Here is a 50,959-nt window from a genome sequence, read left to right on the forward strand (position 1 = left end):
CCATTAAAATTCTGAATACTCCTGTGGAACATAGAGCTTGATGTTTAGCCGACACTGAGATATTCAACATTGTCATCCTTTTTTAACAGATCATGGCTGGTCAGCAGCAGGACGATCCCTCAACTTCCACATCACAGATCAACACTGTGAGCTGATGCTCAGTAAACACCAGAGGCTCATTTCATTCAGTTCATGTGCAGCTGGATAATTTAATGTCCTCTATGTATTCCCAGTTACCAGTCAAAGAAATTTACAAAATCCACTTTCTTAACAATATGGAGAAATCCCTTTAAGAAAAGCAGCATCTGGACCTCCAGATGAAGAAGACAAAATTGGAAATTAAGATACTGGAGCATAAGTTGCAGGTGGGTTCATGGTCACAGGTGAATTATGTTCACTGTTGGAACATGAACTGAACTAGTTATTTTGTTTGTAGGAAATAAAGAAGACAAAATGAAATGTGTGTCATGTGTTTTATTTGCTGTGGTGGTAATGATGGTGGTGATTTAAACTCCTCAGTGCTCTGCATCTCCACTGTTATATAAAAAAATCCCATTTGCAAAGAACTGCAGCGCAACACACAATATCTGCTGGGATGTGAGTGCAGGACTATGTTTGGTTATGTTGCAAACGTATGGACAGATAAGATTGTGAAATGCAGCGTACGGATTGAGACGTGAAGCGGTACCGTTCAAAAAGATAACTGTCCGGAAACGCCAAAACATCTATGCGCGGTCTGTAAATAATCTCCCGACAAATATTCAAATCACACTGCAGTAATGCCGCTCCTTCATCTGCAGGATCGCTGATAAAAGGACATGATATTTTGACAGCTACACAAAAACTCGCCAGCTGACTGAATGAATGAGGAAATGGAGTAACGCGTGTGGCTGAAAGGGGGCGGAGCCAGAGAGAAACTTCAGGATTGACTCAGAAAAACCTGCTTCCGACCAGGTTAGAGTCACGGAGTGTGTTACTGCGGTAACTGAGCGACAGTCTAAGTTCCCTCTCCTAGTGGAACAGGCTGGAGTTACTCCTCTGTCTCTGGTTTGAGTTCTCTCCCTTTGTGAAATGGAAATCTCAGAGTTTCCCTCATTTCTGGGTTATTGAACACAGAGTTTTCTTAAAACCTGATTGGTGAAATAGACCCCTGGAGAGGGCAATATATTGCAATACACTGAAAGAAATATATTGGTAAATGTGTTTTCCTTTGAACTTTGCACTTTTTTTTTCGAACATGTCAACACAGTTAAGCAATGAATAATTCTACAATTCTACAGTTTCATCTAAGAGACAGTTTTGTCCAAAGCGATGTACAACACAAGCAACAATTCACACATAAAAAATAAAGCTTTAGTTAGTGCTTCAATTGCTTCAAGTGCGATTGGTCAAAGGAGTTGCTATCAAGTTGCAGAAGAAGTGCCAACAACCTCCCCAGTCCTCCCTACACACACATATATATATATATATATATATATATATATATATATATATATATATATATATACCCCTTAAACATGGGACGTCGTATGGACGTCCAGATCATGTCCATATTGCGTCCGTCCGTCCAAGACCAATTATAGACCTATTTTGGACGTCCAAAATAGGTGCGGTATTTGGACGTCTTATTATTACCCAATTTCGACGTCTAGGTGACGTTGAAGATCTGGACGTCTAAATTAGGACCCAATATCGACGTCTACATGCGGTCGAACATTTGAAAGTCGGGGAAACTTTATGTTCCTTGATTAAAAATGTTTACCATCTGAACGAGATGACGAATGACGTATTATGTATGAAATGGGTTTTGATGTATTTTATTTTTGCTTTATTTTGAAGGGCGACAGACAGGAAGGTCTGTGTCTGTGTTCACTTATTAGCTGCCATAGTGTATATTAACTTGACTGAGTGAACCCGGAAGTGGAGGTGTGTCAGATGCTTACACTTTACTGCGAAAGCCACGGAGCTGGAGACGCTGCTGTCGGGCTAATTAAGTGTTTTTCCCTTGATCGCTCGTCCAGCGGTTGTCGGGGAACCCTGATTCCTGTTTTGTGGACCGACGGTATTCTGGAGCCACCTTGGACTGGCCGGTCACAGTCCCTTTTAAGGGCAATCAGCACCATAGCATGCTGGCACAGTGGACGGGAGGACGAGTTAGCTGCAGATTCGTCACTGGTCCGGTATTTTGAGTACTGTGAAGTTTTTGCAATAAAATCTGTTTAAAAGGAATTGGATTGTGATCGTAGTTTCCTGTACCTGTGAATTTTGGCTTGTCAGCAGGTTGGATGCCGTCCTTATGCATTTCGAGTTAGCGTCTGCTGGTGATTGATTCAAATTAAAGTAACACTAAGGAACTTTCAGTTTCCGTTGATTTTGGCGGCGCCAGTGGACAAAAGCGGTAGTGTTTTGCCTGAAGGAATACTACAGTTCCCATGAGGACTAGTGCGTGACGTAGTAAAATGCTGCTCCCGGTGGCATGCTGTCAGACTGAACTCGCCTACATTTGTTTCCAGTGGCTGTGTGAAGGACGGATAGCGACGAGGTAATGAATCTAATGGTGGCTAAACAATATTATATCATAATGTGACGCATGCCGTGTGCTGGGTTCCTACCACCCTCCTCACAGTTTCTTAGTCCAAGTGAAAGCAATACTGACGCCCTCAGCCCGTGACAGAGGGGTCATTCAACCCGTTGTAAGTCGATGTGTCATCACAAAAGATATTAAAATGTTTTATTAAGGTTGAAAAGTTCCTTAGTGTCGCTTTAAGTAGTAGGAAAATAACCTTGGCAAGCATGTCACCTTCTACAATGGGACTTTATGCATAGTAAGCAGTATAAATAATAATAATTTACCATTGGAAAAGTGTTTATGTGAATGTTAACCCCGTCTGTAATGAAATGCAAAAGTGATTGAAGTAATATGCGAGAAACTCGGAGCGCAAATCCGGTGATTAGATTTTGGTCAGTTTAAATTATATTTTCCCCTCTTTTTTATGGCCCTTGTCTGAAGGTCCTGGTGACGTCGATACCCGACGTCGAAATTACGTAAAAAAAAAGACATCATCTGGCCTTACATTCTGCACCTTGTGGGTACCTGGCTGGGACGTCCAACAATAGGCACGTTTACATGGACCACGTATAAGCGGATTGTACGTGGAGCGGATTGTAAAATGTGTCATGTAAACGACCGAGTGGATCCGCTTTACTCGGAGCGGATTGTAATTTGGAGCCGATTGTATGAGGTGGTCTACGCCGATCGACAATCCGCTCCGTGTCCCTTATAAACGAGCCTGACAGCGGAGCGGATTGAACTGGGGGAGTGTTTGTTCTGCGCATGCGTGTAGTGACATGTGACGTGCCAGTAAACAGGAAGCAGCACAGTCAAAAAACCAGCAGAGAACGCCACGGTGGTTGAAAAACACTTTTTTAGTAAAAAACCCCGACATAAAAAACATTGGAGAGGCGAGATGGAACCAAATCGCGCAATAGCGAGTTGTACAAAGAGCTCTATAGCAGAATACAAGCTATCGCCGGCTGGTGTTATGGATTAACTGGTTCCCGTGTTAACGAATGACGGCGGAGTTCTGTGTAAACACATTTCGATTACAGCAGTTGTTAAAATAAGACTCACAAATGACTTTAAACGTATACACTCACTGTAACTGTCGATAACCGACGTTCGCCAGAGCGACTACATTTTTCAATCATGTATTGGTCACAAGTTAACACGGGCACCAGTTAATTCGAAACATCGACACGCGGAGCAGCGCTTACAACGAGACGGCGCTGCGGTGCAGCAGCTAGGGGAGCAGCTGCTCCTTCAGCAGCGTGTCATGGACTTTTGGGACATTATTTGAGCAGATATCAGCAGATAAAAACTCTCTGCTTGGCGCTGAGGACTGCTGCTGCGGAGCTAAAGACCTACAAGTTCCTCGTGAGACTTTGTGCGCATGTCACAGGACGCTGTATAATCCGCTTCACCCAGGGTCCTTGTAAACGAGGATTCATCGTGGATCGCTTTGTATGCCGTACATGTATACACTCCGTTTAATACGATTGTTTACAATCGGATTGAAAAAAACACCCATGTAAACTGGGCCAGTGACCTTAAAAAGATGTTGATTCAACGTCTTTTTGCTCAGTGGGTATATATATATATATATATATATATATATATATATATATATATATATATATATATATACCTCAGTCACTGCTATTCTCCTCTCACCTGTACAGGCCTTGCATAGTGGTTTTGCTTGTCCATTGTAATTTTCTAACACTCCAAATACATTTTATTAGTAAATTAATTCTAATGAAAAATACAGTATTTTAATGACTCCAAATCACTTGTGAATAATATTACTACAGGTATCTGGTTCTGACACACCTCTTTGATGACTCAGCTATTAATCATTCTATTAATATTTTTATGCAGTGTTTTAGCTCAATAGCTCCCAGGTTATTTGGCCTTTTGACTCCAGATCAGTTATTGATCTATTACTACACACCGTGGTTCAGACACACCTTGTTGGTAAAGCTGTTAATATTGTCAACAGTTTATATCAATATTTACATGAAAAATGCAGCTTTTTAGCTCAGTTACCAGCAGATTCTTTGACTTATTAACTCAACATCAGCATTATTAAGGCTTTCCTTAATTTATATCATTGTTCAGTTGAGTTTTTTAGCAACAATATTAATATGTCTTCTATTTATTATAAATAAGGGGAGTTGTGATCCTTGGCACTGGACGTTTGTTTTGTTTATTCTTTCAGTTTCGCTTTTACTGTAATGATGAGAATATCTGCACCCCGCTAAACAACGTGTCGTCTGGCTTGACTGCAGTCAGCAGTCCTCCGGAGCAGCGAGCTGCGTCTCCTTTAAAAAACATTCTGCTCCTCTGGTGGAGATAAGGTCGCTCCTCCAGATCGTGGCGCACTTCACTTCACAAGTCTCCGTGTCTCCAGGATCTCTGCTCCATCTGACTGGTCCACAGGAAGAAATGTGAGTTTTAATGAGCCTCACTGTCTCCCTGTGTCCGGATGTTTAGCTGCTTTTAGAGTCATTTCAAGCTGAAAACTGGACCCATGGATTGATGTCATGCTTTATCTTCCACATTTGTTCTGAACTGCCTTGCTTGGTTTCCTTTGTCTCTATTTTCTCACTGAGAACTGAGACTCCTGATGAAAGTGAAAGTAAAAAACTCAACCGCATCAGTTCTAGTCTCTTTGCTCTCAGTGGTTTCCAGTCTCTGGTTTGTTGTTGTCCAGCACCTGAACACATCAGTGGCAGAGCCTGAAACACAGATCCATCATTTTATGATATGTCTGCAGCGCCGGAGACAGCGCTGTCAGGACCGCATCGTGTGGCCTGCACTTCAGCGCCCCCTACTGAGCCATAGTTTTCTAAAAAGCTGAGTTTGTCAGCTGGAGCCAGGCTGCTGCTGTTCCTGGACCTGGAAGACCTCGGCTGTGAAAGCGGCTCACCCTTCACACTCTGGATTCACTCTGTGGACTGATTTCAGCTCTGATCCATGACAGACTCTGCTCTTTTCTACTGACTCTGATTATTGATCATTTACTGTTTGAACTCGTGTTTGATCAGAAATCTCTTTTTCACTGATGGCTTTGGGGTCCTGTCACACTGGCTGAGGCTCCGCCTCCCTGACGGGGTGGGTGAGACAGGCCGGTGGTGTCCCCGTGGCTGCAGGGGGCCCCAGGGGGCCCCGGGGTCCCACCACAGCCCGGCCCTCACTGTCATGGCAGAGCGGGGTTTCACCTTCGCCCTCTGACTCGTGTGTGTTCGACTCCTGGGTCCGTGTTTTTCCAGACGGGTGTTGTGCGTCGCCCACACCGCCACAGAGCCCTTGGGCCTTCTGGGACGTGGGTCGGTCCCCGTGCTGGTGGGGCCGTGTGGCTGGGGGCCACTGAGGACAATCACACCGGGGGCGAGGGGGCAGAGGGAGGTCCAGGCAAGGGGGGCTGATTGATGTGATTTTCAGTTCCTCTGAATGGTGATTAGTGATCTGAATATTGATTTTAATAAAAGTGTGTGTGTGTGTGTGTGTGTGTGTGTGTGTGTGTGTGTGTGTGTGTGTGTGTGTGTGTGTGTGTTGCTGCTTCCTCTCTCAGTGACTGAAGATGTCTGGTGTGGATGAAGAGGAGGACAGATCAGGTGTGGACAGGTAAGAGACGTCAGCTGCTCCTGCAGAGTCTCTCTTCTCTTCAGTCTGTCTCTCAGTGTTTGTTCCTGCCACCACAGAGGAAACTGACTGTCCTGTTGCGATGTGCGCTGTCGTGTGTGTGTGTGTGTGTGTGTGTGTGTGTGTGTGTGTGTGTGTGTGTGTGTGTGTGTGTGTGTGTGTAAGGTGTATGAACCGTCCTCTCCAGGTTGGACATGTACGTTTCACGTGTTGAATGAATGTGTGTAAACTGTCAGAACCTCCCTGATCTGTCAGTGAGTCAACAGAACATTTTGACCTGCTGTCAAACTCCTGATTGGGCTGTGTGGGTGTAACCTTTGACCTCTGTCACATTTCATCTCTTTACAGCTGCTGTGTTTACGATGAACTGACTGAACCATGTTTCTGAATCCTCTTATTTCACTCTCAGGTTGTCTCTGAAGAGTAACCGGTCCAAAGGTCTTCTACCAGTGTTCAGTGGTGAACCTGGACCTTCAGACACAAAGTAAGAAAGTGTTTTTCTTTGATTTCCTCCAAAGCAGAGTGAGTGATGTTGAGCTCACTTTCAGATTCAGCTCCAGTATTTTGAAGCAGTGTGAGAGTTGAAGCTCTTTGTGTCTCTGCTGTGTGTTGTGTTGCTCAGAGTAAATGTTGTTTGGTGTCCACAGAGAGACGAGGACTGATGTCTGTGAGGAGCAGCCAGAAAGATCCAGAGGTAAGAGTGGACATGTGTCTGCTGAGGAACTGGGACTTGTTGTGTTGTAGAGACATGAAAGCTTGTTGTTTGTGTGCAGTGTGATTGTTGTTGTTGTCTCTGAGCAGGTGTGGGTCTGCAGCAGCTTCTAGAAGAACATCAGAAGAGTGTGAGGAGGAGATGTGAACGTGTGACTGAAGGAAGTGATGAAGCAGGAGGAGGAAGCCTCCTCAACAGGATCTACACTGAGCTCCACATCACAGAGGGACTCAGTGAGGAGCTTCAGAGGGAACCTGAGCTGCAGCAGCTGGAGACAGCTTCCAGGAAGGAGAGCCTCCATCACACTGCCATCAGGGTTCAGGACATCTTCAAAGCCTCGGCCCAGCAGCACACACACATCCGAGTGGTTTTGACCAGCGGCGTGGCCGGCAGCGGAAAAACCTTCTCGGTGCACAAGTTCAGTCTGGACTGGGCCGAGGGCCTGGAGAACCAGGATGTCAGTGTGCTGGTGGTGCTCTCCTTCAGGGAGCTGAACCTGCTGGGAGAGCGGCCGTACAGCCTCCTCTCGCTGCTGGCTGTTTTCCATCCCACGCTCCAGAAGCTGACGGCAGAGGAGCTGGCTGTCTGCAGGCTGCTCTTCATCTTTGACGGCCTGGATGAAAGCAGACTTTCTCTGGACTTCAGCAGCAGCCGGCGGCTGCTTGACGTCTCCCAGCAGTCTTCAGTCAGCGAGCTGCTCACTAACCTCATCCGGGGGGATCTGCTGCCCTCGGCTCGGGTCTGGATCACTTCCCGACCGGCGGCGGCCCATCAGATCCCTCCAACATGTGTGGACAGACTGACAGAAGTGCGAGGCTTCACTGACGCCCAGAAGGAGGAGTACTTCAGGAGGAGGCTGAGTGATGAGGAGCTGAGCAGCAGAATCATCTCCCACATCCAGACCTCCAGGAGCCTCCACATCATGTGTGGAATCCCAGTCTTCTGCTGGATCACTGCTACAGTTCTGGAGCACATGTTGAGCAGCGAGCAGAGAGGAGAGCTGCCCCAGACCCTGACTGACATGTACTCCCACTTTGTGCTGGTTCAGACTCACAGGAAGAAGCTCAAGTACCATGAAGGACCTGAGACGGGTCCACAGGAGCTGACGGAGGCTGACAGGGAGCTTCTTCTGAAGCTAGGCAGGATGGCCTTTAAACATCTGTACAGAGGAAACATGGTGTTCTACCAAGAAGACCTGGAGCAGTGTGGTCTGGATGTGACTGAGGCCTCGCTGTTCTCTGGAATCTGCACTCAGATCTTCAAAAGAGAGTGTGTGATCTTCCAGAAAGCCGTCTACAGCTTCGTCCATCTGAGTGTTCAGGAGTTTCTGGCTGCAGTCTTCATGTTCCACTGTTTCACCAACAGGAAGACACATGAGCTGAAGACATTCATGGTTGAGGTTCATGCTTTCACATCTCTCGACGTTTTCCTGAAGATGGTCCTTCAGAAATCCCTCAGAAGTCCAAACGGCCACCTGGACCTGTTTGTCCGCTTCCTTCATGGCCTCTCTCTGGAATCCAACCGGAGACTCTTAGAAGGTCTGCTGGGTCGGACAGAGATCAGTCCAGAAACCATCCAGAGAGTCATCCAGAACCTAAAGAAGATCAACAGTGACACAATTTCTCCTGACAGAAGCATCAACATCTTCCACTGTCTGATGGAGATGAAGGACCTCTCAGTACATCAGGAGATCCAAGAGTTCCTGAAGTCAGAGAACAGATCAGAGAAGAGACTCTCTGAGATCCACTGCTCAGCTCTGGCCTACATGCTGCAGATGTCAGACCAGGTCCTGGAGGAGTTGAACCCGAAGAACTACAGGACAACAGAGGAGGGACGACGGAGACTGATCCCAGCTGTGAAGAACTGCAGGAAGGCTGAGTGAGTCCACAAGTCTTCATGATCAATGTCTCAGTGATGATTGTAGAAAGTAGTTCCTGTAGTTCCTCTGTGGAGATGATCCTCAATGATCTGTCATGAAGAATCCATCAGTCCACTCGTCCCGTTATTCTCTACATTTACTGCTGTTACTAAATGTAAACAATCCCCTCCAGAGGTTGGCTCAGTTCTCAGGATCTGTTCAGACTGAGGCTGTCAGTCTTCCTTCATGTTGTAATTCACATTCACTCTGTTCTTGTCTGGAATATTCAAATATATTCCAGTTTTTGAATTCCTCTCATCAGCCCTCAGACAAAGCAGCAGATCTTCTCTTGATCTTCTTGAGACTGTTTCCATCTGATGAAATAATTCCTGTCAGACTCAGCAGGAACAGGACTAAAGACCTGCAGCTCAGTGCAGCGGGGCAGGTTGTGGAGTTTCTACAGGAGAGCAGGTCTGATGTCCAACTGTCCAACAAAGTGTCCTCTCTCATAGCATCCTGTCCTCTCTGGTCTCATTTACAGTCTTTCTTTCTGTGGACTCTCTGATTCTCACTGTGAAGTGATCTCCTCAGCTCTGAACTCTGACCCCTCCCATCTGAAACTTCTGGATCTGAGTCACAACAACCTGAAGGATTCATCAGTGAAGATTCTGAGTGCTGGACTGGAGAGTCCAAACTGTAACCTGGAGACTCTGAGGTCAGTTCACTGTCTGAAGGTAGAATCTGTTGGAGTGAAAGGACTGAGAGGAGTTTAGGAGGATTCCAGATGTTGTTTGGACAGAGAGTGGACTGAGCTCTGCAGCATGTTGATGAGAGCTCTTCTCCTCCTGGTGGCTTCAGCTGTTTGGACTTTACATTTCTAAACTCTTCCAGTCTGAACCTTCTTCAGCTCTCAGTCACTTCAACATCAAACTCTGTCCTCTAATCTCACTTCTTTCTCTCTTTATTCAGCTTGGTTAGCTGCAGTTTGTCAGAGATCAGCTGTTCTTCTCTGGCCTCAGCTCTGAAGTCCAACCCCTCCCTCCTGAAACATCTGGAACATCTGGACTTGAGTTTGAACCGTCTGCAGGATTCAGGAGTTGAGCGGCTGTGTGGTTTTCTGCAGAGTCCACTCTGTGGTCTGCAGACTCTGAGGTCAGACTCCATGTTTGAGTGTGTTTCAGTGAAAGTTGTGTTGACACTAGGGCTGTCACGATATCAAATTTTCTCTTCACGATTATCATGGGCAAAAAATATCACGATAACGATATTATCACGATATCAGCAAAAATTTAATTAATAATGGTACAAACACTCAGATTCATCTTTAATTTTATTTTTGTTTGTTTTCTCTCTATTCCCAGATGAATTACATTCAGAATACCTGTCAAATGAGGTGTTGAAACAATATGAGAACAGTAACTGTACAACTGCAAACCAAAAGTGTAGTTACACTCAACTAATTAAAATCTGATGAACTGATTAACAGATGATCCACAGCAGAGGCGTAATTTACGTAGGGTTGGTGGGTTATGAAAACCCACGGGCCCTGTTAGGGTGAAATCCTGTCCCACCACCACACTGCCGAGGATTTTTGTTTGTTTGTTTGTTTAAATCCGAGGTGGAATGAACGCAGCAGCTGCTTCTCTCCAGCCAGAAGCGCTGCTCCTGGCTAGGGCCCCGAGCTGAAGGGGGCCCCAAGGGACGGCTGACATCAGTCAATTTCAATGACAAATTTAAGGCGCTACGCTAGACGCTGCAACGACAACGTGTCGAAATTCCCCCTCATGGGGCCCTTTTCCGAGTGCTCACCGGTTAGTTGCTAGAAGGGGGCCGGCAGAGAAGACGGCGGATATCAGCGACCCAACTTGAAATCCCCCCGGACACATTACAATGACACGTCTGGAACCTACCTAATGGGGCCCCACTACTACCCGGCTAGCTTCAACGTGCAGTCAGTGTTGCTGAACACACTTTTTTCGGGTTAGGATCGAGCGTCTCGCTGTCGCTGTCGGCCACCGCCGACATGTTTAGTTCACTCGTGACGCTCGCTAGCTGGGAGCCCCGCTAGCTAGGAGCCGTGCCGCTACCGCTGCTCTGCTGTGTTTACATGTGAGGGGAGGGGGAGAGGCTGGGTGGCTGTAGGAGGGAGACGAAGCAGGGCGGAAGAACAGGAGCGGATTTTGAAAATGCGCTTCAACACGTTTCAAGTGGCACTAGATCCTCTTTACGATATTATCATGTGCGCATTTTGAACACGATATTGAAATTTCATTTTTTAATACCACGATTATTGTCAATAACGGTTTACCGCGACAGCCCTAGTTGACACTAAAGTGCAGACATCGAGAGTGAACCACCCTGAGGATCTCCAGGAGAAATCAGAAATCAGAAAGATTTATTGGCCAGGTTTGACAACAAACTCGGGATTTGACTCCGGTTAGCCGCGCTCTCAGCTGGGTGCACAGATGAATACCAAAGGATAAATACACAAAAGGATAGAGACAGATCAAACACTCAGTTAACTTAAGGTTAACTACTGAGAAAATAAATACCCAAAGAAGAGAGGCATAACATTAACATCAGAATCACAAGTTTTTACAATAACACAGATAAAACTGAAACCCCAAGAATGTAGAATATAGATATAGAATATATAAGAAACGTAGCTTCTTCTCTGGTCTTTAGTCCTGTGACGGTGGCAGACCCGTGTGCAGCTCCACATTTCAGAGCTTGCCAGAAGAAGAAAGGAGCTGCAGTGGATCATTGACGGTGAACCTCTGACACGCTCCATGTTGACCTTCAGCTTTCAGAGCAGGCTGATCTCTCCTGGATCAAGCTGTCACTGATCTCCCAGCTGGAGCTCCAGACTCTCAGCAACTCTGCAGACTCTGGACTTGTTGGCTTTCTGTCCAGTAACCTTGGCTGTTGACATGTCCTGCACTGGGCTCTGCTTCTGTTTGGTCTTCACATCAATTCAGCTCTCCAAAAGATCAAAGATCAAATCAGGGAGAAGAAGAACCCCAGTTCTTCTTTCACTTGCTCGGAGCTCCAACCTTCGTAAAGAGGAAATTGACACCAAGGATCAGTCTGATCAGTCTCTTTTAAAGAGGATTTACTCATTTCTACCTCATTTCAGCTCACATTTACAACCAAAGTGAGAAAATACTCAGAAGCAAATGTTGAAGAATTTGAGTTCTGTATAGAAGAGGTTAAAACTAAGGGCCAATCCCAATTCTACCCCTTTCCCCTACCCCTCAGCCCTATCCCTATGATATGCGCGTTCACGAGGCTTAAGGGCTATCCCAATTCTACTTTTTGAATAGGGATAGGGGAGAGGGGGAGGGCTATTTCACCCCTTTCAGAGAAGTCTGCATCGATTCTCCCTATTCTCAATAGGGGTAGGCGGAGTTTCGCATTGGCCAGAAAAAATCAACATGGCGCCCAAATGTCAGCTTGCTTTCTGTATACTATTTAAGAAGCTATACAAAGTGCAATTGCTTCACTGAAATTTATAGATATCCTAGCGTGACAGTGTACCAGTTATGGATTAATGTTTTAGCGCTGCGTAGCACCGTTTCCGATCGTAAATTTGTAACTTCTGAAGAGCACTGATCACTGTATTAACGTCATCTTTTATCATGTTTTTAACATAATATGTTTGACACAGGGACCCCCGATGAAACCCGACTTCTGATGAGGGCCAAGGGGTATCCCAATTCATAGTGCTGCAAAGATAGCCCTAGCCCTCAGCCCAATTCTAAAAGGGGTAGGAGAATGATAGGGGTAGGGCCAAGGGCAGAGGGGTAGGGGTAAGTGGTAGAATTGGGATTGGCCCTCAGGGTGCTTTCGCACCTACAGCATTTGGTCCGCTTGAAGCGGACTAGCGTTCCCAACTCCTGCAGGTTTGGTTCGTACGCGCTGGTGTGAAAGCAGACCAGTTAGTTTTGGTCCGGGACAAAGAACCGCACCGAGACCTCCTCGAGGAGGCGGTCTCGGTGCGGTCTCGGCGCGGTCCGCTGCTCTGCTGGTGTGAACGTTGACCGGCCTCGGTCCTGTCCGCTCTGTTGTGGAGAAGGCTTTTTGGTCGGCGGAGGCTTCCGTAGCAAGCCGCGCGGCGCATCACGTCACACATGCCGGCCAATCAGGGTTCACTTCCGCCACCCAAAACACACTATTATGTGAACAGCGCCACCAAGGGGCAGGAGGGTCATAGTGGATAGTTCATCTGCAAAAACAAGTGGTGTGAATGCGAACTGAACTAGTTGACAGCTGCAACATTTATGAACAATTTATGTCCGAACCGAACCACTCTCGCGGACTCGTAAGTGTGAAAGCACCCTAAGTATTCAGTCTTGTCCAGCATTAACTTAAAAAAAGGTTTTTGAATCTATAAGAGTTACAGACCCACAATATGTAAACTTCTGTGCAGAGCTGAATGAATATCAGTCATTCATCCCCTCTTCAATAACTGTTTCAAACAGCACGAAACCAGCAGCCCTGTTCTTCCCTGTTGTAGCGTCCCCTGGTCCAACAGACCAGCTGGACGGGGGCCAGACTTCCTTCATGCAGCGTGAAACTGGATGAACAAAGCACATTTCCATTTCAGTAGTGGGTTCTATTTTTACAGGAGTGACCCCCAAACCCACGCTCCAAACATTTCAAATAGCAAAGGCAGAAGTAAACAAATGCACCTCATTCTGCCGACCAAGGGGCTGAAACAAAGTTCACGACTGCGATGTGAAGTTAATATCTCATGGGGTCTGCTGGCAACACACAGCACCGTCCCCCACGGATAATAAATCATCACCATTTAGTAGAATCAATAAACGTGTACACGCCATTTTCCTCCTCGTCTTCCTCTTTGTTCTTCCATCCATCCATCCATTTTCTACCGCTTATCCGGGGCCGGGTCGTGGGGGCAGCAGTCTCAGCAGGGATGCCCAGACTTCCCTGTCCCCAGACACTTCCTCCAGCTCTTCTGGGAGGATCCCAAGGTGTTCTCAGGCCAGCCGCGAGACATAGTCTCTCCAGTGTGTCCTGGGTCTTCCCCGGGGTCTCCTCCTGGTGGGACATGCCTGGAACACCTCCCCAGGGAGGCGCCCAGGAGGCATCCTAACCAGATGCCCGAGCCACCTCAGCTGGCCCCTCTCAATGTGGAGGAGTAGCGGCTCTGCTCCAAGCTCCTCCCTGGTGACTGAGCTCCTCACCCTATCTCTAAGGGAGCGCCCAGCCACCCTACGGAGGAAGCTCATTTCGGCCACTTGTATCCAGGATCTTGTCCTTTCGGTCATGACACAAAGCTCATGACCATAGATGAGGGTGGGAACGTAGGTTGACCGGTAAATCGAGAGCTTCGCCTTTCGGCTCAGCTCCTTCTTCACCACAACGGACCGATACAATGACTGCATCACTGCAGCCACTGCACCGATTCGCCTGTCAATCTCACGCTCCATCCGTCCCCCACTCGTGAACAAGACCCCAAGATACTTAAACTCCTCCACTTGGGCCAGAGTCTCTCCACCGACCTGGAGAGGGCAAGCCATCTTCCTCCAGTCGAGAACCATGGCCTTGGATTTGGAGGTGCTGATCCTCATCCCTGTCGCTTGACACTCGGCTGCAAACTGCCCCAGTGCATGCTGCAGGTCCAGGTTCAATGAAGCCAACAGGACAACATCATCTGCAAAAAGCAGAGATGAAATCCTGTGGTTCCCGAACCGGACCCCCTCTGGCCCCTGGCTGCACCTAGAAATTCTGTCCATAAAGATTATGAATAGAACCGGTGACAAAGGGCAGCCCTGCCGGAGTCCAACATGCACCAGGAACAGGTTTGACTTACTGCCGGCAATGCGGACCAGACTCCGACTCCGGTCATACAGAGACCGGGCGGCCCTAAACAAGGGACCCTGGACTCCGTATTCCCGGAGCACCCCCCACAAGACACCACGAGGGACACGGTCGAATGCCTTCTCCAAGTCCACAAAACACATGTGGACTGGTTGGGCAAACTCCCACGAGCCCTCGAGCACCCTATGGAGGGTATAGAGCTGGTCGGACTTTCCCAGCAGACCCTCACAACATGTTTGGATCTGCCAAGTCTGTCTGGTTTCCTCCTCCGGCAGTGAATCCAACTCACCACCAGGTGGTGATCGGTCGACAGCTCTGCCCCTCTCTTCACCCGAGTGTCCAAGACACATGGCCGGAGATCAGATCTCCGACCTAGGGTGTCCTGGTGCCAAGTGCACTTATGGACACCCCTGTGCTCGAACATGGTGTTTGATATGGACAAACAGAAGTCCAAAAACAAAACACCACTCGGGTTCAGATCAGAGAGGCCTTGCGATCAAATCACCCCCTTCAAGGTCTCACTGTCGCTGCCCATGTGAGCGTTGAAGTCCCCCAGTAGAACAATGGAGTCCCCAGTCAGAGCACTGTCCAGCAACCCCTCCCAGGGACTCCAAGAAGGCCAGGTACTCTGCAATGCTGTTCGGCCCGTATGCCAAAACAACAATGAGGCACCTGTCCCCGACCCGAAGGCGCAGGGATGCGACTCTCTCGTTCACTGGGGTGAACTCCAAAACATGGCGGCTGAGCTGTGGGGCTATGAGCAAACCCACACCAGCCCGCCGCCTCTCACCGTGGGCAACGCCAGAGAAGTGGAGAGTCCAGCCCTTCTCGAGAGGTTGGGTTCCAGAGCCCAGGCTGTGTGTGGAGGTAAGCCCGACTATATCTAGCCAGTATCTCTCAACCTCCCTTACAAGCTTGGGCTCGGGCTCGGGCTCGGGCTCCCCCCCCCCCCCCCGTTCTTTTTTCGCCTCTATATAATGTTTTTGGGGTCATGATGTTGCCTTAAATCTCCAGATAATAACATTAGCTAACAAAATGTTCCCTCTAGTGCAGTCATCTGCATACATAATAGATAAAGAGTAATGTTACATTGATTCAAAAATAAAAAAAAAAAAACCTGCAGTCAGTGCTGCATTCAAGTTGACTCGGGGACGCAATGGTAGCTAACAGCGAGCAGAGCGCTGTGTGGCAGCTTTTCTAACAAACTGGAAACACTGTTGCCCAGCTGCCATGGAAACACCCCAATAAATTGGAGGGAGAGATGCTGCTGCTGCAAGCAGCGGTACTAATGCTAGCTAGCTAGCTACCGCTAACAGTTCACAAGCTAGCATGAGGGATTTTGTATCCAACAAATAAAGTATTCGTGTTCGTATTCGTATTCGTATTCAAATCAAAGAAACATGACAAAACACTTTGTGAACATATCAACCTAATAGCTGAAATGGTGGCCCTTTTGGCTAATAACTACTGGAATGTCTTTCATTTAATGGGATTATGAGGGACTGTATTTCAATGGAGACAGAGCCCCGTAGTGGTCATACAGTGCAACTGCGATAAGAACAAATCACAAATCTCTGACATCGACATCACAGGTAACCGGTTACACATCAGTTAGAAGTCCCGGTTACACGTGTAGAAAAAATTGTCAACGTTGGCACCCCTAGTTTATATGCAGTCAATATTCAAGTTAAGGTCCAAATTCTGCCTTCTGAAACATTGGGAATAACCCGCTGACATGTGTGAGCAGACAGAGTTCCTCCTGTATACATGGTGATTGTGATCAGTTGGAACATTCCCATCTAAACTACGACGCACGGAGAATGTCATGAAAATCCAAACAGCAGCAGCAGCAGCACGGTGGATCAGGAACAGTCCGGGGCCGATAGCAGTGGCCTTTGTTTGTGCTTTGGTGCTGGTTCTGACCCAACAGCAGTGCTGAACACGACTGTTCCTCATGGTATTACTACAAGAAGAGAGTGTGAAGAAGAAAATGGAAATGGAGCCGGAGCTGTGCCATACACATCCATGCCACCGTTTAATGAAGCCATTTGTTTCCTCCTCGATCCAGAAGTGTGGTGCTGCGTCGGAGTTTCACCATGTTTGTTTACCTCTGCGTTTGTGTTTCCGGTGGGTTTGTCGCCAGACGCCGCATAGAACATGTGCATGACTGAGTGTAACCAGGTTATTGATAATATTCCAGTTTTTAAAGGGTTACTGACTGCATGGAAATGTAGTCAATCCCTTCAGCATCAAACTTTGTCCTCTAATCTCACTTCTCTCTCTCTTTATTCAGCTTGCAGGGCTGCAGTTTGTCAGAGATCAGCTGTTCTTTTGTGGTCTCTGCTCTAAAGTCCAACCCCTTCCTCCAGAAACATCTGGAACATCTGGACCTGAGCTGGAACCGTCTGCAGGATTCAGGTGTTTCTCAGCTGTGTGGTTTTCTGCAGAGTCCACTCTGTGGTCTGCAGACTCTGAGGTCAGTTGACTGTCTGTTCCTGTTGTAGAAGGAGAAATGTTTGTCAGCAGCTGATCTGAGACTCTGATCCTGCAGTGAGAGAGTGGACTGAGCTCAGCAGCAGCTGACTGGTGTGTGTGGACATGAGGAGTGTGAATGTTGTGTGTGATGAAGATCTACAACAACAGAACAGCTCATTGATCAGGACTCAGTAATGTGGAGCTGCTCATTTCTCCATCAATACATCTGATTGGTTCCTCATTGATTCTGCTGCTTTCTCTCTTTGTTCAGGTTGATGAGCTGCAGTTTGTCAAAGATCAGCTGTTCTTCTCTGGCCTCAGCTCTGAAGTCCAACCCCTCCCACCTGAAAGAGCTCCACCTGGATTCCAACCAGCTGCAGACTCCAGATGTGCAGCAGCTGGTTGACCTTCAGCAGAGTCCAGACTGCAGCCTGCAGACTCTGAGGTCAGTAGATGGTTGGAGTGAGTCCATGCTGCTTTCAGCAGGTTTGGACTAAACACAGTCAGTGTGAGAACAAAGATCCAGTGTTTGACTCTCAGTGAGGCTGTGAGAGGAGAACGCTGAGCAGCTTCAGGATTGGACAGCAGAGGACACACAGTCAGCCAATCAGAGGAGCCACAGGCTTGTTGAGTTGGTCTGACAGTGGTGGTCCTTCATGAGCTCTGAGCTGCTGACTGCTGCTCTGAACAGGACTGAAGTCCTCACTGCTTCACACTCTCTGACCACCACCTCTCATCTCTCTGCAGCTGGATGAGCGACTGAGAGCAGAGAAGAGGCTGTGAGTCCTGAAGATCCTCCTCCTCCTCCTCCTCCTCCTCCTCTCCTCAGATTGTATCATCAATAGATGTCCATGGCGTTATCAGAATTTGAAATGCTGCCGTACTGGAAAATGTTCTTCACTCAGAACTTTTCACCTCCCTGAATGTGACTCTATGGAACAATACATACATCTGACATGGGAACAAGTCCTTGTTTTTTAAAGACTGTTCTGAGAAGAATATTTGACTGACAACTGATCCTCGTCCAACTGTATAACTAACTGTTCCCAAAGTTTTTCATTTGGACCAGAGAAAGCCACGTTCCAACTGATGGTTTGGTTTGTATTCATTTTGTCACAGCAATTGGCAAACCTTCTCAAATCGGTAGACATGACCCACAACCACCACCATGAAAACTAAAGAGAAGACAAATATACATTATCAGCAGTGGCGGCTGGTGGTGAAATTTGTTGGGGGGGCTAACAAATGCTTGCATAATACAGATTAAATAGTTAACAGAGCTGCAAAAGCAACATCACCTATGATACATAGTTACATCAATTACAGGTAGCTACACTATACTTTTTTAGTGCTCTACATCAACACACTCTGTCTCTCTCTCGCTCTCTCTCTCTGTCACACGCATACATTTCTGCACTACATACGTGTTCCAACCTAACTTCAACGACTGCCCACAGACAGCCTGCTGCAACTATCTTATTACAACTGTTTGGTGACATGTAGCCAAACACGCTTCACTCAGCAAAAACAAGGTGTCACAGTCGACATGGGCCTACTTTATTTGAAAAGAAGCGCACATCGACGCCTTTCTGGGACGCAAACAGGTTAATCACCATGTCGTTGAAGTCTGGTATTTTTTGGATGAAGTCCGTCTCAGTCGACAGTGTGGCAGGTGCATTCAATCGGTCCAAATAATTAGATTATCCAAAGCAAATAGTCCACCTCGTTCATGCTAAGACCCGCCATTGCTGAACTTTTTCTCCCTCCTTCCCAACTCTGGCACCAATAGCAGCCCCGCTGAGTTGAACTGCTTCTATTGGTCAAGAGTCAGCGGCCTATGGGCTAACTGAAGTTAACCCAAAATGCTCAGTAAGCCACGGGAGGCGGGACATGACACCTGTCAATCACTTACAAGAACTAAATGAATGTATCTGCTGGGGCTGTAAAAAAATCAGCCCATTTAGAGATATTCTGTGTTTTCCTTTTAACTAATTGGTTCTGTTGCTACCTTTGGTTTTATCTAAACTTAAAACAATCTTAAGTTATTTAAAAAAATAATTTTCTCATCTTTTTTGTGTTAGCTGTCTTTTTATGCTTGGTCCATTTTTACAGTGTTTTCTCCAGAGAGGTTTTCCCGTGTCCCTGCAGTCTCATTCTCTCCTTCCTCTTTCCCCCTTGAATTACATATCCCCATACAGCGTGACAAGCATGCTGACAGCGTGCACACATATTTTAGATTATAGATTTTATTTCAGTCATAATGCATATTAAACAGAAAAGTACAAGGCAGGTAACACACACACACACACACACACACACACACACACACACATATATATATATATATATACATATATATGTATATATGTATGTATATATATATATATATATATATATATATATATATATATATATATATATATATATATATATATATATATGTATATATATCTGAGATCACTGAGATCTCTGTTCAAAAGAGCGCAATCCTCGGAACAGCTAAGATTCTGCGCAGAACCCTCAAGCTCCCAGGCCTCTGGTAGAGGACCCGAGCTTGAAGTAGACACAATACCGCTGGGTGGGCGAGAACACAGTTTTTTATATATTCTTCTTTTCCTTCCTTATTTATCTACTCTCTTCCCTTCTTCTTTTCCCTTTCCTTTCCTTTTTTCCGTCTCATTTTCCTCCTTTTTCTTTATTCTTCTCCCCCTTTATGAGGCCACTGAGAATAGTACTAAGAATAAATGATAAACAGGAATAGATTACAAAAAAACAAAACAAACAAAAACAATAAATAAACAATTCATTCATGATTAATAAAAAACAATAGAAGTTTAGTTTGGTTGTGAGTTTTGGTGTAATATGTATTGTAGGCTTTGTTTGCTACTTCAATGTAATGTATTTATCAGTGACCCTTATTTTGTATGTTTTGTATAATTTTTTGAATATATTCAGAGTTTGCTGTTTTTAGTTCCTTATCCAGAGTGTTCCACAGATTTACCCCTTTGACTGAAGTGCATTTTCCTGTGGTATTTGTTCTTGCTTTTATTTTATTAAATATTGCAGTGCCCCTCAGATTATATCTGCCTTTCTTTGCGTGAACAGTTCCTGCATGCAATTATCTCTTATGCCACAAGAACTGATTAGTGTAACAGAATGGAGTTTACCTCTCTTTGAACTTGAATACAGATAATAAAATCAAGGCAAAAAAGAAACCAAAAATGCTTCCTGAGACAGCGACACTGCCACCATAATTACAATGGGTTGCATTTTCTTACAAAATAAAATCTTGTAATTTTCCAAAATATAACCATGATAATCAACCTCTTCACTGTTGACCTTCATGTAAACACTTTACTCATGTTGTACAACTGGTTTCTGAACTGGTCTCAAGAAAGGACAGTTGCTTCAAGCATTCACCCTTCTTTCCCAAATCTCTTTGTCCCATCTGTATTTTAACCTTTCACACCAAACCATCATCATCTTTTTTTTTTTTTTTACTTCAACTACTTTTGCCAGTTTCCACTCGGAAATGTTGTCCACCAGGGATGTTGTCTTGTGGCAATAATCAAGAATAAAAAATGAGGCAGTAGATTTTCTTAACCTGGCTCCTGCCCTCAGGATGTCCTCATGAAGAATGGGATCAAGTTGATTCAACTTATGGGTTTTGTACACTTTGCCTGTTTTGACTCAACTGTTTCAACTCTTGTTCAAAAGCTTCTCTTCGCGCAGCTTTGTGGAGCGCTAAGAATCTCTCTTCAACACTAACTGTACCTGTTTTGTCTCCTTTTGTCCTTTCCCTTCATCACAGCATATCTTCCATCTTTATCATTTATTTCTTTGATAACTTCAAATTTGACAGAGTCCTTTATCAGCATGGCCACCCCCTCTCCCATGACTTTACTTATATGAACAATAGAATGTGTTACTGTAGCCATATCTTTTCAGTTTTTCATGTTCTTGTGATGACAAGTGAGTTTCTTGGAAAAAAAAAATCACCTGTATCTCGTCCTTTCTAAATTTTGTTAACACTTTTCCTCTTTTAATAGGATTGTTCATACCATTGACATTTAGTGACACCATTTTTATACCTCTATGTTGCATCACATTTTCCTTCTGCATCACTTTCTTTTCCTCCCATGTCATAAAACAAAAGTAATACAAAATCAGCATCTGCTAAAGTCAACAAGCAAAAAAAAAAAAAAAGTCAAAAATTGGTCTTCCAAGGCATTTGGTGGTTTCAAGACGATCCCCCTTTTGTTCCCTGCTGGTGGGTGGGATTAAAGTCCTCTCCTCGCAAGAGGGCCCCCCTTAGAGGCGGAGATCTCACAGGTGATCCAACAAATCCTTCCTATTTTTCTTTAACTAAAAAACAAACCAAAAAAAACAAAAAAAACACGATAATTCTGAACATAACAGGGTCACATTTGGCACAATGTTTAACTCAAGAATTTATAAAAGTATGTATAATGCAATGTCCATTGACTTATTTTATTTTAGTTCAGGGAGTTAGCTGCATGGAAGATGTGAGTTTAGATCTTGACCATGCAGAGCCTCATCCAGCCTCTCAGCATGTCTTGAAGCAGTCGGTCCACACTCAGGGCATTGTGGACGTCTGGAGAAGGATGCATCCCTTTAGGCATCATTTTAATGTTTTTAAGAGGTGTAATATTTTGCCTGTTGGTTTTACTGATCATTGTCTACTTTTAAACAGTATTTTTGTCAGGAACGTCAGGCCAAGAAGCGCCTACTGGCATTTAAACTCTGCTTTAAAGGTGGAATACAACATTTTCTCGAAAAGACGAAGCCCCACGTCTGTTACTCACTTTTTGAACAACGCGCATGCGCCAGACCGTCCGCCCGGCTCTCCTGCTTCTCCCAGAAAACGCGGAAGTGTACGAGCGCGATCTCCTCTTCTCAGGCGTGCACGGCTCTGTACAGTTTCTGCGATCCGCCTCGCTCATAAATAAAGCTTTTTTTTTCCGAAACAGCTACAGTTTCATTATGTCAGACTCGCCATCGGTAAGTACGAGCTCAGAAGCTCACCGGCTACATAAACACTCTGAATGCGCATGCGCAAAAGGGAGAAGCTGATTGGGCGCAAGCACGTAGAACCGCCTTACGAAAGCAGCTCGTCAGAATGATTGACAAACAGACCCACCAATTATTTAGGTGATCCACCCGGAAATCAAAATGTTGTATTACACCTTTAACCTTTGATAACAGTTTCAGGGAGGGTTACCCCCTGATCCCACAACACGCGCCGCTGCGCGTTCACGTCCGTTTGTGTGTGCGCGCGTCAATGCCCACTGCACGCATTCTCCTGCGCTCTGCTCCGTCACAGAGCTCCAAAAACATTGTGAAGCGCATGTGCGAGATGTTCAAGATCCCGTATACTGAGAGTACTAAAAGCCGGAACAACAACAACTCATTCATTCGTCGTTTCTTTGCCAAACAGTTTCTCAACTTCCACGATGAGTCTCTCTTCATCCATGGCGATAGTTTAGCTGCGCATCCGGAAGAGGACACGGACCCGACCCACTCCGTCTGTGCTGCACGTTAACTTCATTACCCTTTCACAATAAAATTAGTACACAAACGAACTGTATTAAGGGAATAAACATTACCACTGTATAAAAGGCTGGGTTTAGGGAGTGTCCGGGTTGGTTCCTGGCGGCCGGAAATGACAACTGGTCGTCAGCTGTGGCGTGTGGATTAGCGGATCCCCCTCTTTGAGTTACCTAAATCCTTTGCCTACGAGTCTGTGGTACCTCCACCTCGCAGACGTGTGCGTGTTGTGGTTGATGCCGCGGATCCTCAGTAAATGACAGAAGTAAGTGCAACTCACTCAGCTGTGTGCATTTGTCCCTATCAGCTGTGATCCCTGTGTTCCTTCTGCGCCGCGCTGGTCTCCCTCCTTACAGCAAGCATTCCTGCCGCGACCAAGTCGTGCCTGTGTGTCATCCGGTAGTTTAATCCGTTTTTATTCCCTTAATTGATAAATCGAGTGTCGGAGTTCTCGCCGATGGGAGCGCTTGGTTTGTTCACCCACACTGCGAGTGGCGGGTGGAGTTAGTTTAGCTTCCGTGTTGTGGGAGCGTTTGTCCCTACACCCGCACAGTCCGGGCGGGTGGCGTTTATTTGCCCCTATGTTTGTTATTCTTCAATGATGTATTTTTTTGTGTTGGTGTTTGATGATTGATGTGAATGATTTATTTTAATGTATGAGAAATAGAGACTGAAGCTGATTTCTTTATTATTGTTATTTCCAGAAACTGATTTGTGATCACGGGCATCAAGAATAAACACATCTGAAGAGCCAAACCTCTGCCTCCTCCTGTGTTCTAACCGACACTCATCTTGAGTGCTGGATCAACCTAAAGAACTGCGCCTCACGCCTTTCCTCATTTACAACCACTACATGGAAAACAAACCACATGCTATTTTGTTGACTCCACAAATGTATTCAAATATTGAAATATACACATTTTCAGTTTTTTGGATATTTGTAATGACTTTTATTTATGACAAAAAGCATATATTATTGTTCATGCAATATTGTTAAAAATAGATGTATAGCTATATGACTAACCATATCTTGTAACCTGGCACAATATAAGTACTAAAGATTATACAAAGATACTTCAGTAAACATCTCTGACAATAACCAAAAATGTAAACGTTTCAAATTATTTAATTTTGAAAACACGGAAGTTGTTTCAGTTCTCTTTCCTGTTTGGAGCTATCAGGACAGCGGAGCTTGACGCGCTCACGGCCAAAAATAGGTGGGACGCATATTTTTATCCCGGACGCTGCTGAGCACGCCGCTCGCGTCGGTGACGCACGCGAGTGAACGCTGGATGTGGAACTGCTCCCGACCACTACAATGGCAACCTGTTTGCTGCAGCCAGCGCGACGCAGCGCAACGCAGCCGAACGCTCCAAAAACGCGTGCTGTGGGATCAGGGGGTTAGTGCTTTTTGGGAGATTTTCAGAGAGAGGAAGGGAGATTTTAGCAGTCTCACCCCTAATTTCCACTGGACTTGAAAGCGCCGTGCTGCGCCGCGTTTCAGAAGCGAAGCGATGCACCGTGGCACCGGTGATTCGCTCCAGTTCTATTTTCTGCGCCGCTGCTTCAAAACCTCGTAAATTAACTGTCATTGAGAAAGCACCAGACAGGAAGTTAAACCGGAAGTTTCAAAATAAAACACAATGCACGACCTCACGGACGTAACTTTTTTCCTATATGTTGTTATTACACAACCTCGGGAGGCTCGAGAATCAGCTCAACAGGGTCCCAGACAGTAGCAAATGCGGAAATTACCGTTTTTATATAGAATAACCCATACAAAAGTAACTATTGGATAAAGAAAAGCACTCATTTGAGATCAATATAAACCATGTACTCACCCTTGCTGGAGGTAAATCACAGATCAATGTGGCTGGACGAGCAGAATGACCTTGCAGAAGCAAAATGATGTGTGTTTTTTTTATTTTCAGTTTATATCATGTGGTGTTCGTGTGATATCGAGAGCACGGGAACCTCTCCGAGGAGCAGCCCTCCCCATCCGGATGGCGCTGTGCTGCGCTGCCGGTGTGCGTTGAATTTCGGAGCAAGACGCTGGCACTCCGCTGCGCAGCGCAGCGTGGCGCTTTCGCGTCCGGTGGAAATTGGGGGTAAACATGTCGGCGGTGGCCGACAACGACAGCGAGACGCTTTATCCTAACCCGAAAAAAGTGAAGTCAGTGGTGTGGGAGTTTCTTGGGTTCCTAAAAGTGGAAGCGGATAAGTTTGACAACACGCCAATTTGCAAGAAATGCCGAGTTTCACAAAAATCTGCCTTAAGCAGAGAATGGAAACAGGAAAAGAAAAATATCCCAGGGATTGTTCAGTAGGCATATCACTTGTCATTCTCCAGTTACACACAAACGCTTTGTCTCTGCTATCCACACATGATTTTGTTAATCTTGTAGTCAGATTTTGCACCCATCCAGGTAGTAGTGGGGCCCCATTAGGTAGGTTCCACACGTGTCATTGTAATGTATCTGGGGGGTTTCACGTTGTGTCGCTGATATCCGCCGTTTATCGGGGCCACCTTCTGGCAACTAACCGGTGAGTAATCGGAAAGGGCCCCATGCGGGGGATTTTCGACACGTTGTCATTGCAGCGTCTAGTGTAACGCTTAAAATTTGATTTTTTTTTTTTTTTCTGGGCATTGTGGGAAGATGGCGGCGCCCTACAGACCGCCAGCAGCAGCGACAAACAATAACAGAAACTAACTTTTTGTTGAAAACACAGTGAGTAAAATGAGTGAGGCGCAAGGCAAGAAAACTCGCGCAAACCCGATGATGGAAAAAGAAATCGAAGAGCTCCGTAAGTCGGTAGGCGCCCTGACAACTGATATGGCCAAGGTGCTAAAACAACTGAAGATGCTAACGGATCTCGTCAGTGAAGTAAAACAACTCAAAGAAATTATTCAAGAAAAGGACAAAACTATCGTACAGCTCGAAAGAAGGCTGCATGACCTGGAGCAATACTCAAGGATGGACGATGTTGTTATTTCGGGACTAAAAGTCCAACCTCGCTCTTATGCAAAAGCTGTGGAGAGAGGAGGGGAATTAGCAGCAGACGCTCCAGCCGAAGACCTGAGGACGCTGAAGATGCAAGTTTTGGATTTTTTTAAAAGTAAAAACATTGACCTCGATGCAACCAGCATCTCAGCTTGTCACACGCTACCTCGGAGGGGCATGAAGACCAACCCTGTCATCATTTTGCGTTTTGTGAACCAAATGGACAAGACGGCTTTATTGATGCAGGGGAAGAAGCTGAAAGGAACACAGGTATATGTTAATGTTAATGAGCATCTAACGAAGAAGAACGCCAAAATTGCACGGGAGGCCCGTATCTTGAAGAAGAACGGCAAGATCAAATCAACATGGACCAGGAACTGCAAAGTGCTAATTCGACTAAATGGATCTACTCCTGAGGAAGCCAAGACAGTAACGGTAAGAGAACTTAAAGACCTTGAAGCTTCCAGATAATGTTACCGTTGCTGTCCCCACTAAGAGTGATGTGGCCTGGAGGGCTACAGATAAGCTGCAATGGAAAATAGCCGAATGGTTTATGTACTCCCTTTTTTTATATTTCTTTCAATTTTAATTTTTGGTGTTCTCTTTTGCCCAAAATACAATGCATTTTGCATGGATATCCCTTTTTTGTGTGGATGTGGACTTCTCCTTATTTCTATTTGCTACTATTTGCATGGATCAGTGTTGTGGGACATATCCGGGAAGTCGTTTTTTTGTTTGTTTTTTTTCTTCCAATTTCTATTGGCAATACTTTTCGTTTTTCTTCTTTCTAATGAATGAAAAACTTTTGATGAAGGACTTTTTTCAAAGACAATGACATCTATGGAGGCTGAAAATGCAGTCTTCTTCAGTTGTCAAAAAACACCTGTGGAAGAACAGTGGTCTTCGATGTGTTTTGATGAAGATATTGACCCGGAGAGTAATTTCTTTAAGTGTGGTAATACAAATAACTGCCGTTATTATACAGAGAAGCAGTTTAATACCATTAAATCAGATAATAGTATATCAATTATTCATTTCAATGCCAGAAGTCTATATGCGAACTTCCAAAGTATTAAGGATTATGTAAGTCAGTTTACCACACCATTCAGTGTGATTGCAATCTCAGAGACTTGACTTAACTTGGAAAAAGGAGTGGACTTTCATTTAGAAGGATATGATTTGAATTTCATGAACAGAACAAACAAGATGGGAGGGGGGACAGCTCTGTATGTAGATAAAAGGTTAAAGTACCACATTGTGGAAGGTATGACTAATGCTATTGAAGATGTGTGTGAATGTATAACCATAGAGATTGTTATGGAAAAAAAGAAAAATACTATTGTCAGCTGTGTTTACAGAGCTCCTAGCTCCAGCATTGCAGTATTTCAGAATTGGATGGAAGACACGTTTACAATGATGGAGCAAAAGGTCATGTTCATTTGTGGGGATTTCAATATTGACCTATTTAATCGTGACAAGCTTTCAACGCCGGATGAGTTTGTTGCTGCTATCTATAGCATGGCTTTATATCCTATTATCACCAATCCTAGTAGAATAACGTGTCACTCTGCTACATTAATTGATAATATATTTACTAATAACATGAAAAATAATATAGTGAGTGGATTATTATTGAATGATATCAGTGACCATTTGCCAGTTTTTGTAATGTATAATTGTGATTACAGCATGAAGAAGGTTGGGAAAAGTCTGGGCTCTGTGAGAGTAAGAACGGACAAAGCTCTTGATGCATTTAAAACCGAGTTGATATCCCATGACTGGAGGAATGTGTATGAAGAGAAGGGTGTTGACTCAGCATATGATGCTTTTTTAAATTCATTTCTACGGCTGTATGACAAAAACTGTCCTTTGCGACAATGTAGAAAGAAACCAAACTGTTCTGATAAGCCCTGGTTCACAAGTTAAATGCCTGTAAAAAAAAGAATAACTTATATAGAGATTTTATGAAACATAGAACTAGTGATAAAGAAACCAAATATAAAACATACAAAAAATAAGTTAACTGATATTATTAGGAAACGTAAGAAAGATTATTATAATGTTATACTAGAAAAGAACAAAAATAACATTAAAGGTACTTGGGATATTTTAAACAAAATTATCAGAAATAGAACAACCAACTCAGGCTACCCAGATCTTTTTATTCATAATGAAAAGGCTATCACCAACATGAACGAAGTGGCTGAGGGGTTTGACAATTTCTTTGTGAACGTGGGACCTGAACTAGCAAGACAAATAAAACCTCCACAAGGGGGAGATGTTTTTCAGAACTTAGGTGAAAGAATTCCGGATACAATCTTTTCGAGGAATACAGATAGAAATGAAATTATTAATATTGTCAACAAGTTCAACAATAAGACATCAAAAGATTGGAATGGCATTGATATGATGGTGATTAAGAAAGTAATTATTGATATTGCGGATCCATTAACGTACATTTGTAACCTGTCTTTCAAATCAGGCACATTCCCTTGTAAAATGAAAACTGCTAAGGTGATCCCATTGTACAAAGCTGGTGATAAACATCTTTTCACTAATTATAGGCCAGTTTCCTTACTCTCTCAATTCTCAAAAAATTCTGGAAAAGATATTGTTATACGTTTGGACAGTTTCATTGAGAAGCATCAACTATTAATGGATTGCCAGTATGGTTTCAGAACAAACCGATCAACTTCAATGACTTTAATGGAATTAGTGGAAGAATTAACAAGTTCAATTGACAATAAGACATATGCAGTCGGGATTTTTATTGATCTGAAGAAAGCGTTTGATACAACTGATCTTGGTATTTTATTGCATAAGTTGGAAAGGATGGGGATTAGAGGGGTAGGGTATAATTGGTTGAGTAGCTATATTGGAAACCGGCAACAGTTTGTTCAAATGGGTGAATACAGATCAACTAGCTTGGATATTACATGTTGTGTGCCTCAAGGTTCAATTCTGGGACCCAAATTATTTACTTTATATATTAATGATATATGTAAAGTATCTAGTATTGTGAAGCTGGTTATTTTTGCAGACGACACGAATATCTTTTGTTCTGGGGAAAATTTACAGCAGCTGTTGGATGTTGTCTCAGCAGAAATGTGTAAGCTGAAACTGTGGTTTGACACTAATGAATTATCACTGAATCTCAAAAAAACTAAATTTATAGTATTTGGTAAAAGTAAGATAGACTTGAATGCGCAAGTCGAAGTAACGATTGATGGTGTTGGATTAGAAAGGGTTTTTGAAAATCCTTTCCTGGGAGTGATTGTTGACCACAGTTTCAGCTGGAAACCCCATATAAACTATGTTTGATTGAAGTTAGCAAGAAGTATTGGAGTCTTAAGTAAAGCAAGATTAATCCTGAACCAGAAATCACTATTCATGTTGTACTGCACTCTTATACTACCGTATTTAACTTATTGTGTGGAGGTGTGGGGGAACACTTATAAAAGCAACTTACAGACTCTGTGCTTAATGCAAAAAAGAGCAATAAGAATAGTTAGTAATGTAGGTTATCGTGATCACACGAATGAACTGTTTTTAAATCTCCAGACATTGAAGCTCATTTACATAGCAGAATTCAGAACTGCACAAATAATGTACAAAGCAAGCAATAACTTACTTGCTGGTAATATACAAAAAATGTTTAGAGAGAGAGAAGGAGGGTATGACTCCAGGGGCAAATTTAAATTAAAACAACCCACTGTCTATACCACTCTGAAAAGCATGTGTATTTCAGTCTGTGGGGTGAAACTGAGTTTATTAAGGAAAGTAAAAATGTCCGACTCTTTAAAACACAGTTAAAGCACCTTCTGTGTCTGAAATATAGATTGGACTGATGTTATGATGGGGAGTGAAGGAAAGGACAGGAGAAGGGAAGAAAAAGGAAACAAAGAAGGAAGGAAGAAAAGGAAAGAGGTAAGGAGAAGAACAGGGGAAGGGGAACAGGAAGAAGGAAGGGGAGAGAGACGGGAAAGAGAGGAAAGGAAAAAGTGAAGGAAGGAAAGGGAAGAAAAGAGAGGAGAAAGAAGGGGAAAAAGATGAAAAAGAAAAGGGGAAGTTGAGAAGAAGGAAGGAAGAAAAAAGTAAGAAAGGGGGAAAATAGGGTAAAAAGAGAAAAAAGGAGGAAAGGTAGGAAACGGAAAGGTGAAGAGAGAAGAGGAGGTATTAAAAAATAAATAAATAGAAGGGAAAGAGGAAGGAAGAGAAGAAAAAAGTGCATGTATGTAAATTTGGCTATGTACATATATATGTGCGTACATGTGTTTTGAATATTTTGTGCAGTTCTATTTCTTTTTAGTTCTTTGTTGGAATATTAACTACTCATTGGTTGTTGAGATTGTTTTGGGTTTTTTTTTTTTTGTTTTTTTTTTGGTTGTTTGTTTTGCTTTGTTATAAATGTTGAACAGGAAGAAGGTTAGGCATGTATAAGCTATGTAGCTTCAGCCTAAACCTTTTCGGTCAACCTGGTTTTCAGTGGTGTTGCTTTGGTTGGTATACTTTTCAATATGATCGAAATAAACCAATCTCAATCTCTCAGTCTCTCTCTCTCAAATTTGTCATTGAAATTGACTGATGTCAGCCGTTCCTCCGGCCCCCCTTCAGCTCGGGGCCTGAGCCAGTAGCAGCGCCTCTGGATGGAGAGAAGCAGCTGCTGCTCATTCCGCCTCGGATTCAAACAAACAAACAAAAGTTCTCGGCAGTGTGGTGGTGGTACAGGATTTCACCCCAACAGGGCCCGAGGGTTTTCATAACCCACCAACCCGACGTAACCTACGCCTCTGCTGTGGATCCTCTGTTAATCAGTTCATCAGATTTTAATTAGTTGAGTGTAACTACACTTTTGTCATGCAGTTGTACAGTTACTGCTCTCATATTGTTTCAACATCTCATTTGACAGGTATTCTGAATGTAATTCATCTGGGAAAAGAGAGAAAACAAACAAAAATATAATTAAAGATGAATCTGAATGTTTGTACCATTATTAGTTACATTTTTGCTGATATCGTGATAATATCATTATCATGATATTTTTTGCCCATGATAATTGTGAAGAGAAAATTATTAATTATTATTATTAATGTTTGCATGCGTGTGCTTGTGAGGAAGGGAAGCAATGTAAATGGTAAATAATTACCACTGTTTTTTTCAGGACCATGGACAGTACCACTCTCTCTCTCTCTCGCTCTCTCTCTCGGTGCATGCTGGGAGTGGGCGGCGGCTGGAGTGTGTGAGAGCGTGGTGTGTGTTGTGTGGCGTTTTGCTTGTTTTTTCTGTTTGTTTAAGTTGTTAATGTTCACATTCACCGTAGTTTATTAATCACAGAGCACATTTATTAGTTTATATCGTTTATTTGGGTTCTTGGTGGGTTTTGCGGTCTGTTTGGGGGAGGTCTGGCTGCAGCCATGACCAACCTCAGACAGCTCACCCGCAAACACGGGGTCCGGGTGATGGCCCAGTTCCCCTGCAGCGTGGAGGACGTGGCCCTGGCTGTGGGGGAGAAAGTGGGCTACGACAATGTTAGGTCGGTCGCGAGGATGAACAGCGCTGTGGTCATCTTCCTGGACCGGATGGAGCAGGCTAACGCTGTGGTGGAGTCGGGCATTACCGTCGCGGACAGGTTCGTCCCGGTCCAGCCGCTGTCTCAGCCTGCTGTCCGGGTCGTCCTGTCCAACGTCCCTCCCTTCGTGCCAGATGAGCTTCTGATCCGCGAGCTGTCCAGATTTGGAAAGGTGGTGTCCTCGGTGAAGGACATCCTTTCTGGATGTAAGTCTCAGCTGCTGAAGAACGCCGTGTGCCACCGAAGACACGTATTTATGATACTCAACAACCAGAGCGAGGAGCTGAACCTTCGATTCCGCGTGAGATTAAATGATTATGATTACGTTGTTTTCACGAGCTCAGCTGGCATGAAGTGCTTCGGCTGTGGACAGGAGGGACACCATCAGGGCCTGCCCGGCCGCGTCTGCTCCATCTGGTTCAGCAGGATCTGTCTCTCCGGAGTCCGGCTCTGCTGGGTCTGGCTCGGCGGAGGCGGACCTGTCGGGACCGGGTTCCGCGGGACCCGGCGCTGCGGCCGCGGCCGCCCCGGCCCCGGCGCCGCGGGCCAACGCCTGGGGAGTCCCTCCACCGGCGGCGGCTCCGGGCTCCCAGGGGACGCGGCGGCCCCGGCTCAGTCCAAGCGGCCGACTGCGGCTCCTCGGACCTTCCCGAGGAGGCGATCTGTCGTGGCCCCACAGGAGAGCACCGAGCACGGGGTGAGTAGTGTAAATACACCGGGTGAAGCAGAAGGTGACGGCAGGAGAGAGGAGAGCGAGTCTGCCGGGTGGAGGGACACTGACACTAATGTAAATAACACTGCGGAGGTGGAGGGAAAAAAAGAAAAAAAACAGGAAAAAAAGTGGGTGAGGGAGGGGAGGAGAAGCAAGGTGAGGTGGAGGGACAGGTGGAGCAAGATCAGGGTGAGACAGTGGTGGAGGAGGAGCAGGGGGAGACAGTGATAGAAGAACAGGTGGAGGAGGAACAGGGAGGAAAAGCGATGGAGGAGGACGGAGGAGAGGCAGGCAGGAGTGCCTCATGGGCTGAGCAGGTGGAGGAGGAGGAGATGGAAGAGGACAAGGTAGAACGTGTAAAACCAGCTAAAAGAAAGAAAAAAAGTAAGAATTCAGATGCAAAGAAAAGTTGTGGAGACAGCCGGGCTTCAGATGACAGTGACAGTGAGTGTGTGTCAGGCAGCAGTGATGTTTCTTTTAGCAGCTCACAAAAAAACAGGTCACCATACAGCGCAGACAAAATCAAAACGTTCTTACACCAGACCAAGAACCAGCACAGGGTGAAGGTGGGGGATTATTTTCCTGATTTAAGTGTTTTTATTATCTCGGCCAGGCTCCATATGAGCAATAAGCAGGAGTCTGGTATCACTGATCAGGAGAGCGATAGGTTGAAGAAACTGGTAACAAAAGCAAGAAAGCAATTAAATGAGGGTGGCAGCCAGGTGGTTTTTAATTAATTTATTTGTTCTTATCCTGGTTTTAGACATCTCTTTTATCATGGATGTTTTTAAGCTGGGTGTTTTAAACATAAATGGAGCCAGAGATCTGAGAAAGAGACAGTCAGTTTATGAGACAGTCACACTGAAGAAGATCGACGTCCTGTTCCTTCAAGAAACGCACAGTGATTTTAACATTGAGGCTGAATGGAGGAGGGAATGGGGGGGGGGAGGCCATCTTAAGCCACCTTACTCCTCTCAGTGGAGGAGTGGGCCTCCTCTTCTCCAGGGCTTTTAACCCCGACTCCCTGGAGGTCCAGCATTGTGTACAGGGGAGGCTGCTTTTAGTTAAAGCTCAGTTCCACCATTTTAAACTTGTATTTATTAACATTTATGCTCCAACAGCCGGTGCAGAGAGGAAGCAGTTTTTCCTCAAACTGACTGAGGTGGTAAGTGGGTGTGGGTCGGAGCACTATTTGTTTGTGGGTGGGGATTTTAACTGCACGGAAGACGCGACTTTAGATTGCAACCATGCAGAGCCTCATCCAGCCTCTCAGCATGTCTTGAAGCAGCTGGTCCACTCTCAGGGCGTTGTGGACGTCTGGAGAAGGATGCATCCTGACTGTCGGCAGTACACCTGGTCCCACTGTAGAGAGAGCAGGGTCTCCTCAGCCAGGCTGGATCGTATTTATTGTCTTAAGCATCATTTTAATGTTTTTAGGAGGTGTGATATTTTACCTGTTGGTTTTACTGATCATTGTCTACTTTTAAGCAGTATTTTTATCAGAGATGTGAGGCCAGGGAGCGCTTACTGGCATTTTAACTCTGTTTTAACCTTTGATAGAAGTTTTAGGGAGGCTTTAATGTTTTTTTGGCAGGGTTTTAGACAGAGGAAGGGAGATTTTAGCAGTCTTAGGCAGTGGTGGGACCACGGTAAGACGCAGATCAAACTCCTGTGTCAGCAGCACACCCTCAATGTCACAAGTGATATCACCAGATCTATGAAGGATCTAGAGACCGAGATAGTGGAACTGGAGCATTTAAGTGAGTCCACAGGAAATCGAGGTGATTTTGAAAACCTCAAAAGGAAAAAAATGGCTTTAGCCGACCTGCTGAACGTTAAAGTGCAGGGCGCATTGGTTCGGTCCCGGTACCAGACCATCACAGGGATGGATGCTCCCTCTAGCTTCTTCTTTAGCCTGGAGAAAAAGGCCGGACAGGGGAGAGTGATCCACGCACTGCTCTCGGACACGGGGGAGGAGATCACCGAACCATGCCAGATACGGAGGACGGCGGTGGGCTTCTACTCCTCCCTGTACGGGAGTGAGTTCAAGCAGGAGCTCCTGGAGGGGTTCCTGAGGGGACTGCCTCGGGTCTCTGAGGAGACCAACACAGAACTGGAGGCCTGCCTGGACATGCAGGAGCTGCGGGCAGCGCTGCAGGCGATGCCAACGGGCAGGTCCCCTGGGATCGATGGGCTCACCGCCGAGTTCTACAAGGCGTTCTGGGACATCCTGGGTACGGATGTCCTGGACGTCTACAACGAGTGTCTGGCCTCTGGTTCCTTGCCAGTGTCCTGCAGGAGAGCAGTGCTCACTCTGCTCCCCAAGAAGGGGAACCTGCAGGACATCAAGAACTGGCGCCCCGTGTCCTTGCTCTGTGTGGATTACAAACTCTTGTCCAAGGTCTTGGCCTCCAGGCTGGGGAGGGCTATGGAGCAGGTCATCCACCGGGATCAGACCTACTGTTTCCCCGGCAGGCCCATGGTGGACAACATCCACCTGATTCGGGATGTTTTGGAAGTCTCTAGTTCTTTGGACATCGATGCTGGTCTGATTTCAGTAGATCAGGAAAAGGCTTTTGACCGAGTTGAACACAGGTTCCTTTGGAGGGTCATGGAAAGTTTTGGGTTCAGCGCTGGTTTCATAGCTAAGATCCAGGTGCTGTACAGGGACATTGAGAGTGTGCTGAAGATCAACGGCAGTCTGTGTGCTCCTTTTAGGGTGTGTAGAGGTGTCAGGCAGGGCTGTGCTCTGTCTGGGATGCTCTATGCGCTCTCCTTGGAGCCCCTTCTCTCTAAGCTACGTTCCAGTCTGCAGGGTCTGCTTTTACCGGGTTTTAGTGAAAGCATGATTTTATCGGCCTATGCAGACGATCTTATTGTTTTTGTAAGGAATCAAGGGGACGTAGATATTTTAGTTAATATTATTAAAGATTTTAATGTGGCATCCGCAGCAAGGGTCAACTGGGGGAAGAGCGAGGCCCTTGCTGTCGGCAGGTGGCATGGCGGTCTTCCAGTTCTTCCCCAAAATTTAACATGGAGGAGGGAAGGCCTCAAATATCTGGGCATTTATGTCGGCAAGGAACATTTTGTTCAGAAGAACTGGGAGACCGTCATGGAAAAGGTGGAGGCTAAGCTCTCCAAGTGGAGGTGGCTCCTCCCGAAAATGTCACTTCGGGGCAGAGTCTTGGTTTTAAATAATCTGGTTGCATCCCAGCTGTGGCATCGGCTCACCAGTGCAGACCCTCCTCCAGGTCTCCTGGCTCAAATTCAAAGGAAAATGATAGATTTCTTCTGGGATGGTCTGCACTGGGTGCCACAGGGGGTGCTGTTTTTAGACAGAGAGGAGGGGGGCCAGGGCCTGGTCCACTTGGCCAGCCGGACCGCCACTTTTAGACTCCAGTTCCTGCAGAGGTACCTAGCAGGACCGGCGGATCTGGTGTGGAGAGGCGTGGCCAGCTGCATCCTGAGGCGTGCCAATAAGTTGGGGTTGGATAATGTTCTGTTTTTGACTGATCCCAAATTTCTAAATCTCAAGGGGCTGCCTCCGTTTTACCAGAGTTTATTTAAATGCTGGGCCTTGTTTTCACGCAGAAGGTGCCTGAAAGCCAACTCTCTGCACTGGCTGTTGAAAGAACCCCTGATCCACGGATCCAGACTGGACATCAGCGGAGCCTCGACCCCCAACCTGACCGGAAGGCTGATCCAGTCTGGGACCCTCACCGTGGGTCAGCTTGTGGATGCTGTGGGGCCGGACCTGAACGACGCCCAGGCTCTGGGCTCTCTGCTGGGGATGCAGTCCATCCGGGTGTCCCAGGGGCTCCTGGAGAAGTGGAGGAGTGCACTGACGCCCAGAGACAGGAGCCTGCTGAGGAGATACAGCCAAGGAGAACTCTCCCCGGATGCTGACGACCCCTTCCCCGAGGTCCTGCTGAGCCTGGAGCTGGGGGATCTGTCCGGCCCCCTCCTGAAGACCACACAGCCTGAGAGACTGTCTTTGCACAAAGCAGACAAAAAAATATTTTACAGGAACTGTGTGAAGAGCATCCACAAGGGTGGACTGAGCAACAGGCCCCCCACTGTGTGGTCACAGAGACTGGGACAGGCTAGACCTGGACCCGGCCCACAGTGGAGGATTTTATACAAGCCCCCCTTGAGAAAACGGACTGGAGGCCTCCAGTGGAGGATTTTACACGGTGCCATCGCCTCCAATGCTTTTATCTCTGTTCTCAACCCTGCTGTTTTAAACACGTGCCCCTTCTGCCATCAGAGAGAGACTATTTATCACGTTTTTACTGAGTGCAAGAGGCTCACAGGCTTCTTCACTCTTTTAACGACGGTTTTTAGTCTTTTTAGTGTTGCTTTTACTGAGAGAACTTTTATCATGGGAGCTGGCTACAGACAAAAAGAAAAAAACAAGTGGCAGCTCCTCAATTTTATCTCAGGGGAAGCCAAGATGGCGATTTACATCAGCAGGAGGAACAAGGTTGAGGGCAGAGAAGGACAGGATGTCAAAGAAGTGTGGCAGGTCAATGTCAAATCCAGACTCTGGCTCGAATACCGGTTTTTTAAACAAAACAATGATTTAAATGCTTTTAAGGAGGTCTGGTGTTTTAAGAACATTCTGTGCTGTATGGACAACGATGAACTTCATTTTGCACATTTTTTAATCTGAATGATTGATTTTTAGTGTCTGACACACTGTATCACTGCAATCTGTAAATAAAGTGTGTTTTAAAAATCAAAAAATCTCTCTCTCTCTCTCTCTCTCTCTCTCTCTCTCTCTCTCTCTCTCTCTCTCTCTCTCTCTCTCTCTCTCTCTCTCTCTCTCTCTCTCTCTCTCTCTCTCTCGGTGCATGCTGGGAGTGGGAGGTGCTGGAGAGGCTGCAGAGTGGCTGTGCAGAGGCTGACCCGACAAAGTGGGTTTTTGAGGCTTTTTCTCACCTTTTTAAAGTGTTTCCAATCAATCAATCAATCAATCAATTTATTTTTGTATAGCCCAGTATCACAACAACAGTTGCCTCAGAGGGCTTCAAGATGTTACATTGGTTGGTTAAAAAAAAAACAAACAAACAGTGAATAAGCATAATATTAATATGTCAAATTCACAGTAACGAGACAAAACGAAGCAACCACCGCCTTAGACCCTCACATCCAGCAAGAAAAAAACTCCAAAAACCCAGTGGGAAAAGAAGAAATCTTGGGGAGAAGCACAGTATGGAGGGATCCCTCTCCCAGGGACGGACAGCTTTGGCAACAGCTAGCATGAGACAATAAGAAGTAAAGCCTCGGACTATGTTGAGTACAATCCGTTGGACGGTCCAGCACAGGAACCACGGATCCCAGAAGTAGAACCGAAGCCAGTCCACGGGCAGCACCGACAGGAGTGTCCTCCCGGTCCGGACAGAGCTTGTTCGTAGGCCCTCGTAATAGTGGAGTCAGCAACTGAAACTGGAGAAGACTCCCCCTCAAAGGGAGGGACAGCAGGTGAAAAGCAATGAACGGACTAAAGAGAATAACATTCAGACATTAGAGGACAGGGCTCAGTGCACCGTACTTCCCACAGCATTCTGGCTCCTAGGGCAGCTTTGTGGATAGTTTAGTATTTTCCAGCCCCTCCTGCAGCTCAGTGAGCTGTGTGGAGTGAGGTTTGGCGGCTGAGAGCCTGTCTGGACTTTTTTCCTGATCTGGTGGGTCTGTGGTGCTGCTAGCAGTGTGCTAGCTGTAAGCACCATGGACTACACCAGGCTAACCAGGAAGCATGGTTTCAGAGTGAAACCAGATTTTTCCTGCTCAGTGGAGGAGTGTGTTTAGGCTGTGGCAGGGATTATTGGAGCAGCCAGCATTGTATCTGCTGCCAGGATGAACGGAGCTGTGGTAATGTTTGCAACTGAGGAGGAAAAAGTGAACACCGTCACCTCAGCTGGTGTGGTGATCAGAGAACTGCTGGTTCCTGTCATGCCTCTGACCACACCGGCTAAAAGAGTCATCCTGGGCAGCGTTCCTCCGTATGTCAGAGACGTGGACATTATTAACACCCTGTCCAGGTTTGGGAAGGTGGTGTCTCGTCTGAGGAAGCTGTCCTCTGGATGTAAGGACCCTGAATTCCGTCCCATTGTGAGTTACAGAAGACAGCTCTTCATGGTGTTGAAGAACAACCAGGAATTAAACCTGAGCTTCACAGTCACCATGGAGGGCTTTGACTGCACCCTGTTCGTCACCACAGACAATATGAGACGCTTCAGGTGTGGACAGGAGGGACTCCTGAGGAGGAACTGTCCTGAGGGGGACGCTGCTGGAGGAGGTGACGGAGGAGAAAGGAGTGGAGCGGAGGAGGAGGCTGCTGGAGGAGGTGACGGAGGAGGAGGTGGTGAAGAGGGATAGAAGAGTGGTGGAGGAGGTGATGGAGAGGAAAGAGATGGTGGAGGAGGGGGAGAAGATGACAGGAGCGGAGGAGGAGGTGAACAAGAACAAAAGCGTGGAGAGAGGACTGGAGCAGAAGAAGAAGGTGGAGGAGGTGAAGGCAAAGATGGAGAGCAGACTGTTGGAGGTGGAGCAAAGGTGGAGCAGCCTCTCTCTCAGGAAGATCCTGTAGGTGGAGCTGTTGGTCTGGACTCTCAGGAAGGTGGAGTTCTGACTGGAGGCCAGGAGGAGCCGGAGCAATCTGTGACTGAAGGAGTGAGGGTAGATGTGGAGATGGAGGAGTGGGAGAACAGCAGGATGGTGCTGCGAGCGGACCCGGCGTCAAGGGTAGGCGTGACATGCAGACTCCCCCGCCCCCTCAGTCAAAGTCCAGTATTTCATTAAAAAATGTAAGTTTTCAATATAGAGGGTTTTCACCAACGTCACGACTTGGGCGGTACCCTAATTAATTCAAATTAATTAATTAATTTAAAATACATACGTACATCTTAACCAACACATTGAGCAGTTTCAACTTAAAGGACAGCATTTCTGTAAACAGCCATCAGAAAATATATCTGTAATAACCTAGCAGTCACTCACAGATGCTAGCAGTTAGCATCACATGCTGTCTCCACTCATTCAAAACCCGTCATGAACTGCTGACAAATAAAACTAAACATCATTCAATAAAACATGACTACAACACCATAGCACAAGGTGACTTACGAACAAAGATCCTCTGAGGCTAAACCGTCGATGAATTTGTCATTTACCAGCTGTGGAGTGACCGTGCTTCTTTGTAGAAATGAACCCAACAATAACAAAACTTAATCAAGTCCGGTCACTAGGGAGCAGTACATGAGCATCATTCACAGAGGACTTTGTGAACAAGCAGCTCACTGTGTGACTGGACAGCCATATTTGATTGACTGGCAATCTAAACTGGGATCTGAATTGTTTTAGTTTTTCACTTGAGCATAATACCATTGTATAATTTCAGTGTTATTTACAGAGTAAAGCTTTTGGGGCCCTGCTGTAGCAGTGTAAAAAGTGCTATACAGTATAGTCCAATTAGCATTTATTTCAGTAGTGGTGTGGTGAGTATTTTATTAAGGGGTTCATGTTGGTGAGAAGTTTCAGTGGTGTGTAGGGAAGCAGAAGGACTGGAGTGGACTGATAATGATTTATTGTGTAGTTTATACCCAGATGTGAAATGGAAGAATGCTGTTATTGAATTCATCTGATGTGTCCATGTAACTACTAGGGGTGTAACGATACACAAAAATCTCGGTTCGATACGTACCTCGGTTCTGAGGTCACGGTTTGGTTCGGTTTCGATACAGTAGGGAACAAAATGCAAAACCTATATTTTCTTGTTGTTGTCCATGCTTCCCATGTCCGCGTGTCTGTGTCCGCTTTGCGGCACATCACCGATGCGAACGCTTTTCTCTCCTGCTGCATTCGGGCTCAGCTGTGCACGTTCCATGCAGGCGCACTGATCCACACATCCTCGAGAAGCTTTTCCAGCTCTCTAGATTGTTTATCTGCTCCTTTATTTCAGATTATTTATAGGAAATGAGGCGCATACATTGTCAGTACGTTATCATTTAGTATCAGAGTTTATTTAGCCTTTTTTTTTCTGTTTCTGAATCTCGGGGCGGCGCACGAGCGATTAGATACTTTCACTCAGGGTACAAACTATGGGGGTGCCAGGGGGGTCTCAGCCCCCCTTGATGAGACATGAGCCCCCCTGAAAACATGATTTGTGAAATTCTGGGGGGGGGCCTAAATATTGGAAAAATGCTGCTTCCCCCATGTATTTCCTTTAATTTATTATTATTGATTTTGTATGATCATAATCATGGATTATATGCAGAATTAGGCCAATTTTAATGGATGATTTGCGCATCACTATTTCACTTTAATAAAGATTCCGACCTGCATGCAGTACTTGTCCTCACCATTGAAGCGTGGGGGCGCTATGCCTTAAACGTCACTTAAAGCAGACATATTCCCTCCGAGGCACGCGCATCACCCCCAATAAGTGAGCCCCCCCGACAGCCGCGGTATAGTTCGCACACTCTCTTCTGGGACAGACCTTCTCCTCCATCCTGACAGAGTCTGCTCTCTCCGTCCTCCAGCTTTTCTCTGAGTTTCTTCAGACAGAGTTGCAGCCTGTTCGCTTCACAGACTCACTTTTCAAAGTTAGCGTCTGTCATGGTTTGTTTGCTGTGGCACTCTGGCGCATGCGTGTACCGGCGCGACGTGCACATACGCGCAACGCAGTCACAAAATCTGTCCTGCACGCGGACGTCCGTGGACAGAAATTCATGACATTACGTCCCAGGGACCAATGCGCCACGCGGACATGTAAAGCACGGACGAAGCTGCTAGCAGTAGCAATCATGGCTGCAGGTGTAGCTGCACATGCTAGCGGCAGAACGTAAACACACGCACCATCCGGCCCGTGAGCCGGGGGAAAAAAAACAAACAAACTTTGGCCCGTGAACTCACCCGTGCACAGTCCTGTACCGAACCGAACGGCCCATACCGAAACGGTTCAATACAAATACATGTACTGTATTGTTACACCCCTAATATACATATACATATATATATATATATATATATATATATATATATATATATATATATATATATATATATATATAAAGAAATTGTGTTCTCGCCACCCCGGCGATATTGTGTCTGTCTCCTTCCTCCTTCAAGCTCGGGTCCTCTACCAGAGGCCTGGGAGCTTGAGGGTTCCGCGCAGGATCTTAGCTATTCCGAGGATTGCGCTCTTATGAACAGAGATTTCAGATGTTGTTCCTGGTATCTACTGGAGCCATCCTCCCAGCTTGGGGGTTACTGCTTCCAGTGTCCCAATCACTACTGGTATCACTGTTGCCTTCACACCCCACACTCTCTCTATCTCTTCCCTCAACCCTTGGTACTTCTCCAGCTTCTCGTGCTCCTTTTTCCTGATGTTGCCATCACTTGGGATTGCTACATCTATCACCACAGCTGTCTTCTGCTGTTTATCCACCACCACTATGACTAGTTGATTGGCCATCACCTGCTTGTCAGTCTGGATCTGGAAGTCCCACAGGATCTTGGCTCGATTGTTCTCGACCACCTTTGGAGGTGTCTCCCATCTTGACCCTGGGACCTCCAGTCCATACTCGGTACATATGTTCCTGTACACGATGCCTACTACCTGGTTGTGCCGTTCCATGTATGCCTTGCCTGTCAGCATCTTACCCCCTGCTGTGATGTGCTGTACTGTCTCTGGGGCTTCTTTGCACAGTCTGCACCTCGGTTCTTGTGTGGTGTGGTAGATCCCGGCCTCTATTGATCTTGTGTTAAGGGCCTGTTCTTGTGCAGCCATGATTAGTGCCCCTGTGCTGTCCTTCAGTCCAGCCTTTTCCAGCCACTGGTATGTTTTTCCAATGTCAGCCACTTCTTCAATTTGTCGGTGGTACATGCCATGCAGGGCTTTGTCGGCCCATGATAGCTGCTCTGGCTCCTCCTTACTGGGCTTTTGGTGTCTGAGGCATTCACTTAGCAGATCATCACTGGGGGCCATCTTCTTGGTATACTCATGGAGGCTCTTGGTTTCCTCCTGGATAGTGGCTCTGACACTCACTAGTCCTCGGCCTCCCTCCTTTCTCTTGGTGTACAGCCTCAGCATGCTGGACTTCGGGTAGAACCCTCCGTGCATTGTAAGGAGCTTTCTTGTCTTGATATCAGTGGCTTACATTTCTTCCAGTGGCCAGGATATTACGCCAGCAGGGTATCTGATTACTGGTAGGGCATAGGTGTTTATGGCCTGGATCTTATTTTTGCCATTCACCTGACTCTTCAGGACTTGTCTTACTCTCTGTAGGTATTTGGCTGTGGCTGACTTTCGAGCTGCCTCCTCATGGTTACCATTTACCTGTGGGATCCCCAGGTACTTGTAGCTGTCCTGCACATCTGTTATGTTCCCTTCAGACAATTCAACTCCTTTAGTTGTGATCACCTTCCCTCTTCTAGATACCATTCGTCCACACTTATCTAATCCAAATGATATCCCAATGTCATTGCTGTATATCCTGGTGAAGTGAATCAGGGAGTCGATGTCACGCTCATTCTTGGCATACAGTTTGATGTCATCCATGTAGAGGAGGTGGCTGACAGTTGTTCTGCTCTTGAACTGGTATCCAAAGCCGCTCTTGGTAATGATCTGGCTGAGGGGGTTCAGGCCTATGCAGAACAGCAGGGGGGCAGGGGATCACCTTGGTATATGCCGCATTTGATGCTCACCTGTGCCACTGGCTTTGAGTTGGCCTCTAGACTTGTCTTCCACAGCCCCATTGAGTTCTGAATGAAGCTCCTTAGAGTCCTGTTGATGTTGTACAGCTTCAAGCACTCCAGTATCCACGTGTGTGGCATTGAGTCGTAGGCTTTCTTGTAATCAATCCAGGCAGCGCACAGGTTGGTGCTGCGGGCCTTGCAGTCTTGGGCGATTGTCCTGTCAACCAGTAGCTGGTGTTTGCCCCCCTGGTGTTATTGCCAATCCCTTTTTGTGCTTTACTCATGTACTGATCCATGTGCCTACTTATCTTGGCCGCTATGATGCCTGATAGGAGTTTCCATGTGGTGCTGAGGCAGGTTATAGGCCGGTAGTTTGGTGGTATTGTTCCCTTCTGGGTGTCCTTCATGATGAGGACTGTCCGACCTTGGGTTAGCCACTCTGGGTGGGTCCCTGATATTAGCAGCTGGTTCATTTGTGCTGCAAGGCATTCATGGAGTGCAGTTAGCTTCTTAAGCCAGTAGGTGTGAATCTTGTCGGACCCTGGAGCTGTCCAGTCACATATATACACATATATATGTATGTATATATATATAAACTTTGTTCTCGCCACCCCGGCGGTATTGTGTCTGTCTCCTTCAAGCTCGGAAACATCTCAAACGTGCTGAACAGGGGCCTGAGCATAGACATAATAAAGAGTAGACCCTGCTTGGGGCACTGCACAGTGAGAAATACAGCCGCCATCTTGGTCTGGTCGAGAGGCGCAGACGCTCCAGTCATTGATAAGGCGATTCAGCCGGAGATCTGTGTGTGACACCTGTGTGCGGGACAGTAGCGAGCAGGGCTCAAGGAATAACTTTTCACAAATAGGATTAAATGTTTTTTCAACATTATACCTGCAGAGTCATTTGCAAACAGCTGGCTTATTCACAATTATAGAAACTTTCAGGAACAGATTTGCATTAACTTGAAAAATGAGAACCGAGAGGTTCTAAGAAACTTTAAGAAATAAATTAGAAAGAAAAAGGAAGAAAGTGAGCTCTTTGTTAAGATTATTTTGTGGTGATCTGTTTCATTTTGCAGATTTCCTAAAGACAGAAATGTGAGGAAGAAGTGGGAGATCGCTCTAAGGAGGGAGAAATTCACAGCAATTGACTCGTCTGTACTGTATAGTGAGACTTCAGAGAGCAGGATGTCCACAGGACAGGACAGGTTGTCCACCTTAGAGATGGCGTTATTTCATCCATCTTTTTTTTTTTTTTTGCATATATAGTCAAAATAATATGACTATGTGCATGGGAATGAAAAAAAAAAAGCCACAAGGCTTGTACAAATGCCGCTCCTGCACAAGCTCAAAATGAAAAAAAAAAGAAATAACAATGAAATAGTCGTACATAAGAAGATGACATAAAATCCAGCACAAAAATAAAAAAAGAACAAAAAAAGAGAAGAAAAAAAACATAAATCCTACAAAATATAAACAAAGAATAAGCAAAAAATACAATCTGAAGCAATTCCCATGTATCTCAGATGTCTGTTATTGAGTTTGATTAGGTCAGATATTGTAATATTAAATTGTTCTTTAAGTTGCTTTTGTAGTTGAACATAGACGAAGTAGGGACAGGCATCCCCCATTGGTGAAGAGAAATAACTGATTCCAGCGTTCACAATGATGAGAGAATCCGCCCAAACAGATGACCCCCACCCCCACTCCCCAAAAAACAAAAAAAAACAAAAAACACACGAAAAGACAACATGGAAAACATGCTTTAAGTGTGTTCAAAGTCTTTAAGTTTCCAGATCTCCTCCAAAGAGTAGGAGCTTCACAATAAGGCTGTTAGCGTTGATGAAGGGAAACATTCTATTGATTACAGGGCATAAATTACTTGTCATTGTGATTCTCTCTCTCCCTCTCTCTCTCTCTCTCTCTCTCACTCTCTCTCTCTTTCTATCTATCTATCTGTCTATCTGTCTATCTATGCCTTTCTGTCTTGTCTTCATTTTAAAATAGACAGTCTGCTTCTATGACATGATATGATATATGTGTATATAGATAGATATATAAAAGATAGATAGATAAAATAGATATAGACAGATAGATATATAAAATTTAACTAAACAAAATATTTAAAAAAAATATTGAATTAGCCTGTTAAAACCGCCAGTTATTAATAATTATTGAGATATAGAAGGAACCTAACTCTAAACCTAGATGTTTACCTGATTAATTATTATACAATGACATCTGCAGTTCTGCCGGCATCTTCTAAAATACAGTTTTATTCATTATAAGTATTTGAAAATGCCAAAAATTGTGGCCTCTAACATACCTCTTTGAATGACGCTTGCAGATAAAAAACATGGGTAGTATTAAGTGAACTATGATTCATTTAATGAGCTGAGACTTCACTGCTCCGGTCAAACAGCGGTGCAGAGTGAGGCGGACGACCGGACCAAGATGGCGGCCGCATCTAACCGTTCGTGGTAGCGGCCAATGTGGGGTCTACTCTTTATTATGTCTATGGGCCTGAGGACCAGAATGAGGAAGTGCCAAGTGTTACGACCAGCTCGTTTGGGAGATGGGTGAAGGCAGTAACATAAAGACCACAGATTGAACGTGGAAATTAAAGTTATTTAACAAAAGTAAGACCAAACGGTAACAAAAAGAGACTCTAACCTAGAGTTGTAAAACCAAAACACAAATCCAAAAGGTAACTAAAAACAGAGATAATATAGAAAAACTCAAAGGATTCCTGAAGCTAAACACAAACCAAAAGGATAATTCAAAACACAGAACCAAAAGTACAAATAGTCAAACCCAAAACGAGTGCCTCACTACCAAACACGATACTAATTCAGAGCTCAAGAGGCACGAGAGCATGGCGAGCTACAGCCAGCTCCAGTCTGTGTCCTGCTGGCCGCTTTTATCCCCTCAGCTGCTCCGCAGGGTTGGTTGACGAGGTGCTCTCGGGCCAGGCTCCCCAGGTGCAGGCAATGGAGATGATTCCTGCAGCAGCAGCAGCCTGGGATCACGCACTCTGACACAGACACACACTCACATGGGGGGGGGGGGAGAACCGAGAATACGGCGACAGCCGTAACACCCCTCCCCTTAAGCTGCAAGCCAGAGCATGGCTTGCAACAATAAAAAAAAAAAAAACAGTTTCAAAAACACAAATCAGTCCCAAACTCTGGACAGCGCATCGGCGACCACATTCTCTGACCCCTTTTTATGTCGGATTTCCAGGTTGTAGTCTTGCATGACCAGTGCCCACCGCATGAGTCTCTGATTATGGTTATACATGCGTTTGAGAAAAACTAGTGGGTTGTGGTCAGTGAAGGCCACCACCGGCTGAGGACTAGAACCGATGTAAACTTCGAAGTGCTGGAGCGCCCACAGCAAAGCAAGAGTTTCCTTTTCTATGGTGGAGTAGTTCACCTGGTGTTTATCAAACTTCCTTGAGAAGTAGCAGACTGGATGGTCAACTCCATCACCATCTTCCTGCAGGAGAACAGCTCCGGCACCAACCGCGGAGGCGTCCACCTCCAGTTTAAAGGGTCGCAAGAAGTCGGGCGCAGTGAGGACGGGCGCATGGCTGAGGAGGGACTTAGCACTGTCAAAAGCATGCTGACAAGAAGGGGACCAAGCAAAGTCAACTTTTGGACTAAGCAGCGCAGTTAGAGGCTGAACGACGGAGGAGAAATTACGGCAGAAGCCCCTGTAATATCCTGCCATTCCCAGGAAACGGCGTAGAGCTTTCCGGGTGCTCGGAACTGGGAATTCTGTTATAGCGGATATCTTAGCTGCGAGAGGTTTGACTTGGCCTTGGCCCACTTGCTTCCCCAGGTATGTAACGGTTGCTTTGCCAAACTCGCACTTCGCAAGATTTAAGGTCAACGTGGCACGTGCCAACCGAGTAAATACCTGTTCAAGAATGTGGAGGTGCTCCTCCCACGTCTCTGTATACACAATTAAGTCGTCCAAATAGGCATTACAATTGGGTAGCCCGGACAAAACAGTGTTGACCAAACGCTGAAAAGTGGCCGGGGCATTACACATTCCGAATGCCATTACGGTATACTGCAGAAAACAGTCGGGCGTTGCAAAGGCGGAAATTTCGGATGCACGTTCGGTTAATGGGACCTGCCAGTATCCCTTTAACAAGTCTAATTTGCTGACGAATTTCGCAGTCCCAATAGTGTCAACACAATCTTCCATACGAGGAAGGGGATACGAGTCAAGACTAGTGACAGAATTCACACGGCGATCGTCGGTAATAAAGCGTGGTGAACCATCTGGTTTCGTCTCCAACAAACACGGGGAACTCCACGAACTAGAACTGGGAATGGCTAGGCCATTTGCTAGAAGATAATTGGTCTCGTTCTTCATCACAGAGCGTTTAGCTGGATTTACCCGATACGGCGGCTGTCGGATGGGCTTGGCATCTCCAACGTCAATATCGTGCTGTAGAACGGTGGTACGGGTTGGAACATCATTAAGAAGACACTTAAACTGACCTAACAACTCAGTTATGTCACTCTGTTGCGCGCAGGTTAAGTGACCTAACTGGGCCGGCAGTGCTTTTAGCATCTCAGAGTTCGGTAGGCGAGCAGTCTGCTGATGGAAGTGATGTGGTGTTAAACTGTCGACGGTAGCAGAGGGCTCAGTAACTACCATTGCATTCACAGCTATGGTATTAGACTTTGAAGAAGTCACCAGTGGTACAGCAGTTGGGTTTGCCTCGCGGGTAAAATACGGCTTAAGCATGTTTATGTGACAGACACGTGTTTTACGTCTTCTCTCGGGTGTTGCAATAACATAACCGGTGTCACTGAGACAGCTACGGACCTCATAAGGACCGGCGAACTTAGCGGAGAGAGAAGTGCCCGGAATAGGTAATAAAGCTAGAACTTTGTCGCCCATGTGGAAACGTCGAGGGACAGCGGAACGGTCATAACGACGCTTCATTGCCTTTTGGGAGGACTGAAGACACTTCTTAGCGAAGGAATTTGCACAATGCAACCGTTCTCGGAATTTGCTCACAAAAGTGAGCACGTTTTCCTCTCTGGAGACTTCAGAGGAAAGGAGTTTTTCTTTCAAGGACTTAAGCGGACTACGCGGGATATGGCCAAAAACGAGCTCTGCTGGACTGAATCCTAAGGACTCCTGGACAGCATCGCGAGCAGCAAATAGAACAAACGGAACTCCCTCGTCCCAACTCTTTCCTGACTCTAAGCAGTATTTGCGGAGCATAGACTTTAGCGTCTGATGCCAGCGTTCTAAAGCTCCTTGGGACTCAGGATGATATGGACTAGAGACTGAATGTTTAACTTCTAATGTTTTGAGGACTTGTTTGAAAAGCCGCGACTGAAAATTTGTGCCTTGGTCGGTTTGGACCACTCGGGGAAGGCCAAACGTTGAGAAGAACTTAGTCAAGGCTTTGACCACGGAGCTTGAGGTGATTTTACGCAGCGGGACAGCCTCAGGATAACGGGTGGCGGTGCACATAATGGAAAGCAAGTACTGATTTCCTGACCTAGTGCGGGGCAGTGGACCCACACAGTCCATTATTACACGCTCGAAGGGTTCACCTATGGCAGGGATGGGATGGAGTGGAGCAGGAGGAATTTTCTGGTTCGGTTTGCCCACTAACTGGCACACATGACAGCAGCGACAAAACTTGGCTACATCAGATTTTAATCCAGGTCAAAAGAAATGTCTGAGGATGAGATTATACGTTTTGTTAACTCCCAAATGACCTGACCATTTACTCTCATGTGCAATAGACAGCACATGTTGCCGGTAAACAGAGGGAACAACAATCTGATAAACGCTACGTTCAGGACCAGACACAGGAGTCCACCTCCTCACCAGTATCTCTTTATTCAGGAGATAAGCTACTGCTCCAGGACCTGCTTTGTCAGCGCTCACCACACTCTCGAAGCAACGTTTCAAAGTAGGATCAGCCCTCTGCGCGGTGGCGAGACGTTCACTGTTCACTGGCAGTGTCGGGCCGTCCGACAGGGATGAACCAGGATGAGTAGACTCGGTGCCCCCAGGAGGTGAAGATGGACGAGCATTCTCCGACACAGCGTCCACATCCCCCTCACCTGAGAAAGCAGACATGAGCACAGTATCCGACAGAGAGAATTCGTCCCTTTTGCGAGCTTGTGCTCGTGTTACCACACATGATGGGAACAGCTTTGAGTCAGCCTCAGGTTTATCCGTCTCGGCATACTTTGGAGAGTCCAACACTTCCAGCACAGGAATTACCTTACCACCAGCTATGTCGTTACCCATTAACAAAACAACACCCTCTATGGGCAGAGCAGGGCAAACAGCCACTGGGAAAATCCCACTCATTAACTTACTATTGATGTACACCTTATGTACTGGCCTCGGGGTGTAACCCATTTCAATACCCCTCAAAGGAACGCTGTAACCACAATAGGACTCTTCGGAAAACGGCAATGCACTTGCCAGGATGACAGACTGAGAGCAACCAGTGTCTCTCAAAATGCGTATGGGACACTGATCAGCGGACTCACCTGTCAGCGACACAAACCCGTCAAAGAGAAACGGTTCAAAACATGGATCTGGATACACAGGAGATACTGGATTGGAATCGGAACAAGTTTCAGTTTTAATGAACCCAAGGCCTTTAGGAGGCGACCCAGAACCACTTTGTTTTCTTTTTAAGGCGGGGCAGTTTGCGATGAGGTGTCCAGAACGGTGACAGTAAAAACAGTCTCTTTCATCTCTTTTATTAACGACCCTAGTCGGGACACTGGGTACTGCTGGAGTACCGGATTTTTCTGAGCCAGGCTGAAACACAGACTTGTGTGTAAGCACATACTCATCGGCTAGCATGGAAGCAGAGGACAGAGTTGAGACTTTCTGTTCATTTAGGTACACCACGATGCGCTCAGGAAGACATGCTTTGAATTCCTCCAGCAAAATTAACTCACGCACTGAATCAAAGTCATCCACTTTACAAGCATTGCACCATTTATCAAAGAGGATTCCCTTTTCCCGTGCGAACTCGACGTAGGTCTGAGCTGGGGCTTTTCTGTGCTTTCTGAATTTTTGCCTATATGCTTCAGGAACCAGTTCGTAAACGCGTAAAATGGACATCTTTACACTCTCATAATTTAGGCTCTCCTCCAAAGGAAGAGCTACAACAGCTTCTTGGGCTTTCCCATGAATTTTACACTGCAGCAGAAGTGGCCACACATCTTTGGGCCAACGTAGTGCACAAGCAATTCGTTCAAATGCAGAAAAATAACTGTCAACTTCCGTCTCTCTGAATGATGGCACAAGTGGTATGTTCTTACCAAGATCAAACGAGTCATGGGTAGAGCTGGTGGAAAGGTGGGATCCGTCTGCATGTGCAGACGCACTCGGTGCAGGAGCTGCTCTGGGCTGAGCTTCGAGCTCCAGCTGACGTAGGCGGACCTCTTTGTCAGCCTCGATTTCCATCCTCCTGATCTCCAGTGTTAACTGGGCCTGCCGACTCTCAGCCCGCTCCTGGGCTTCCATCTGGAGTCGTGCCAGTCTGACCTTCACTCTGGCTTCATCCAGAGAGCTTGCACTCAGTGGGGAGCGAGGATCAAAGTGAGGCACGGTGAATGGAGTCTTGGGCTCCTCAGCCACCTCACTGCACTCCCCAGGTGCAGCATGATCAGCGGCATGTCTTGCAGCTGCAGGTCTGTGGCTGCCAGCCACCTCAGACTCAGGTGCCCACATAGGAGAATCAGGGAGGACCGGCAAAACAATCAACCCCAATTCCACCGATCTACCAACGACGAGAGTCTTTAACTCTCTCTTCAAAATGTTTTTATCAAAAGAGACACTTAAGTGGACAGCTATTTCTTTTAGATTATCCTTTGTGCACTTATTAATTAACTCAAATGAGGGAGCCGCCAAGAAACTCTTTAAATCAAACGATGCCATTTTACAAACACAAAAAGTCTTTTTAATAAACAAATAACTTAATAGTGTCCGGGTCTCCTTTAACGGAAATGGGTGATTCCCAGACGAGCCCCCACTTATGTTACGACCAGCTCGTTTGGGAGATGGGTGAAGGCAGTAACATAAAGACCACAGATTGAACGTGGAAATTAAAGTTATTTATTTAACAAAAGTAAGACCAAACGGTAACAAAAAGAGACTCTAACCTAGAGTTGTAAAACCAAAACACAAATCCAAAAGGTAACTAAAAACAGAGATAATATAGAAAAACTCAAAGGATTCCTGAAGCTAAACACAAACCAAAAGGATAATTCAAAACACAGAACCAAAAGTACAAATAGTC

The 50,959-nt window shown here is 45.8% G+C and overlaps 1 protein-coding gene across 1 annotated transcript; it reads left to right on the forward strand.

The window, feature by feature from the left end:
- Positions 1–4,234: 4,234 nt before the first annotated feature.
- Positions 4,235–19,077, forward strand: LOC115394988 (NLR family CARD domain-containing protein 3-like). The gene is made up of 8 exons (XM_030100329.1): positions 4,235–5,007; positions 6,135–6,187; positions 6,615–6,681; positions 7,015–8,795; positions 9,317–9,490; positions 16,913–17,095; positions 17,366–17,550; positions 17,857–19,077. The coding sequence occupies exons 2-8, from the start codon at positions 6,144–6,146 to the stop codon at positions 17,937–17,939; spliced, it is 2,517 nt and encodes an 838-aa protein (XP_029956189.1). The 5' UTR covers positions 4,235–5,007; positions 6,135–6,143; the 3' UTR covers positions 17,940–19,077.
- The last annotated feature ends 31,882 nt before the right edge of the window (positions 19,078–50,959 follow it).

Source organism: Salarias fasciatus, chromosome 10, assembly GCF_902148845.1.
Source record: "Salarias fasciatus chromosome 10, fSalaFa1.1, whole genome shotgun sequence".
In the NCBI taxonomy this organism is placed as follows: Eukaryota; Metazoa; Chordata; class Actinopteri; order Blenniiformes; family Blenniidae; genus Salarias; species Salarias fasciatus.

Bases quoted from the DNA above. Each gene is read 5' to 3' on its own strand.
- LOC115394988 (XM_030100329.1), top strand. From the start codon at position 6,144: ATGTCTGGTGTGGATGAAGAGGAGGACAGATCAGGTGTGGACAG. The intron at 6,188-6,614 runs GTAAGAGACGTC...TTTCACTCTCAG, and splicing joins GACAGATCAGGTGTGGACAG to GTTGTCTCTGAAGAGTAACC. The intron at 17,096-17,365 runs GTCAGTTGACTG...CTCTTTGTTCAG, and splicing joins TGTGGTCTGCAGACTCTGAG to GTTGATGAGCTGCAGTTTGT.